The 72089-nt window shown below is 39.1% G+C and overlaps 1 protein-coding gene, 1 long non-coding RNA gene and 2 pseudogenes across 2 annotated transcripts; 1 reads left to right on the top strand and 3 right to left on the bottom strand.

Moving 5' to 3' along the window:
• Positions 1–3371: 3371 nt before the first annotated feature.
• On the bottom strand, positions 3372–8475 carry LOC113916005 (annotated as a pseudogene).
• A 3520-nt stretch (positions 8476–11995) lies between these two features.
• On the bottom strand, positions 11996–13668 carry LOC113916006 (annotated as a pseudogene).
• A 785-nt stretch (positions 13669–14453) lies between these two features.
• On the bottom strand, positions 14454–14881 carry LOC113918847 (vesicle-associated membrane protein 3-like). The gene has a single exon (XM_035724864.1). It carries the CDS (start codon positions 14879–14881, stop codon positions 14570–14572), a length of 312 nt encoding a protein of 103 aa, XP_035580757.1. The 3' UTR covers positions 14454–14569.
• A 17631-nt stretch (positions 14882–32512) lies between these two features.
• Positions 32513–64271, top strand: LOC113918849. Its single transcript, XR_003518700.1, has 3 exons — positions 32513–32575; positions 40380–40501; positions 64063–64271. It is a non-coding gene; the product is annotated as an uncharacterized LOC113918849 (long non-coding RNA).
• The last annotated feature ends 7818 nt before the right edge of the window (positions 64272–72089 follow it).

The raw sequence follows: 72089 nt of genomic DNA, 5'->3' as shown, positions 1-72089 counted from the left end.
TCCTGCCCTGTACGTCCCTGACCTGTGGTCTTTCTCTCTGTCACAACAGCCATTACACTATAACTGCCTGTTTATGTCATTCAACTGTGAGCCCAACCCAGGAAGGCAGGGACCCCATTTAATCATTCACCTTTGTATCACCTGAGCCTAGCTAATACCTGGCACAGGGAGGAAACTCATTATGGACTTGCTAAGTGATAAAGTAGTGGAACTTGGCCTTATTTCCAAGGTTTGATTTTCTGGGGGCTTGTTGTGAATTTTAAGCTTGCTTTTTAGGTTTTGTAGTGGGGATGTAGCACTGGTTTGGGACTTGGCGCATCTAGTCAGGAAGTCGAGTTCTGTCATAGTGTTTATGAGGGAGAGTCTCTTTAGTTTGCTTATACCTTCGCTGTGACTCTCCATGCTTGGAGATACGGTGAAGATAGAATTGGAACTCTGTGAAAGAAAGCCAAATAATCAGTGGACTCTCTTTGTCTAGGCATTTAATTTGAGGGAATGCCACTGTATATGGTCAAAGGCAAGTGTGTTTAGTATTTTTTTTTAAGATTATTTATTTGACAGAGAGCACCAGCAGGGGGAGCTACAGGCAGAGGGAGAAGCAGGCTCCCTGCTGAGGGAGCCTGATGTTGGGCTCGATCCCAGGACCCTGGGATCTTGACCTGAGCTGAAGGCAGATGTGTAAATGACTGAGCCATCCAGGCGCCCCTAAGTGTGTTTAGTATTAAAAAACATATTTTTTTTTCTTAAAAGGTAGACCCTAAATGCAAACCACGATTTCATTTGGTGTGCAATGAGGAAACAGAATCTGAGCTGGGTGTAGAACTGACTGTAAGGGCATTAGTGAGAAATGTGTGTGTGTGTGTGTTTCCTTTGTTCCCCTTTTATGGGCAATGTTTGGGATTTTTAAAGGGCAGGTTTGTTTACATATAATAAACTGATGTTAAAATGTAATGTCATAAAGATGCACCTCACTCCTTTATTTGATTTCCATATTAATTTACTCTCTTCACAGTGTCGTTGCGGTCACTGTTTTACCACTATTCTTATCTAATATTAACTTTCAAGGTAGGTATTTTGCTATTTGACAAAGATGACAGCGCAATAGATAATCAGCATTTTTATCTATACTAGAAGCCATAGAAGCCTATCTAGAAAAAGTTCAAAAGTGTGCACATGATTCTAGAAAAGAAACTCAACTAGATGGTAAGAAATGTAAAGCCAAGTGAGGTTTCATGCTGAGGTTATTTATAGCCTGGTGAACTGGGGCTATAGTATGCATCATCTTTAGAAATCTCTATGAGGAAGAAAAATTGGATGTAGGGGCTCTGATGAGTATGAATCAATGAGGTAAATCTCTCTAACTCCCCACACCTCAAAAATAATTCCCTCCTGCATCCCACCAATCAGAGATTCATTTGGAATAACGGGTTCTTCTAAAAACTGCTATGCAAGTTATGGCGCCTACCACCTTATACTTCAGTGTGAATTGGTTTAATCAAGCATTATGATTGTGTTTCCTCTAACACCTAGCTGAGAAGATGAGATAGTTAGTGGTCTCGATTGGAGGGAATTGGAGGAGGAGTAAAGAGCAACTTTAGAGGAGGAGATATTTTGGAAAAAGTGCTGACCAGGGGGAAAGTGCCGAAGTGGGTTGCTTAGGAGAGCTGCAAACAGTATCTTAACTCTTGGAGTTTGGGGAACAGAGGCAGGAGGAGGAGCAGAAGTAGTCAAGGCTCCTGAAAGAAAAGGGCGAAGTAGCCAAAACAGATGTTGACCACACAGTGGTGGTGGCAGGAATCCTGCTTAGCATGTCACCAAATAACATGTAAGTCATGGTTCTGTAATTGTCTCCTTTGAAGAATTACCTGGCTTGTTTCTCTTGAAGAATGAACTGTCCTACACATCAATGTTTGTCTTAGAATAAAGTATACCCATGTTACTAATCAATGAACACTTAAACATGTAATGTTCCTGATACTTTTGCCATGCCTGTTGATACTTATCTAGGATCTTACCACCTGGAACTTAATTTCTCAACAAAGTTTGCAGAGAACTTGGACAAAACTAACTTCCGCTGAACTTTAAAAATAAAATGAACAAATTCCAGAGCAACCAACTGAATAATTCTGTTATATGAGCTATCACTATAAATGGCTCATTTATCTAAATGGCATTCAATCTCACATGGACATTCAGGATTTTTAAGAAAGACAATGGCTATTTCTCCAATCCCTAAAAATCCCATAAGATAGGGGCAGCAGGTAGAAAGCTTTCATTCTTGTCAAAATCAGTCTTGACTTCAGTGTATCACAGTAACTGTGTATCATTGTCACATTCTTGTCCACTCAGGCATATGCCTTTGGTCCACTTAGTCAACGTTCTAGAACTAGGAGCCTTTGCAATAAAAAATGAACAGCTGAAGAGTAGTAAAGGTCAAAGCTCAAAAAGGGAGAGGGAGCCTGGCTGGCTCAGTTGGTAGAGCATGTGACTCTAGATCTTGGGGTTGTGAGTTTGAACCCCACATTGGGTGTAGAGATGACTCAAAAATAAAATCTAAAAAATATATAAATAAATAAATAAATTAGGATTAATGTTGCCACTCTACCTAGCATACATATCTAACTGCATTTTTTTTTTTTTTTTTTTTTTTTTTTACAACCTATTGCAATTGTTTTCGCACTTATCTCCTCCCAGGGTAGATTTTGACCATCTTCAAGGTTGCTGTCTAATTTATTTATTTTTGTAGATGTAACACATGGCACATAATAGGTGCTTAATATTTGTCTATTGAATCAATGAATGACATGTTCATGCTTAAATCCCAGTATTTAGTTAGTAGCTCAATAAGTGAGACCAAGGACTGTTTGCCCAGAGTCAGCCCAGCACTGGGCTAGGTCCACTGGGAGGTTGGGAAGTGAGGGAACACTGGTTGGAGAGAAGGGTTTGGGTCAATGCAGATGTGGGTTCATTTTTTAGGAGAAAATAAATAATAGCTGGTGGGAGTGTCATTATTACTGAATAGGGAGATATTCACAGTATTATGGAAGAGTAATTATTGTTTGGTTAAGTAAGATAAATGAGAAATATACCATAGTAGAGGTGGCCATGGACAAGTGTTTGGATAGGTATGAAAAACTAAATAGAATTAGATAAACACAAATTGGTCCACAAGAAAGTGCCTGTTGTGGTCAGCAAGCTGCAGATATGCTGAAGAGCAAGGGGTTCTATGGTTCTGATATTCTGTCACCTCCCTCACCTGAGAGGGAGAAGAGTGGCATCTGGGATAACTTTGTGCAGAGAACAAAGACTGTGATCCTATCTTTTTTTTTTTTTATATCTGATCGTATTTATTTGTTAATCTTTAGAAAATCTCATTTTTGACTGGCCTCAGACTTAGAGGTACAAGCTCTCAGGGAAGACAGCCTCTGTCTCTCAGCAATCTGTTCCTGGCATTTTTCTTTTTCTTTTTTTAAAAGATTTTATTTATTTATTTGACAGAGAGAGACACAGAGAGAGAGGGAACACAAGCAGGGGGAGTGGGAGAGGGAGAAGCAGGCTTCCTGCGGAGCAGGGAGCCCGACGCGGGGCTCGATCCTAGGACCCTGGGATCATGACCTGAGCCGAAGGCAGACACTTAACGACTGAGCCACCCAGGTGCCCCCTGGTGTTTTTCTTTGGTCTCCTTTATTGTCTTGGCCAGAAGTTTAGCCTATTCTGCAGCCTCTTCCTTATTTTTCTTAGTACACCGTTTCTTCAGAGCAATAGACCATTGTTTGTGTGTACACAAACACAAGGGCACAAGATGCTGAGTCTTGGGCGCTTTGGTCCTAGGTTTCTTACTGTCTTCATTTGGGGGCTTTCTCACAACATATGGGCAGACATCATCTTCTTTAGAGAGACTGAAAAGCTTGTGGATTCTGCTAGCTCTTTTGGAACCCCAGGCGATGAGGCACAGTAATATCAGTAAGTCCAGGAATGTTCTTTCCACCCCCCCCTTTTTACAATGACCAGGTTGACAACACTGGGATTGGCATCCACAATGTAACCCCAAGCAGATTTGCGCCTTCTCTCTCCAGTCCTCCTTGGTCTGTAGCAGGAATGCCCCTCATTCAGCAGCAGGCAGACATGGCCATGGGTCAGGACAGCCTGCTTCGGGGGGAAGCCTTGTTTGTCATCTCTACCACTGATTCGGACCACGTAACCCTTCCATTCTTCACCCGCGGCAGCAGCAGCAGCTTCTGTGGCCTTATGCTTCTCATAAAAGCTACGAAGTTGGCGTTCATCGTCCACTTCAATGAGTTTCTGGCAACCAGTAGCTGGGAAAGAGATGTTCACCTCCAACCTGAAGCAGCCTACCACCTCCCAGAAGCCACAAAAAAGAGCGAATGTGATCCTATATTTTACTGCATCAGGACTCTCCTCCCCCAAATCTGAGGAAACTTCCCACTCTATGCAGCAATGCCTCAGTGACGATCAGCAATAAAGGTTCATGAATTTTCTATTTATTGGTGCTGTAGCAGCTGCTACAGTTAGAAGCTCACAGCTTGATACCTCAGCTGTATACAACTTTCTGACCCAGGGGGTAGCTCTTTTAAAAAATATTTTATAATGAAAACTTTCAAACACACAAAATAGAGAGATTTTTACCCATGTACCCATGACCTAGTTTTAACAAATATCAACATTTTGTGGTCCTTTAATGACATATTTTAAAACAAATTCTAGACACATATTGCTTTAGACATCAGTATATCATTATGCATCTCTAACTGATAAGGATATTAAAAATAATATAGCCCCCAAGCCATTATCATATCCAGGGTTGCTTTTAATATGTGCAAGGGACTGGCTCCCTTCCTTTCAGCCCCTCCCACTCCTCTACCAGCTGTGCATACAGTTCCCCCTTATGCCGGAGCCATTATCTTTCTGAGAGAAGAACCAACCACTGTAACCATCTCCTTGTGCCAGCAGAGTTTCCCATTTGCAAAATACCATCTGTGATGAATGAAGTTTCCTGGCCTTTGCCTTTGTCCAGCTCATACCTGATACTTTAATTAACAAGAAGATGTATCCACTCTGTAAACTAATCTAGCACTATTTCAAGTCTCACCTCTCCCTGATATGTCAAAAGAGTTCATTTAAAAAAAATCAGATAGTCTATTTAAAGATTTTAGGAGAGGAAAGAACCTGGATAGATGGTAGGGAATTTTAATTTATCAGAACTTCTGTTTCGATTTTTAGTTCAGAAGCCAGTGTCTTGAGATTTATATCTTAAGCCATGCGAGGACACTTTTAGAAGTTTTATAAGTGATGTTTAGGGTAATAATAATCATCACGTTTACAATTTATTTTTTCTTAGGAAAGCCAGTGGGAATGAATCCCTTGGTACTTTTAACTTATTGAAAATGGAGTATGGAGTTTCTAGACTAGTCCACAAGCTCCATCAGAGCAGATATCTAATTATCTTGTACACTGCAGTGTTGATTGTGGGTTCTAAGCATAGTAACTTCCCGGTGAGTATACGTTGAATGGACTAATAAAGATAATGTGCAGTTTTTCCTCCATTTAAGATGTCCTGTTAGTGGGGCTGAGGTCTAGCAAGATCTATGAACCATTCCTTTCCCTCCAGCAGAAGCCACAGATGTTGACTTCATCCTGTACTCCTGACTAATTTCCTCCCCAGTCTTTGGTTTGGATTGTATCTCTCTTTCACAGCTTCTCTGGGATGCTGCTGCCATTGGTTATTAGCACATGACTGCCCCAGCATCTGTTCTTTCTTACTGAATACAGCGCTGGGAGAAAAAGGCAGGAACTTTACTATTTCCACTCTACCATGGGCTTACCTTTATGGAGCGATGATGTGGGTACCAAGAGGGAGAAAGAGAATGAAGTGGGTGGAGATTTTTGAGTTGTTTGTATTAAGATTAAGATTGAGATTAAGCAGCGATTGCAAATGGGAGTAATGGTTATGTGCCACAGCGTCCTCCTGAGTTTTAAGATTAGAGGGCACATTTACTATAATATCAAAAATGAAATGTTCCTGACACGGGGACTTTTCTCCTTTTTAGAGAAAAATTGCTCTCATTTGTGGGTAACATGTAAGGTAGACATGTAGAAGTCTGTTAGTTTCAGTGATTGCATCTAGCTTAGTTTCTCTTGTATTCCTAGGATTGTAACCTTTATGAGTAAAACCTGCACAAAGATGTTTATACAGATGAACACCTGCCAGTTTAGTTCATTTGGCTTTTTTTCTGGAGGTGTGAAAAGAGGGGTTGAAGGGTGACTGGGTGGGAATGGCTTTTAAAGAAGACCCAGTAACTGGGGCGCCTGGGTGGCTCAATTGGTTAAGCGACTGCCTTTGGCTCAGGTCATGATCCTCGAGTCCCGCATTGGGCTCCCTGCTCAGCGGGGAGTCTGCTTCTCCTCTGACCCTCCCCCCTCTCATGTACACACTCTCTCTCTCTCTCTCTCTTTCTCTCTCAAATAAATAAATAAATAAATCTTTTTTTTTTTTTTAAAAGAAGACCTAGTAACTCTGTAAATTTTGGAGAAATGAATCACGACTCTGTTGCTTTCCTTCATTTACACAAATTTACAAATAAGATATGGTTTCAGGCAAGCAGGACTCCCAGCCTTTGCATCATACCTTTTTTGGAATCTTGATCTTTACTAATTGTAGTTACTGGTTTAGTAACTTTAGTAGTTACTGGTTTAAGTCTGTTAAGTAGCATATGCTGATTGCAATGACCAATAGACCTCAAATATATGTGGTTCAAACATAAGAGAAGCTTATTATTATTATTATTAATTATTTGGTTCATGTAATAGTAGTGGGAATATGAACAAATTCCTATCATTCAGGGACTCAGGCTAACAGAGGTTCTGCTGTGTAAAGGCTTCCAAATGTTCCCAGTTTTTCTTTTTCTTTCTCTTTTCTAGTTAGTTTGTAGAGAAAAAGAACAGATTTGTATGTGTCAAGTTTGGAAGTGGGATACATAATTTCTCCTTGTAGTCCATTGTTTAGAATTCAGTTACATGGTCATATCTAACTTTAAGGGAGTCTAAATAATGCAGTTGTTTAACCTAGGATCTCTGGAAAATAGAATCTGAGGCAAGGACTAAGTGCTGGTGCTTTATTTGAGAGCTACAAGGCCAGGGCTGCAGGAGTGGGAGAAAAGGGAAGTAAAGCAGAGAAGGATGGTAAACAGTGCAAGGTAACATGCAGACTATTGCTCTGTAAGAAGCTGAAGGAGACAGTAGGCCACTTTGCAGGTTAATCCACTTGGCCAGGCTGCATGGTGAAATCATGATTCAGAACATTCCATTGGAAGGAGAAAAGGAAAGAGAATTTATCTGCCTGGTTCTTTTCCATCTCTTGCCTCTTACTGGCCAACACACACTTTGCTCCTCAGCACTACCGGTTTGCACCATCCCACATCTCAGCAGCTTCTCCGAAGCCAAAACAAAGGCTCTTTGGTGTGGCATTTCATCGGAATCTGAATCTGAGTTAGAAAGAGGCAGGAGACAACAGGGATTTGAGTGTGGCTGGTTGGCCTCAAGTAGCAAAAATTCTGAGTATGTTGGTTGTGGTGGCAGCTGTCTGGAGGATAAGTGAAGCCAATACTATCTGTAAATTGCAAAAAAGATGTCTTACAGTCTGCCCCTTGCACCACTGAGATCCATTTATGCCCTCCAATTATATCTGGTTCACAAACTAAAATATGGGAACAATATTTTTTGTTGTTGTTTTTAGAACAAGAGGACATCTTCCTGGAAAGTTGAGGTACAAGTTCAACCAGTCAGAGTCAGTTTCAAGGTGCATTTTCCTAGAAGAGATAAGTCGGGAAGGTCAGTGAAAAGCTACTCCAGTCCCTGCTTCTGCAGTTCATCCTGAGGCTGTAATTGAGATCTCTCATTTCTCTCTTCCACCATCCATTGTAGATTTCCTCATCCTCTGCAAGTACTCCTACTGGTATGCTTGCCTAGTAGGGTAGACCTTCATTCTGAGGATTTTAAGCCCTTTGTTGCCCTGTGTTACTGGATAATGGTTGTTACAACTGGTCAGTGATGGTTAGTACTGGCTATGGAAATACTGAGATGTCTTAGTGAGTATCTGTGGTCTTAGACATTGTGTAGAAGCAACCCTGAGTTCTTAGGTTAATCAAGGTTCATTGCCTCAGCCAGTACAGTAGCTCCTTTCTGTGACTGCCGTATCACGGAGAGTTCAAACTATACCAGTGGTAGGTACAGCTTCTAGCTCAGCAGAACCCCCATTGTATCCCATAGTAAGTGTTCCTCTCCTGGGAATTGGAAACTGTAACCCAGCAGAGCCTCGGGTTGCAGGACTGAAAGCACAAATGCCCCAAGTGGGCTATTGAGTGTGATGTTACAAGGGGACGCTCACATTCCTCTTTGTTCTTGGACTTTTGTATTCAAGTTATTGGAGACATAGGTTAAGTAGCACTTACACTGCATCTTGGAGGTCACAGTGTCAAATCTTCAGTGTAGGGCTACTCTCTTGGGTCCCATCCCTCTTCAGGAGCTTAGTACTATCACTTTACTATCATTCAATAAACCTTGTTTTGCTGCCCACCCAAAGGGAAAAAAAAAAAGATCTTCAGTGTATAGTTCCCCAGCTGGCACCTTAGCTGAGCTTTTAACAGATCATTCCACTATTCTTTTGCTTGGCTGCTTCTGAGTGATAAACTCATTTGTTAGAAAGGCATGGATGATCTTAAAAATACACTCCTTTAGTCAGCAACAAAATGAAAACACAAAACAGGGTGTGTCAATAATTTCATAAGCCTAAGCTTTATGTGAAACATCTGAATACTGTATTCTTAACAGAGAAAAATATAATTTTAGTTTTGGATGGAAACTTAATGATCAACTAATTTACCTATCCCATTTTACAAAGAGAAATGGAGGCCCAGATGGAAAAAGTGACTTAAGAGGGACAATAGCTAATTAATGGATGAATTTGTGCTGCATTCAGGTTTTCTGATTTCTAGGTCCCTGAAAATTCCATTCTATAAAATCATCTTTTTTTTTTTTAAGATTTTATTTATTTGCGAGACAGCATGTGCATGGGGGGAGGTGCGAGGAAATGGAGAGGGAGAAGCAGGCTCCCCCCTGAGCAGGAGCCTGTCGTGGGGCTCAATCCCAGGACCCCGAGATCATGACCTGAGCTGAAGGCAGATGCTTAACGGACTGAGCCAACCAGGCACCCCTAAAATAATCTTTTAAACAAAAAAAATGGGTTCATCTTTTGAAAATTCAGAGTGGGTATTTAGATGCAAATTAGATTAATTTCAAGGTTGCAATCAGCTTTGTTTATCCTTTGCCACAATATATAGTAGAACTGTATTTTTTGTTCCTTGGAAGTAGTACAATTTTCCATGGAGAAGCAAGGAAAACATTCATCTTCAGGCAATAACTACTTTCCACTCCTTTAGGACCTTGTTCAAACCTCACCTCCTCCAGCAAGCCTTCCCCAAATTCTTTAGTTTATGGCAAACTTGTCTTCCTTTAATTCACTCAGAAACTATTTGCCATCTTTTTGTTATTTTTACTGCAAAACAAGTTTTACAAGATCATAATAAAACAAATGAAAGGGAAAAAACTCCTAAAATCTTGTCATTTCAACAAATTAAACAATTTTCATTTTTCAAAATTATATTAAGCATTTGTATGCAGATATAATTTGTATGACATTGGATAATTTTGTAATCATGGCATAGATAGATATTTGTCATCATTTCCTCATTTAACAATGCATGATCACTTTTTCAAGTTGCTACATGATTTTCATAGTTTTATTTTAAATAGCATTATTCATTGCTTTTGGATATTTCATAGGAATATTTCAATTAACATGTCTGAGTGGACTCAGCTTTTCCATTCAATATCATGCAATTTTAGGCAGAAAAAGTCAACTTCTTCCTCTCATTGCTATCCACTACTTCCATTCAGTTGAAAAGTCTAGTTTTTTTTTACTGCATAAATATTTCATAGTGATAAACTCTTTTCTCCTACTTCATCACTGGCTTAAGCTTCTTGAGGCTTACCAATCCAATTGTAGTATGCTAGGACTGGTTACTACTAGTATGTAGCTAGTAAGTTTTTATAGTCAATCCTCCTTATGGATGCACAAGTAATCTTTCTAAAATAAAAATGTGATACTATTAAAACATTCAATGATTTTTCTTTGTCAGTATTCAAAACTCAGGTTATTTTGCACAAAAATGTAGATTTCTGGTTCCTTTTGGGGGGTTGGATATCTGACCACTGTGGGTCTGCATTCCAGCATGGCACCAGAAGGCTGAAGCTTAGTGGAAGCTGTTTCTATAGATAGGACAAGTGCTGTCCAATCTGACATGGAGGTCCCCTCAATCTGTCCTGGTTCTTAGGGGCTTTTGAGTGTGAGACCCTTACTGTCCAGGCTAAAGCTTAAATTCCTTTGAATGGCACATAAAGTTCTTTATCATGGGCCCTGTTGAGTTCTTTCACCTTATCATTGCATTTATCAAGAAATAGAGAGTGGCTCCCAAATGTGTCTTCTTTCTTTCCTCACCATTCTCATGTCTAAGGGAAGCTCTTTTTCTCCCTTCCAGACTTGGCTTCCTCGTCACCTCCTCTACAAAGACTGTCCTGATTTCTAAAACCTACCAGGTGGCAGAAAAATCTGGAAAGGAATTTTACTTCTCATCCTATTCTACAACTAGTTTTTCCCTGCTCAGGCTAGGAGACAGGGCAAGAAGCTTTCTCTTGCTGCTGCCTCCTTGCTCCTTCTTCCCCTTTCTCTCTGGCTCTCTCCCCTGCTTTCTAATTTGGCAGATGTTTGTTTATAGGAGGGCTATTGAAGGCACTGGCTGCTCAAGGGGATGAGGGAGGGTTCCTGCAATGGTAGGGCTCCCATCCCTATGAGACAAATGAACGTGTCACAGTGGCACCATGAGCAGGTGCTTTAAGTCAGGTACAGGGAATGTGCTGCAAACGGGTGGAGGAGGGAATGTTTGCCAGCCCTCTTTGGCAAAGGCAGTGAAAGGTGATTGCTTACATTTTAAAAGATTTCTTAACAGGATGCTGGAACCATTTGTTCCTCATAACTCTGTCTTATACCTTCTTCTCATCTTTACATTCTCTTTTTTGCCTCTCTAATGTTTCTTTTTAGAATGTGACAGTCAGATTGTCTGGTTTTGAATCTGACCCCATTACTTATCTCTGTGACATTGGTCAGAACCACTAATATTCTCCATGTCTGTTTCTTCATCTTCAAAATGAGAGGAATAATAGTACCTACATCATAGGACTGTTGAGAAAATTAAACTGTTGAGATATCCATGTAAGATATTCAGCATATTGCCTTACAAAGAATAAGCACTCAATAAAAATTAGCTATTATTAATATCATTATTTAGTTACTCACAGGCTCCCACATCATTTTCTGGGGACTTCCAAGGCTATAATTATAATAATTTTAGCTAATATTAAGTCCAGTGCAGTGGGTAAGTGTGCATGCTCTGAAGCCAGACTGCTTAGGTTCAGATCCGTCACATCCTGCTTTATAAGTATTACAAGCTACTTACCATTTCTGCATTTGTTTCTTCATCTTTAAAGTGGAGAAAATAATACTGTCTATGATACAGGATTGTTGTGAAGATTAAATTAGTAAATATATATAAGATGCTTAGAGCAGTGTCTGGTACATAGGAATTGCTGAATAAATATGTATATTTTTTCTAGTGGTACATTTTAATCAACATATTACATGAAAAAAGAATCTTGATTTTTAAAGTGAATCACTTTAGTACTATAGCATGATGGGTTTAATTTGAACAGTTGAAACATAATGTGGTAAAGACACTGTACTGTTTAAACCAATTCATAGCTGTACAAAAATGTCTGATTTTCAATATATAACAACTGAGGAGTTATGAGCAGTAAAATATTAGAAAACAGTAAATGAATAAATAAGATGATTTTTTTTTTTTTATCAGTAGCCATTCATTATTTTGTTTTTAGGAACCTGGAAGAAATTGTCTTCTTTGAATTTCAAATGTTCTGGTAAATCTAATAGTTTCTTAGCTTCCTCAATATCAGCTTGAATTGCTGAAATAAGGGATTCTTATTTTTTCTCTTTTGAAGAATTGAAGTTCTTTTCTGGTCTGAGGTAGCCAATAATGGCTACATTGAGGATCTCCCCATAGATGTCCTCTTTGAGGCACCAACACCTTGCTCGTGTTCCCCTGCCGGTCCGGGGATCCGGGCACCTCTTCAGTGGTGGCTTCACCGGACCCGTGGGCCGGGTCGCAGCCCGAGCTGCTCAGTCGTTAAGCGGGTGGCTCAGGTCATAGTCCCCGGGTCCTGGGATCGAGCCCCACATCGGGCTCCCTGCTCGGCGGAAAGCCTGCTTCTCCCTTTCCCACTCCCCCTGCTTGTGTTCCTGCTCTCGCTGTGTCTCTCTCTGTCAAATAAATAAATAAAATCTTAAAAAAAAAAAAGAGGTCCTCTTTGAAGGTATGCCTTATATGAGTTTCCATAGACTTTTTTGTATTCTTGTAATATGGGTTCCATCCTATGCTCACCACCATCTTATGAACATTTCCATTTCCAACACTGGCCCAACCATAATAAATGCCAGTGGATACATCAGCTGGAAGATTATCAACTACTTGTTCTGGAAAGTTGGCTGTGGGGATGCCCAGCTGTTTGGAGCCGTGGCTGAAGCCCGACACCACTCGGCCGCGGCAGAAGTACCTCATGATTCCATCCACTTGGGGCTCCGGCTGCGACCTGGTCCGTGGGTCCGGTGAAGCCACCGTTGAAGCGGTGCAGGGATGCCCCGGACTGGCCGGGGAACAAGAGCAGGAGCTCGGCTGGTGCCTGGATCCCCCCCTCTCCCCATGGCCGGCTGGGAGGGTAGGCACGCAAGGGGCCAGGCGGGGCCGATGACACACCACAGTGAGTCCCTCATGCCACTTGCTGAATAAGTATCTTTTGAATTACTTATTTTTATTGAGCTATGCTAAGAGTTTCATACATGTTATCTGTGGTGTCTTGAGATACCTTCTCAACATAGAACTGTAATAGTAAGTCTAACTGTACAAATGAAGAGACAGAAGCATGGAGATTTCCAGTAGTTTGCTTGAGGCACACATCTGTTAAACCAGAGAGCTAGAACTTGGAGCCAGTTACTTCTGAATCCAAAGCCTGTGCCTTTACTGTCACTATCCTGAGTGCCAAACACACACACATTTCCCTGTCTAGGAGGCATCTCCCAGAGGTTGTCTCATGGGGACTTCATCTCCAACATCTCCAAAACCAACCTTATTATATTCCCCTCTGAGCCTGCTCCCTCCGCAGGCCCACTGTCTTTGTAAATGGGACCCCCTACTCTCCAGCTGTGCACACTAGAAAGCTAGAGAGGACAATTATACTTGATTGTTACTCTTCAACCTCATCTCTTCAATCAACCACCAATACCTGTGGCTTCCTACTCTGAACGGTCTCTTATATTTGTCCATTTCTTTCTGTTTTCACTACTACCACCCTAGTCCAGGTTACCATCATTTCTTTGTGAGTAAATGCGATTATCTTCAGATTGAGCTATATAATTGCTTAATGAGACACAGAATATTATTTTTACCTCGTTTCCTTGTAAAGCATGCTCTATCTTCATTGGAAGAAATGATTGGGACAGAGGACCCCCAGTACACTCCCACACTCGATTCATATCACAGATTAGGATATTAGGTGATACCAAGGTATGGTAGGGCAAAGGAAAAGTAATTTTTTTTGTGAGCATAAGGGAAAAAATTTGTGGTCGAATACTCGATAGGGAAGAAGAGAGAGGATAGAAAGAAGAAAAAGAAGGGAGGAAGAGTAAGGGTGAATAACTAGAAGATGATATGAAGATGAGGGCCAGTGAAAATTTGTAGCATGGAGAGCCAACAAATATTTTTTATTTTTTATTTTATTTTTTATTTTTTTATTATGTTATGTTAATCACCATACATTACATCATTCGTTTTTTTTGGTTTGTTTTTTGTTTTTGCTTATAAACAGTAGAGAGTTCTCTTCTAGGGAATCCGAAAAATAGCAAAATAAGATGCAACCTGTTATGGTTACAGATCTGCGTTAGGCAGTAGTGTTCTTTCTGGAAGGCACAAACTGGAAATCTGATTACCTAAAGGTTTAGAATGTGGTTCTGAAGATGTCAGTAGGCAAGGATAGCTAACTTGGAACAAATTCCCTTAACTGGAATTGACACCAATGCATCAGACATTACTTTGAGGTGATGACACTTGGGAAGTTAAGAGATCCTCTTTGTCAGCCACGTGGCATTCTGTGAAGGCACCGGGCCAGGTATGGGCTGGGCGGCTGCACTTCAAGTTTGGAGCACTTATGACATTACAAAGGCACGTTGCCTAGAAATTAAACCTTATGGTAACAAACAGAAAATAATCAGTTTAGACAGAACAGTAGGCGAGCTCGAGAATGTAGCAGGTTCTAAGTCAAATGTCTTTAAGAGCTTTCTTGAACGGCAGGCTGGGGCTGCACTGGTTCTTCATGGGGAAACATTCCACACGATGATGATGATGATGATGACCACAACGACGATCCCTATCACCCACATCTTGCAATTCTTCCACCAATATTTTCTCTTCAACTTGGCAGCACTTGTTTCAAACTGCGACGCTCCTGCCTTCAGCGCGTCTGCACAATTGTCTAACTCTGAGAGCTTCTGATCTCTTTCCAACACATTGTCCACATTGACTCTCATGATGTCCACCACCTCATCTACTTGATCTTGTGTCTGCTGAAGTCTTCGGTTGCTGCCAGAGGCAGCACTTGAACCTGCAGGTGCACTTGTAGACATTTTGGCGATGGGCGACAGTCCTACATCATTAGTTTTTGATGTAGTGTTCCATGATTCATTGTTTGCCTATAACACCCAGTGCTCCATTCGGTACATGCCCTCTTTAATACAAATATTTTTTAAATGCTATAGCTTATGTAGCATTATTTTAAGCATCTAGGGCTTAAAAAAAATAAAATGCTATAGCTTAATTGTGACTCTTATTTGCTTTGCTGTGAAGTAAATCCTTCCTTTTTCCTCTTATAAAATTTTTTAAAATCTTTTAAGAATTTGTGAGGGTGTATCTGTTTTGGGGCAAGTGAACCTTGTTTTATGAGTAGGTTAATGTAGTATATCACAGAGAAACCATGAGCCCAGAAGGCAGAGCTGGCCATGAGCAATAGGCCCATGGAAAGTTCCAGAGGCTAGAGCAGAACTTTGGCCTTCTGTTAGGTCATGGAATTGTTGAAAACTCAAGAAAATTATTCCTAGATCTCCAAAGAGACAAGGGGTCTCCAGCTGACATCTGATTTACATTTGCACCTACATAAAATTAGTGCTTCCTACATGACAAACTGATATTCTGAGAGAAGCATATAAATCTAGTGTTTCTTTTCTTCTTTGTGAAAATACAGCCAAATTAACTGTTTCAATTTCAGGATTGAACAAATCAGAAACTGATTTGGAAATGTCATTCCAGCAGTTGGATTTTATTCGCAGCTCTGCCTTTTAACTGAATTCCAAGAGATTTACCAATGGGAAGTAATTGAACTTCTCTGTGACCTCATGTTTCTCATCAGTAAAATAAGATATTTAGGTCAATTGTTGTATTCTAAACTTTGATCCATATATACACATAACAATAGTTGTGGGAATTTCCATGTTTCTGTCCATAGGTACAATGACTGTATGTCCGATTTATTTCATATAGGCCCAGTTTATTCCTTTGTCCTGGTATAATAATTAAAAGTGCCCCATTGCACTCTCAAAGATGTCCAGTTATGGATAATAACACTATAATTACCCTATCAAAAGGAGTTCCTTGAATAGAAAATTTTAGGTTAAATAATTTTTTTTAAGGATTTTATTTATTTATTTGACAGAGAGAGACACAGCGAGAGAGGGAATATAAGCAGGGGGAGTGGGGAGAGGGAGAAGCAGACTCCCCACGGAGCAGGGAGCCCGATGTGGGGCTCGATCCCAGGACTCTGGGATCATGACCTGAGCAGAAGGCAGATGCTTAATGACTGAGCCACCCAGGTGCCCCTAGGTTAAATAATTTTAAACAGGTGTCTTAACGGCAAAACTTTGCAGATTCTTTAATATGCTAACATGTCTTATGATTCTTGAGAAGAGAGGGGGTATAGTTTCCAGAACTTTGGCTTTGGAATCCTTATTTTGCTTCTTCTGGGAATAAGTTAATGGAACTTATTTTGGGAAATAGTATTAAATCATCTTAATTCAATAAATACTTATCAACTATTATGTGCCAAGTCCTGGAAGGGCAATTGAGAAATAGTGATGGATAGAAGAGCCATAAATGAGGTGAATGGCAGTGGGAATTAAGATAGCACACAAAGAACTGCAATTCAAGATCACATTCTAGTTTTAATATTTTACGATGATGCCATGTAATGAGAGACTGAGATAAAACAGAAAAAAAAAACCAGAAAGAAAAAGTCCAAATCCTAAATGAGTGGTATAATCTGTTAGCATTATGTCAAGTGAAGGTTTCTTTCTTTCTTTTTAAAAATTATTATTATTAATATTATTTTCTTGCTCTTGGGTCCACATTTATTAGAACTCAGAAGCCCACCCAGCACCCCTCCTCCTACTCCTGGAGGTGTGGCCCCAAGGGCCTAGTAACCTCTCTAGAGCAAACAGCCCTGCGGTTCTACTAGGGCCAAAGCAAACCAAACAGTCAGTTTTCAGGCAGGTAGATGGCTCCTCCCAAGCCTATAGGGCTCTGGTCTGACTGCATATTCTCCCCAGGGCTTCCAGCTCACCAGCTCCTTTCCAGCACCGCCTACCGCCCCCCTCCCCAACCCCCAAGCCCAAGGGCTTCCTTGTGCTAGGCAAGCAGAGGCTGAGGTCAGAGGGGGAGACTGGGTCTGAATGCCTTTCCCACCGTGGCCTCCCAGGAGCCTAGCTGCCGAAGTATTCCTGCTGGAACTTCTGGAAGTCTTCCTCAGTGAACACGGTGCCCTCAGCCACCTTCTTCTTCATCTTGGCCATAGGCTGGTCACAGGCCTTGTGGCCCCAGTTCTGGCACACAATCTGGTGGGTGACCAACTCAGCCACCATGCTTCTCACACTGGTCATAAACTCGAGGTTTACTCCGAGGTAGACTTGACGCTCTCATATCAGGAATTCAGCAAGTACCAGCTCGGGCACATTTCCCTTGGCTGAGTTCCGTGGTTTCTGGGCTTGGGTCACATTCGCTTTCCTGGTGCACTTCACCAGAGCCCTGCTGGGCTTGGCCTCACCTGGTGCCCGGGGACTTGGCTGCCTGCTGCAGCAAGGCCAGTGCCATGGCTGCGCTAAGCTTTTCCACATGCCCATAAATTATTATTCTTAATTCCACTTAGTTAACAAATAGTGTTTTATTAGTTTCAGGTGTACAATTTAGTGATTCAACACTTCCAAACATCACCTGGTGCTCCTCACAAGTGCACTCCTTTATCCCCATCACCTATTTAATCCACACCCCCCATCAGTTTGTTCCCTATAGTTAAGAACCTGTTTCTTGGTTCATTTCTCTCTCTTCTCTTTTTCCTTTGCTCATTTGTTTTGTTTCTTAAATTCCACATATGAGTGAAATCACATGGTATTTGTCTTTCTCTGACTGACTTGTTTTGCTTAGCATGTTGCAAATGGTAAGACTTCTTTTTTATGGCCGAATAATATTCCATTATATATATGTATATATAATGTGTATATATGTATATGTGTGTGTATGTGTATATATATATGTATATATATATATATATTCCACTTCTTCTTTATCCATTCATCTACTGATGGACTCTTGGCTGTTTCCATAATCTGGCTATTGTAAATAATGCTACAATAAGTACAGGGCTGCATGTATCCCTGGTGATTAGTGTTTTTGTATTTTTTGGGTAAATACCCAGTAGTGGGATTATTGGATCATAGGGTAGTTCTATTTTTAACTATTTGAGGAACCTCCATACTGTTTTCCACATTGGCTGCACCAGTTTGCATTCCCACTGAGAGTGCAAGAGGGTTCCTTTCTTTTTCTCCATATCCTCGTCAAAACTTGTTTAAGAGAAGGTTTCTTAGACTCAATACTGAATGAATATATTTGCTAAATCTTTCAGAATATTCATATAGTGGTCCAGAGAATGAGTATTTTCATGACTATGCAGACCATCTTATTTTAAGATTTGGAGTCTTAACAGTCTCCAGGAGGAGATGACTGGTAGGATTATTTGTATAAAGGTGTTGGAAATACTACTTTATGGAAGGACCTTGTGAGTAAAGACTGTGATTAGAGACTTGCCCAGAGATTAGTTTTCAATAGAATTGTTAAGGTCCACAATAGTCAGCACTGAGTGGTAAACATTCACATGTTAATTTTTTCACATATTAATTTATTTATGCCTCACAACAATCAGATTTTATTAGTAGTCCCTCTTTACAAAAGAAAAAGTGAAGCCCAGACAGGTTGAGTAACTTACCAAAGTTTGCACACCAGAACTGGGATTTGTATCCAGCCTGCATCCTTCTTCACCACTAAATGGCAGCAGGTATGTGTGTGGCTGACTGTGTGTGGGTTTCAGTGACCTCACCGTAGTAGCCTAAAATCAGTTATGGTGAGAATGTTTACACCACAGAAATCAGTAAATGCTACAAATTGTAGCTTCTCTTCCCCCACCTCCCGAACCCCGAGCTGACTGTTAAACATTTACTAGCACACTAGTGGTTGCAGACACATTTGGAAAGCTGGGATTGAGTACCGCAGGTATTCATTTGGGGAATTGTTAGTGCTGTTTGAATGTGGTCTTGGTGTTTTCATCAAATGAGGATCCATTTTAGTCTGAATTGGAAGAGTATATACAAAATGAGAGTTCTCATGATCATTAAATAATGGGATCTGGGAGTCTTTTCAGAAAATCAAGTGCTCTCTGCAGGTATTTCATTTCAAGAAACTCTGGGAAAGAGTTATTGTCCAAGCACAATTCTGCTTATGCTTCTTCTGAATTTCTGAAACCCATTATTTGCCTATTTATCATGGCAATTACACTTTGAATTCATATTCTAGTTATTTGTGTATGTGTATTTTCTTCCTATTAGACTACAAGATTCACTCTAGAATCCATGTCGGATCAGCACTACAATCCCAGAGAGCACCTAGCAAGGTTTTCCAAAGTGAGTTAAATGTTGACTGAATTAATGACTTTTTTTTCTGTTTCAAACACTACTTGATGATTTAGGTAGAATGATAAAGGAAACAATTTAAGAAAACACATTATATAACTCTGAATCATAAAGATTTTCTCACAACAGACAATCCAATCTGTCTATTGAAATCATGGATACATTCATGATGTTTATTATTCTATACTCGAAGATGTAACTTATTTATAATTTAATTTTTTTGTTACAAGTAGGATTAAAAGACCGACTTTTTTGTTTTAAGACCTGTACAAAAGTAACTACTGGTTTGTGTTTGTATATCTAGCTTTAAACCAGTTTTATTCTTTTTTTTCTGCTCTTTCCTCCTGTTGATTCTGATCTCACTAGTAGTTTGCAAACCATTTTTCCCTCTAGGTAAATAGCCCTTTTAAATTTATTTATTTTTAAATATTTTATTTATTTATTTGTCAGAGAATGAGAGAAAGATAGAGAGCAAGCAAGCAGGGGGAGCTGCAGGCAGAGGGAGAAGCAGGCTCCCTGCTGAGCAAGGACCCTGATGGGGAACTCGATTCCAGGCCCCTGGGATCATGACCTGAGCTGAAGGCAGACACTTAACCGACTGAGCCACCCAGGCATCCCAGCCCTTTTAAATTTATGTTATAGATTCTGTTTTAAAAGTTTCTTTTTTTTTTTTACATCTTGATGATTTATAATTGTTTAAAAATATTTAGACTAAAAAAAGTGGTTTTATTTTTAAAAAAATTCCTTTGATAGCGGTGCCTGGGTGGCTCAGTCAGTTAAGCGTTCCACTCTTGATTTTGAGGTCATGATCTCAGGGTCTTGAGATTAAGCCCCACTTTGGCTCCACAATGGCCTTGGAGCCTGCTTAAGATTCTCTCTCTCCCTCTCCCTCTGCCCCGTCCCAGCCCCCCTGCTGTATCTCTCTCAAAAAAAAAAAATTCCTTTGATAATTAAATGTATTTGGAATATTGTGTAAAATAGGTATTCTTTAGAATGGATGAAGGGGCAGATTTGGTCTTTTCCCCTGGCCAGTAATCAGTCTGCTTGCTACTCAGCTGTGTACCAGCAACTTCAGTATAACCTGGGTGTTCCATAGAAATGCATTGTCTTAGACCCCACCCCAGACCTATTGAATCATAAACTGCATTTTAACAACATCCCCAGGGATTTGTATGCACATTAACATTTGAGAAAAGCCAATCAATTGGATCTTTTTCTGAAATTCACCCTGCTGCAAAAGCAGCTGACTATAATGTATTCTTCAATGCAGACCGCATTTTGGAATTCGGATTTATTTGATGGCTTAATGTTTATTGACTGCACCTGGTGTGCTAGATGCTGCAAAGAAAATTCAAACCACCCAGCCATTGTTCTACAGTTACTTTACTCTAAAATAAGAAGATAGAGGCAATTTACTGTTTTTTTTCTTTCATTTGTGCTTTCAAAAAATATGTACACATTTGAAAGAAGAAAAGAAGTTGGGTGGAGGAAACAGATTAGAGCCCCTCTACAGGAGGTGTGGTCCGTTGTTAAAGTAAGAATAGATGAGGGATGTTCATATAAAAAAAATAGAAATGAAAAGATTTCTGTCAATCATCTATGTTTGGTTGGGGGAAAACAAACATCTGGATAGCTGAATTTTGTGTAGACGAGGTATCTGAATAATTGCTTGCATTTTCCACTTCTTCTCCAGATGTTTGAGCATTGTGTTGATGTAGCTCAAGCCCATTGCTTTCAGACATTTCATGAATTTTTAGTAGAAAAAATTCTGAAAGCATTGATTTTATGTCTGTATCCCATTCTTTATGAAAATTATAGTATTTTAAATCTAGTATTTGGTCAGGTTTTGTCCCCTTGTGTAAAATTACCACTTTATATAGTAGGCGTAGGAAACGTTCTTAGTCACTATCATTAAGATATCTTGAAATAAAAGAATTTTGAAGGGACCCAGAATATGTCACACCCAAAGATGCCACTTTGGCATAAGGATTATTTTGAACTGAAGGCAACTGAGGATCAAGAGATCAGGAAGAGGTTTTTTTTTTGCCTTCCACTGATCTGCCTAAAAGCAGGGCATAAATTACTCTGTGAAGGTGTCTCCCTCCCCTGTACCAGGAAGAAGAAAACAACTCTTTACAACAGTCCCATCGAGACGAGTCAGCACAAACAAACCTTACTAAGATAACCCTTCTATTCCACTAGTTTTCCTCAGACATTTCTTAGTCACTTTCCTATAATTTATTGTTCCTCAAAACCTAACCCCCTTTCCTTTGTTAAAATAGTATACAAATCCTATCGTCTAACGGCCTGAGTTTCACTTTTTTCCTGTGAACTCCTAGGGGTGCAAAATAGGAATACATTTGTATTCTTTTTCTCCTGTTGATGGGTCTTTTGTCAGTTAACTTTGCAAGTGCCCAGTTGCTGAATCTAAGAGGGTACAGGAAAAGTTTTCCTGCCTAACAATTTTAACTCTACTAAAACTTCCTTTTCCAAAACTTTCATAAATCATTTTAGAAGAGGAGAGGAGGAAATAAGGAAGGAAGAATAGAAAGGTAAGATTTGAAGCATGTGGAAAAGCTGAGACATCAATAGAAATGGAATGAGAGTTTTTAGGAATTAGCTATTTAATCATGTGTTTTATCTAATCATTACTCAAGCTGTCAATGACTGCAGGCCCACTGTATGGAGAGATTATTATTGTCACACCCTAAGCCTGCAGTGAGGTCAACTGTTAAATCAATAACAACTCTGCTCCATCAGATAACGAATCTAAATGAGAATTGCCAGTGTTAATCAGGTATCTTGAAATCCTTGAAACAGGGCACCGTGATAAGTGGTTGCTGACTATTCTTCTGCCTTTAACCTCAGTGGACTTTGCTCACCCATATTTTTAATTAACTAATTTAGTTCAGGACCTTTAAAATGCTCAAATCCTTTCAAAATTCTCCCCAGGGAGGTTATTCCTGGAGTAGACATCAGTAAGAATGTCCTTCCTTTCTTTGTAGAGATATATTTGGCACATTTTAATTTTTTCTTAGAGAAATACATTTCCAAGGAAGACTATGGTTTCACATTTCACTTAGCACTTAGTTCTTTACCTCCCAGAATGGTAGCATTTTAAAATTCAGCAAAAATATGTTCTTAACGGAGTATTAAACGAAAATCAAAGCTATGGAAAATTACAACCTTTGGTGCAAAAGGGGATACCTTCTGCTTTTTTGAAGGTTAATTAGTAATGAAATATCGTTTAGAAAAAAATACTGAGTTACATTGGGGTTATGAAGAACTCTTTAACAATTAAAAGATATTTTGTACATTAAAAAAGATTTTGACAGTTACAAATATTATTTAGTTTTTTTATTTTTGAAGTCTTTATCTTTTAACATGGATTAAGATCTGAAATTTCAAAACTTAGAGTTTGCATCTGCTCTACAACATTGAGAAAAGCCCATGATATTATTTCTATTAAATAATTTTGTAACAGTAGGGTTGATACAGTTAACAGAAAGAAGCCCACTCACCTGCAGTTTTGCTTTCCAATTTATTTCTCCCATATCTAGAGAATGAGACTCATGAGACGGGACAATAAAAACAATGATGTCTATATCTATATCATCTATAGCTATACCTATTTTTTGTCTCTCTGACTTGACTGGTAGGTTAGCAAATACAGTTAAAACACTATGAGTTGTGCAGTGCCTTGCCCATCTGTGACTCCCCAGCCCAGGCCAGGGGGCCCAGATGGGGGAACCCTGGGCTGGGGCCCTCTGGCCGATGGCAGTGGCTGGACAGGAAGTGAGGAAGGCACTGTTGACAGCGAGGGGGTTGGGGGAGACGGGGGCTCCGATGCAGAAGCGGTGTGGAGTTTGGACATCAAGCGGAGCTTCTGGAGGGCCCTGGCCATCTACCTGCCATGTGGCTGGAAGAAAATGATCCTGTCTGATGAAGGCAAGATGTGTGCTTTGAATGAACTGATTTCCCACTACATCAAGCTGAGAACAGTGAAGACCCAAATTCACAAACAGGTCTCTAGTCACATCCAGGTTCTTCTGGCCCAAGGGAAATACAGTCCAAGCGCAGGGCCTTGAATGCAGACCAGGTTTCCAAGGACAAGGCTTTCCAAGGACGAGGCAGCACCACATTTACTGTTTGATCAGGGATTGAAAGGGGACCCCAAAAGTGCCTTACTCCTGAAATACCCTCCTCCCAGGAAGGACCTCCAGCTTTCTTCATGCTTATTTGGGGAGGGGGCTGATACCTGTTAGAGGGGACTTTAAAAGCTGGGTAGTGAGTTGAAAGGATGGATCCTGATATTGGTACCTCACAGTGGTGCCTGAAAAGGACAGATTAAGAATGTCAGGGACTGGGGGATAGGAGTGAAACAATCTCGGGGTACAGCACTGGTTTCTTAGTCTCTAACAGGTACCCTCCCCCAACTTGCTTCTGGATGTTCTGGAGGGCCTTAGATATGTTGGTTTGTCCCTTTGTTTTTTAGTACCCCCACCTCCCTTTCCCAATCTGCCTCTCCTCACCACCCTGCCCTGTGACCTTGAGATCAAATATGGAAGGTTAACCCTTTCTGTGCAGAAGCAGAGCCAGATGGGCCCTGGAAATATTTTTTTTAATATTTTTGTTTTAATATTACAAGAGATATTTATAATGGGTATTAGGATTTTTTTCTTAGCTGGGCAAGAGTGGGGTGAGGCTTTTAATCTCATCCTCTCTTCTATAAAAGACAGGCTATACTGTGTGGCCTCCCCTCACCCCTGTACTGTGTTGGTTTGTGTTTTGACAGAGGAAAAAACTATTTTACCAAGAAACAACAACAACAAAAACAAAACAAAACAAAAACCCACTATGAGTTGTCCCAGCATCTCACTGAAAATTTTTCTAGGTATTGAGTCCAGCTTTCCATGTCGGGAAAGCTTTTTATCTGTTCAGATGAGCACTGTATATTTCCAGTGTGAAAAAAGCACATTCATCTTTTTTGGTTATCTTAATGCTAGATATTTTAATTGTTACCATTGATGGCATTTATGACCCACCATGTCCAGTTATTTAGTGTAGCAAAACAAAGTCTCCCAAAATGTAGTAGTGTAAAATAACGATTGTGAGTCAGAAATTCAGAATACATAATGGGGATGGTTTGTTTGTGCTGCATAAAGTCTGGGGCCTCAGCTGGGAAGACTCACATGGCTGAGCAATGGCTCAAATGAATGGGGGCTAGAATTATTTGGAAACTTCTCACTCACATGTCTGATATGTGGGCCAGGATGACGTAAGGGCTGGGCTCAGCTGGAGCTGCTGACAGGAGCACGTACACGTGGCCTCTCCATGTGGATTGCACTTCTCATAGTGAGGTGGCTGGGTTCTGAATGGAAGCATCCCGGAAGGGAGCATCAGGAGAGTGAGAGTTCTGAGACCCAGGTAGAGCTGCATGGCATTTTGTGAGGTAACCTTGGAAATCACAAAATGTCACTTCTACTCTCTTTGATCAAAGCTGTCACAGGTCTGCCCATATTTAAGAGGAGGTAATAGAGATGGAGAAGTATCAAAAAATTTGTGATTGTTTTTAAAACCACCACAATACCCAATTCATAGTGCTTTTTTTTTTTTTTTCTAAGAGATTTTCGCCTACTAATTATCTTAAAAAGCAATAGAAGATATCTGGCACTTTATGGGGGAAAACCAGAGGTCAGTGCTGTGTTTGATGATAAAGCACAGGAATCTTATCATTGAGTTCCTTTCCCTCTCCCAATATTACCCAGTTTATCAGTCTACACACTGGGTTCCAGAAACATGTTAGGGAGAAAATTAATTGCTAAGAGAATTTTATGTGAATTATATTTTTTTCCAAGTTCCCTTACAGTCTGTTAGGCTGGTGCATTAGCGGTCTCTCTGATGTAGCCGTCAGTAACTATAGCTCTATTAGCTGTTCATTTGTGGCATACAATAGACCCCAAAAACAGAGGATTGCTTTTAAACCGAGCCATTGTTTCATGAATATTAGAACACAAATCAATGCATATTGACTAGGGTTGTGTAGATGAACGTGATAACATTGCCCTCAACAAAATATCAAAAAGATGCATAAGGCTAGAACAAAAATAAGAAGCACTTAAGTTTTTCAAGATATTGAATTTTAGGTACTGAGCAAATAAGTTCATTTCTTCAGATGCTTGAAGCTGTCTGAACAGATACTCTCCGTTCTAAAGTACTTGCTTCTGGGTGGATGGTGGTGGGCAAGAGGCCAGAGAAGGATAATATAACTAATAAAACTGTAGGTAGCACTCCCACAACACTTTAACAAGCCTATATCATTTTTATTGACGCTCAAAACAAACATGTGAGGTAAGTTTTAACATCCCAGATTTACAGATGGGCAAATTGATGTCAGGGATTTTCTGCAGCACATCTAAGGTCACTCATTTTAATGGTGAAAAAATTTAAACTCCTCAGACATAATCGCTTTTGGAAAGTCATACCTGGTCCTCCTTAGCCAAATTAAAGTACTCCTCTGTGTTCTTAGGATACCTTGAAATCTCTCCATATCCACCACTTTGTGTTGTAATTATCTTCTGTGTTTGTTTCTCCCCACTTAACTTGAAGGGAAGGACCTTGTCTCATCTATCTGTACCCACTAAGGATTTGAGCTAAAGTGACCGGCTAATGTTTGTAGAATGAATGCGTGACTGAGGGTCTTTTAACATTAAAATTCTCTACCGACCCATGATGCATGTCAAGGAAGAAATGTTCTGTTAGAATATGGTGAAGAAAAGCTGGTGTTTGTGGATAGGCTAGAAGGAAGCCATAGACATAAAGACCTGTGATCATTGGTGGCAAGGAGAAGATGTGGTCAGACATCAGTACTATATCAAGTGTGCTGTGGACTGAGAACTGATCATTGGTTTTAACAATGTGGAGGACACTGGTGACTATGTTAAGAATAGTTTGGGTGGCATGTTGGGGTGTGAAAGTCTGACTATAAGTAGTTCAAGGGAGAATTAGAGGGGAGGAATTGACACCAGCAATTATATATGATATTTCAAGTTTTGCTACAAAAAAGATCAGTGAACAAACTGGAAGGTGGGGTTCAGAAAAAGTAGTTTTTTTTTTTTTTTTTTTTTCCTAAGAATATATATATGTAGTGAGCCTTGGTGGCTCAGTCAGTTAAGCGTCTGCCTTCAGCTCAGGTCATGATCTCAGGTTCCTGGGATTGAGCCCTGCATTGGGCTCCCTGCTCAGTGGGGAATCTGCTTCTCCCTCTGCCTCTCCTGCCCCCCAAACCCCTGACCCCTTGCTCATGGTCATTCTCACTCTCTCAAATAAATAAGTAAAATCTATATGTATATGTGTGTATCTGTCTATCCCTTTTAATGAAATGCAGTATGGAGTACACATCACCCATGAAGTATATAAGATTTCCTGCATACAAGTTTAAAGCTTGATTAGATTAGGTTAAATACTTTTTTCAGTAATATTTCATGGGTGATGTTGTGCACTTCATTTTGCATTTCATTAGGAGACACTAATATGGTGTTGTCTAGTGACTCTAAATTTCTATTTTCTGTATTATTTGGTTAGGGTTGTATCCAATAGATATTTATATTTATAAAGGCATGGTTTCCCTTTTGCAATTAGCAAACAATCTGTGCAGTGATATTTTGGTACTGTGTGGAAATTCTGTTTCTATATTTCATTTGGTACCTAAATCAATTATTTAATTGGAGAACTTTAGATGATGATTTGCAAATTTATCATTTTCCCCTACATTTTTAGCTGGCATTTTTTTTTAAAGATGAGCTTTTTTCATCAACTGAGAATGAATTATACTTTTCCCTAAAAGCTTAATTCTTTCCCTTTAATTACTAATTAACAGAATAAGAAGTTACTTCAATTATGGAAAATGGCTTTTTTTTTAATGAGGTGTGTGTTTGGGGGGGGTGAGTTGTTATTGTTTGTTTATTCAAGTAGGTGCAATAACAGCATGTTTACAAGTTGAAGGGAATGATCCAGTAGAGAGGGAACCATCAATGGTATAGAAAAGAGAGGGGAGAACAACTCGATTAAGTCCGTGAAGAGAGAGATGGACTTGGATACACAAGGAAGGGACTGTATGAATGGCTCACTTATTTTAGTGAATGAAGAGTAGATGGTTCTGATGCTGGTAGGTAGTTAGATGTATTTGTGGGAAATCTGTAGAAGATCTATTCTTGGTGAAATATGAAGCAAGGCCAGGAATAGGATGCATAAAATAGAGATATGAAAGGAGTGATTTATTGTAATGATAAGTTCTAGGCAAGACCAGTGGAGCAGTGAGGGACATAATTTATAATAGAGAGGTGGTCAAGGAACTGAGCAAAGTGTTAGAAAGATCATTTATTTATATATTGATATTGCCAAGAAATGGTACAATAGCAGTCTTGGGGAGAGGGACAGTGAACCAAGAGCTAAAAATATTAAGGACAGGGAGCAACCCACTGCAGTAGATGACAAATAATGAAGGGTAGAGGGTAATTTACTGTGATAACATAAAATTCAAAGGTGAGAATATTTTAAGGGAAGTATATGAGAAAGAATGGTCCAGGAGTGATGATGAGGAATAAGAAAGACAACTTTCTACCTCCAGGTGCAGTGAAATGGGCTATAAAAAAGCAATTTCCTTAGTGGGGAGGCAAATTTCTAAAACAATTTTCCAGCCATTTGATTACAATGTGCTTTGGTGTAGGTTTCTTCATATTATTTGTGCTTGGAGATTTTTGAGCTTGAATTTGTGAGCTTATCATTTTCATTGAATTTGGAAAATTTGGGGCCAAATATTTTTTCTGTCTCCACCCTTCCACTCCTTCTGGAACTCCAGTTACATATATTAGGCCTTTTGAAAGTTTCCCACAGCTCAATGATGCTCTGTTCTTTCTCTTTTTCATTCATTTTTATTATTATTATTTTGGATAGTTTCTATTGCTATGTCTTCAAGTTTACTAATTTTTTCTTCCGTAATGTGCAATCTTCTATTGATCCCATCCAGCTTATCTTTCATTGCTCACAGTTTCATCTCTAGAATTTTGATTTGAATAACTTTTTTGTCTTTGGAATCTCTTCTGCAAATTCTTCTACCACATAATCTAGCTTCCTGAATATGTGGCATACCATTATAATAACTGTTTTAGTGTACTTGCCTACTAATTCTATCATCTGTGTCATTTCTGAGTCGTTTTGGATTGACTGACATTCCTTTTCACTAGGTGTCACATTTATCTGATTTTTGCACGTCTGGTAAGGTTTGATCATATACTAGACACTGAATTTTACCTTGTCGAGTGCCAGATACTTTTCTATTCCTATAAATATTCTTGAGTTTTGTTTTGGAACATGGTTAAGTTACTTTTAAACAGTTTTATCTTATTGAGTCTTTCTTTTAAGGTTTGTTAGGTGGGAACAGACTGTATTTAGCATGGGATTAATTTGCCCCATTAGTAAGGCAAAACCCTTCTGAATACTCTACAAAATGCCCAGTCAGTTATGAGGTTTTCTAGTCTGGCTAAAGGAGCTGGATGAAGGGATCAGGCACTGTTCCTGGCACTGAGTACTAGGCACATTTACTTTTAATGCCTTTGGGTTATTCTTTCCCTAACTTGGAATAGTTTTCTCACATGCATATGCTGATTTAGTACTCAGCTAAAGATGAAGAGGAAGCTCTATAGTCCCGGAGGAGGTAGCCTTCTACATTTGCAGAGCTCCACAGTTCTCTCTGTGTGTCATTTTTTCCTCTCTGATGTCTGTCCTATAACTCTAGCTACCTCGGTCTCCCTAGACCCATAGTTTAATTTCTCCAGGTCAGGGAAACTTGTGTGTTTACCTGGAGTTTCCATCCCTGCATTATGGCCTAGAAAATTACTGCGGGCAGCAAGTTGGGGCTGTTATAGGACACACTTCACTTCTTTTCCATCTTTTAGGGATAATTGTATTTTGTTGCCTGGTGACCATTGTCTTGAAAACTAGTTTCATGTATTCTATGTTTTTTTTTTAATTATTTCAGGCGGGAGAATAAATCCAGTTCCTGATACTCCATCTCAGCCAGAGTAGAAGCCCAAGTAAGGCTGTTACAAGTAACCTACTTTTGTTGTTGTTGGGATAGTATATTAACATGATAGGGATTAGCTGATCAGCTTATCTGAGAGCAAGCAGGACTGTGAGGGAACAGGAGTTAGAAAGAGTAATTCTGAGGAAGAGACTGAGGCTAAAAGTGAGGGAGTATTTAGTTTAGGTCAGTGTGGGAGCATCAGCAGTTAGGAGAGGGCTAATATTACCCATCTCTACACTGATAGGGCAGCCTGAAGAAGAGCATTTACTTCTAAATCTTTTTTTTTTTTAAGATTTTATTTATTTATTTGACCGAGAGAGGGAACACAAGCAGGGGGAGCGAGAGAGGGAGAAGCAGTCTTCCCTCAGAGCAGGGAGCCCAAAGCGGGGCTCGATCCCAGGACCCTGGGATCACCACCTGAGCCGAAGGCAGACGCTTAACCGACCTGAGCCACCCAGGTGCCCCATCTACTTTTAAACCTTTAATCATATGAAAAAATTAAATTATTTTCGTAGTAAGTGAAGTTGGTTGTTTTAAGATGTTCGTGTGTCTTTTATTTGCCTACCTCAAATCTGCTAAGATGAATAAGCTATGTTTTGTTGGTTTTAGTAGTAGCCTGTCTGCAGTAAGGAGAAGAGAAAGCATTGCAATTACAATCAATATAACATTTTCATGGTCTATATCCATCTGCAAGAAGCAATTTTCATGAAATGAAATAAATGAAGTCTTTAAAAGAGTAAATAAAAGGAGGTTAGATTTGCAGAGGTAGAATCTTAATATCTTAATAGAAAAATAATTGCTAGTAGAAGTTCTTATGAAGAAAAACTCAATTACAAATTTACACGAAGTGTTTCTAATTAATTGCTTCTGTTGGGATAAACGACCTTTCCCCCCAACCCCCATCCTTACACCTCCTTCATTACCATAAAGCAATGACCTTAGGAAGATTAAATTAATTATAAAAACACATAAAGTAGCTAGATTCTCTTTGCAAACACGAGTGTTGCACAAAAGGATTTGGGATCCTGTTATATTTACATAACCAGAAGGCTACCTCCTCCGGGACTATAGGATATGCATTCTCTTGATTCTTCCCTGCCCACATTCCCTTAAAAACAGGGCATCCGACTCACATGTTATGGTTCATAAGTGAGAGTTGGGAACTGGTATCTTCCTTCTGTGACATAATGAGATATTCAATTTACTTTTTTTGGTAGAGAAATAGGAGAAGGAAACAGAAACTAGGAGATGGAATTGAGTATAACACAATTTTATCCACGCATTGGTAAGTTAAAAATAAAAGTAAAAATGTGAAGTTAAAAACTTAAGCAGCTGGGATTGGTTTTCTAGCTCATAGTCCTGACCTTGTAAGGTCCAAAGTACTCAGGCCGTGTGGGTTGCCAGACTGCAAGTGGGCTGAACTGGTGGGTGTCACTGAATAGCCCCTACTCCTACTCAGCAATGTAGGTCTCATTTAAATATGCAGAACTCTTGATGAAGCTGGACACCTACTTTAAATCCAGGGATGTAGTAGCCAGGTGTGCTACTGGAAAAAAAAAAAACCCAACAAAAGAAACTTGCTAGTGCGATTTTCCAATGCAGAGGTGGCCAGGTCTATATAACTAATGTCCTCCACTACGTAGACAAAGGGCTTTTGTACTCCAGATGGGCACAGTGAGGGCTACATCTCTATTCATATACAGACTATGAGGCAGCATTCCATGAAACAGAGGCTGGGTTTGAGCATTATAAAAGTTGTATACTATGGCCTTTCTGGCCTGGCACTGACATTATTCATTTCATCTTCATAAGGGTATTAAAGTTTCAAGTGTGAAGTGCTTGTACTTGTTAGGGACTTGAGTTCTAAGCTGACCTGCTGGATAGGTGGTATTATTATAATACCCCACAGACAGTGGCTGTAGTGGTATTAGCTCCTCTGCCAAGGTCTGTATATTTTGTATATGTGCTGCCGAAGCGAGCACCAAGGTCTGTATGTTTTGACACTATTTGCAGGGAGGGAAACTCAGGCATGAGAAGCTGAAGCATGCTGGAGTAAGCAATATGACTGTTTCCTTCTCTATAAGTGTATCAAATGTACCTAATAAAATTCTTGATTCTGATAAAATATTTCTTATGTTTGTAACAAATGCTCATACAAGTTCTATGAGAAATGAACGTTCGGTCTTGGATAGACTTCAAATGTCTAATTATTCTGAAAAATTGCTCAGGCTATACATTTGGCAGCATATCATATATCCACTACACACACACATACACACACATATGCATGCATTCATATATATATATGGATTTTCATTTAGTCACTCATTCAGCAGTTATTTATTGAGCTTCTTTTTTTGTATGGTGCTAAATACTGGGGATGAAAAGATGAACAAGATACTCTCCGACTTTAAGGTTCTTGTATATGGTAAGATATGATTGGAGTGTAATTTTTATTTGTTGTCTGGATTTTGAAATTACATTAGCTGCATTGATCAGAGTCATATAAAAGAAAAATAGAGGGTGTGGATTATGAAGTGAATTTCAGACTGTCTTTGGAGAACCAATACTAACAGATATGTGACAAAAGGGTTAGAAGTCATCTGTTTTATTAAGAAATTGAATTCTGACTTACTTTTTGCCTTCAGGGACACAAGTAATTTGCTTTCCAGGAGTGGAAACAGATCCATGTTCTACTCTCCTGATTTTTTTTCCAGGCAGTTCCAATTATTTTTAAATTATAGCTGATGCATCGGCTATGCCTTCATACCCCTGATGCCACCAGAGATCACACCTTGCCTATGAGGGAGGCTAGGCCAGTAGTGGTTTTATTTCCAAGTTACAGATTGATATCCAAGCAGAGTAAGCCACTCAGTCCAAGGTCACACAGCTACCAAGTGTTGGAGCTAGGACTAGTTGGCTTGTGTGCCCAAAGCCCACCAACCATATTAAACAAGCTGAAGTTTGCTCAGGTAGACAATTTTCCAGAGTTGCCTTTGCCAGTTTTAAGGGCCTCAAACAAGTGTTCCTCCTACAAAAACTTGCCACCTTCTTTCCCCTCTACAGAAGGCTGAGAATGAGCAGGATGGGCAACAGAAAGTGGGTATGACATACCCAGGATTCTTGGTTCTTCCTTCAGAATTTTGGTTTGGAAAGGGGAAAACATTCTCTGAGCTATAGATGCCACAGACGTATCCCACTCCCTGTCTCCATCATCTGACAACAGAGAGGTAGAGATCCACTTCTCTACCTACAACTGAGGAAACTGAGTCTCAGAGGGTTGAAATCACCCACTCATAGTTACACAGCTTGTAATTGCTCATGTTTATTCAGGTCACATCAGCCTTCAAGTGTTCTTTATCCTTTGATACTCTAGGCCCTTAAGCAGGACTGTAGAAGAAAAAAAAAATAGGGATATCTAGGTTGTAAAAGGAAGTGAGAAGAGCTGGGTGGATTAGCACTGATACAGGACAGCAGGAGGTGGAGGGGAGTGAGAGCAGTTGGCTTGTGCACAGCATCACTGGTGTGTGTGACTGTTTAACACACTGGTTTCTCCCTCATGTAGAGAAATTTTCTCTTTATGCTCTTCCTTCACCTTAGAGGGTATATAATTCTCTCTGTATTCTTTTTTGTGGATATAATTACAGGAAACCTCTTAAAAATACAATTTACTTGAAGAGAAATTATTTTAAACTGTGTATTTATAAAACATATTATCTTAGTGTTTAAGTCCTAAAATTAAAATTCCAATGAAGGCTTTTTATTCACAATTATAGCAGGGCTTTTCACATGGCTGATAATGTTTTGGACCCATATAGTATCTTTTTAATAAGGAGCTCAAATTATTCTAGTGGGTGGCTGCTTGGCACAGAGGTTAGGAGCAGATAGATTGCTTTTGAATCCTGGCTCTAGCACAGCTGTGTAACCTTGGGCAAGGTTCTTAACCTCTTTTAACTCATGTACTTATCTACAAAATGGGGGTAATTTCTGCCTCACCAGGATGTCGTGAGGATTCAATGACACATGTAATACGGGGTCTAACGCAGGGCCTTATGTAAAAGAAGAGGTCAGAAACTGTTAGTTTTCTTCCTCTTTCCTCCCCACAGGATGGAGGATTGACTTCTATCTTGTTGGCCTCATTGTACAGAGGAGAAACAGAGACAGAAGCGAAGGATTTGCCAAATTTCCCAGCAGAATCCAGTCCCATTAACTTTCAATTTGCAGTTCTAGCTACCGACTCTGTTAAACTCGGATCTATAGTCAGGGAGGAAACCCTGTAGGAGGGAATAATCCTATTTGGGGGTTGTTGAAAGATGCTGATTCTGTGTCAGTTTGACACTTTCTGAGGTTCTGTGGGAAAAGTAGTAGCTGGGCATCTAGCTCTCTCCCTGAGAAGCTGTGTGACTTTGGTCAAGTCATTTGACCCCTGTGGGCCTGGATCCTTTAAAACAGTTGAACTTCATCTCTCTTTTAGGATTTACATTTTTTTCTTCTACTTTCATTACATATGTATTTGCCTATTTCCACCATTAGACCCTAAGTGTGTGGAGGACAGAGATATATCCTGCTTCCCCGGCATCTCACACTGCGTCTCTCCCAGTGTCTGATATATTGCTAATCAGAAAAGCTGGAGTAGGTTTTGTATGAGATGGTATGATGGTGTCGCAACTCAGAGCAAAGTAATGAATCTATTATAATAACTGAATACACACACATGTGTGTACTCAGACTCGCATACATGAGCCCCCTCAAGATATAGCCATTCAAAATAGTGTGATCACTATGGTTGACTATATCCTTCACAAATGAGCTTTAAGGTGAAATCTTCAAAGGTTCCTTTTTTTGAGCATTATGAAAATAGCCCTTGTCAAATTTATTTGTTTGCTTGTTCATTGTTTCTCCTTCCTGCTAGCATATGAGCACCATGAGAATAGGAACCTGTTTGTCTTGTTCTTCACGGTACCTACTGTACTAGAATAGTGCCTAGACATGGTAAGACTTCAATGTATGCTTGTCGAATGAATTATAATGAATAAAGAGAAAGCCATCACTTCTTCAGACTGTTTGCCTGCAGGGCAAGAGTACCAGGAAGATGACCAGATCCTAGCCATGGTTACAACAAAATCACTTGTACAGGCAAGTTACTAGATGCCTGTGAGGAGAGGGGCCTGTTGGGACTGTTACAGGTATTGGGGTTTACAACACCTGTAAGTGGCCCCCTCTATGAACCTTGATAGAAATAGAAAATTGATGTAATAACTCTAAATGAGGATGACAGAAGTTACATTTAATAGCTCTAAACCAAGTTTATAGAAGCAGGTAATGAAGTTGTTTTTCTTGTAATTTTGTCTTCAATTTATCTCCCACCCTGTAATTTTGTCTTCAATTTATCTCCCACCCTGTCCTAACTAGATGATGCCTTCCTCTTGTCCTAAGCTTTTCTAGCCTCACACTGTCCTCACTCATGTCATCTCTCATGTCTTTTATTTTCCTTTTTACTCATTTGTCCAATTTTTTTTTCTCTTTCTGCCCCAGGCCATATTCCTTACTCTTCTATTCATCCTGTGAATAAGAGGGGCCTCATACCTAGGATGATGCCTTCTTTCTATCCCCAACTGTATAAACTCAGCTGGTAAACACTAAATCTGCAGGACAAAACCCTTCTCTATTTCCTCCGCCTAAGGCATCTGGGAATTTTGCATAAGTTTCTCCCACTTGGCACTTAATTTCATATTACTGATATAATCATTTATTTCAGTGAATACAAGTTCCAGATGAATGCAAGTCCACAGAGGAACCAAGACTTGTCTATACTGCTATCCTGGAAGATTTTACCCACTGTACAAAAGAAAATGTTTGCAGTTCCCTTTCTCCCATTTTTCTTTTTTCTTCCTCATTTGCAAAGTAGCTCCCACATTCCTTATAGCTTCTAGAAATGAATCAACTTAACTACATCTGTATTTGTTAAAGGGGTGACTGTAGCCATCATGTAATTTGAACTGCTCTGGTGAGAGATAATATGTTTTCGAGTAATTCACTCTTACCTCACAGGACACTCGATTTTACATCTTTTGGGATTCATGACTTTGAAATCTTTAAGAAGTTCCTATTTAATTAAAACTTTGGGGGAGAAGTAATAATTAAGATATTAAACAATGGGTGGGGCATCTGGGTGGCTCAGTCAGTTAAGCATCTGCCTTCGGCTCAGGTCATGATCTCAGGGTCCTGGGATTGAACCCCACATCAGGCTCAGCAGGGAGCCTGCTTTCTCCCTCTGCCTCTCTCTCTCAAATAAATAAATAAAATCTTTAAAAAAGGATACTAAACAATGGGGCATAAAAACAATATTTATTCTTTCATGCTTCTATAAATAAACTTTACCCATAATTTCTACTCACATTGTTTTGCTTAACATTGTGATATAAACATCTTCCATGCTGTTACATAGAAATTCATAATGATCATTTTTGGGGCCCCTGGGTGGCTCAGTTGGTTAAGACACTGCCTTTGGCTCAGGTCATGATCCCAGGGTCCTGGGATTGAGTCCTGTATCAGGCTCCCTGCTCAGTGGGGAGTCTGCTTTTCCCTCTCCCTCTGCTGCTCCACACTGCTCATGCTCTCTCTCACTCTCTCTCAAATAAATAAATAAAAAATCTTTAAAAAAAGAAATTAATAATGATAATTTTTAATGGCTGCATAATATCCATTGATTGGATATACCATAGTTGATTTAACTATTTATTCCCTCATTATTGATTGCCTTCAACCTTTTTGATTATCTTTATGAATGTGCCCTTCTTCATATTTTGTCTTTTTATTTTGTAAATGATAAATATTAATTAGGAAAAGAACAAGGAATGTTGAAAAGTAAGACAAGAGCAAAAATATCCATTCCAAATTTCACTATCCTTAAAGAGCAATAATTAATATTAGGTGAATGTAATTCCAGATATCTTTCTAGCACTGTTTTCATTACTGAATCTCACTGAGTAGGCTGGCTTTTGGCAGTTGAACTGTAGGAGACGCCTGTTTACTACCCCGTGGGCTGGTAAACTCCTTGCACATGAAGAATGTTCATTCTGTCACATAACAATCATTTTAACCATCAGCAAGATAACTTTTGGGGCTAGCTTCAAATCAGTACATGTAAAGGTCAAAGAGTTTTATAAATGATAATACTGTGCGTCTTTCCTTGGGCCAATCTGTAGCTGTTTATTCATAATCTCTTTAATGTTTAAAAGTGCCTAAAATATTCACTAGAGATGAAAGGAGTAGATGTTTTTGGCATTTGGCCTCTGTAAAAGCCACAATTTACCTTAAAATCTTTCTCTATGCCTAAATCTGTCTCTTTGGGGTCCAGTTTCTAACGTGCTAATGCTCCAAGTGGTTATACTTCTTAAAAAAACGCCAACCACAGAACTGCCAAAATATATTAGCTTTATGTCTAAGCGACACTTTTGTTTTGTTATAACTATTTTAACTATCGAGAGTGAGGGTTATTGTCTCAGCTACCCTGGGAAATTTCAAAGATTTAAAGAGGTTGGACTTTGGAGAAATTCTTTCCCTTCTTAATCCTTCACTGGTTACAAACGTCTGTGGGCCATATAATTGTTTCTTGACATTGTCTGGTAGATCAATATCATGCTTTCATGCCCTTTAGATTAGAAACCTCTGGCTTTAAATCCCTTAACCCACACTTTAGGATTAGTGCTAAAATTTAACATGCAGTCCATGACCATTCAGTGCTGGGTCACATTTCACAGGTCACATAGTGATTACTCAGGTGCAATAGGAACCTGGCAACTTTAAAGGGTAAGACATGGGACCTCCCCGTTATTTCAGTGGTGTCTGTCTTCCCTCCCTCACCAAATCAGGTATAAAATGTGTGTCAGTGTAAAAACGGCATGGCAGACAAAAGGCTGTCAGGCAGGCATTAAATTTAAACTTTCAGGGTGAATGGAGGGGAACAGTGTACTGACAGCCAAACCTGTGATGTTCTTTTCTTGCAAGTTTCTGTTTGGGTGTAAAAGAGTACAGGCGGGCTATGTATGAATCATCCTGTCCAGGGCAGAGCACAATGTGAACTGTGGCTACGTGTGTGATTATGGCTTTTGGTCTCCTATTGTAAAACTATCCAAGAACCTTTTGTGATAAAGTTCAGATCAGTTCAATTAATGAGTCTGTGGATTGAAGAAGGGGGCAATTTGTCAACACGTTCATCAGAAAAGAGATGGGAAGGCCGAGCATCTAGACCTTGAGAGGACAATATTTTCCTGGTCATAGACCTATAAAATTGGACCCTGGGTTATCGTTGCTTTGTTTTATTGCAACACGTTTTAGAACATGCTGGGCACATTATTCTTTCGAGTTTTTAAAAATTCAAATCTCTGAAAGATATTATTTGATGGGGTCACGAAAGATAGCGTTCGTATATATAGATACAGCACGTGTGTTTCAAGATCCAGAGACAAGACAGTTGACTTAGCCATGAGTTTCATACATAATATACTTTGACACCTAGATAGGTTTGCTAATATTTTCCATTCCATTATTTTTATATGTTGAATGGCACATTTGAGCTGGATATTCCAAAATTCTCTTTATATTAGTAATCTAGATGTGACATATTTTTCAAAGATGGCTATACAAGTGTATATGTACATATATATACGTATATATGTATATATATCCCATGCCACATATTATTATTATTATTATAATATGACTAACGTTCCTTGTGCCAAAAAGGGAAACTGTGTTTCCCTTGAATCTGGACAGGAAGCTTATGACTGCTCTGACAAATCATGTATGCCAGAAGTGATGCTCTGTGACTGTCAAAGCTAGGTGATACAAAGAATATAGCATCTGCCTGGTTCTTTCCTGGTGGGATGCTTACCCTTGGAACCCAGCTGCCATGCTGTGAGGAATAGTGAGGTCTGCATGGAGTGGAAGCAATGTCCCCAGCTGACACTGAGCAGCAACGGCTACATGTGAATGAATGACCCTTCACATGATTCCAGCCACATCCTTGCAGTCTTCTGACTGAAACCCCAGACAGACATTCGGGAGTGAAGACAAGCCTTTCTTGACCCACAGATATAATGAAACAATAAAATCATTATCATTATTTTAAGCCAGTATGTTTTGGGGGTGATCTGTTATACAGTACAGTAATTGGAACACTGGAGCTTTTTTGAGTTTTTTTTGTTTTTGTTTTTGGTTTTTTTTGGTATGCTACCTGGAGAACTGTGGGTTGCTCCTGACATCTGATTTGCATAAATGTCCCTGTTCATATGGGGTGAATATGTTGTTAAGTCCTCTGGCTGTCTGCCCTCCTACATGCCTAAGAGGTAAATTCGCTTTCATGCTTCTACATTATTCAGACAGGGCCTTTTCCAAGAAACTTTCCTTAAAACTTCTGGGTTGATATAGATACCTTTTTTTCTGGGATCCCTTAACAATCTGTCAACAGTGATCACACTGTGCTGTAATGACCAGTTTATTTGCCTTTTCTTCCTGTTAGACCCTAAGTCCCAGACAGTGAGTGTTCTTTGTCCCCATTTTTGTCTTGATAGCACTTAATACCAGTTTTTGGCACATGGTAGGTGCTTAATAAATTCTCACTATAGAATTATGCAATTAGGACTTAGTTTGTCCAGGCCTTGACTCAGAGAGCAATGGAAGAGAGGTAAAAGAGTTTCCAGAAGTGGGTTACCATGAAATTAATATTTCTAAGTGAAATTCTAATTGGGAGATTTTTAATAATGTCCCAAAGAGAAGTTTTCCTTCTTAGAAAATGTGCAAAACTCTAGCTGCCTCCAGAGAACATAAGTGTCATTGTTATGAGTTGGCATCTAGAGAGAAAGTGATCTATTCAACACTTGGTGGGCTGTTCCAGAAACACTGGATATCTTATAAGACAGCATCACTGGGAGTTAAGACAGAAGATAGGCTAGGGAGATTAGAGTCCCTTCTCTTGCTTTCTTGACTTTGGGGTCAAATATAGGGGCAGCCTCCAGTCTTGACTTCTTCATCTCAATAGTTCATAAACTCAGTGTCCCTCAGATGCCCCTGGAGATCTTTTTATGAATGCATTTCCCAGGCTCCAGGTGCAGAACTCTGAGGCATTAGATCTTGGTTGAGCCTGGAAGATGCATTTTTAATAAGCTCCCCAGTGGAATTCAGATACTGAAGTATGAGGACCATACTTTGAAAAAAATCCCCCCAAACAACATGGTAAACTGAAGAATAAAATTTTCTTTCAGATACTTGTGGAAATTGGGGCTCAGAAACTTTGGAAGGTACTGGCACCAATTATGGAAACCATATACAGAAACTTGATCCTTGAATTTCTAACTGGGAGTATGTCAAAGATTATCCTAGAAATTACTATAAATAAGTGACATTTCTCAGTTGGGTTTAGGATTTAGTTTCGTGTCTTGATGATGTGTAACATATTAAGGTTTGCAGTGAGAACAGAGATGGGTCCTGAGTACATTTCCTCTCTTGAGTGCTGAGTATTGATCTCCCAGCTCTCCTTTTGCATTCTTCTAACCCTGTGTTCTAACTATATTATCTTATGACCTCCCACCCCTGCCAGCTGCACCTTCTGTTTCCTCCCAACCTTATGTTCCCTTTATGTATTAAGTCCAACCTGACAATTTCCAAGGCAAATTTATCACCAGAAAGATGTGACTGTGGTTTCCAGGATTTCAACGCCATTGCAAGGGACATAAATATATTCCTGAGGTAAAGGACTGTGACATTTACCACAGCTGCCTTTATGACATTTGGCTTTTAACCTCAAATGTTGAAAGTGTAGTTAAAAAAAAAAACAAACTCATCCAAGTCAACTGTAATTAAACCATACTTTAGCTCTGTTTTGTAACTTCCATGGAACTGGCCTTCTGCTTTGATGGTCAATGTACTCATCAACTGTCACAGTTTCAAATGGCTTGATTCCTAAGTAGCTGTATTCTCCTCAATATGGTTTCTTGTTTTTCTTTAATGTAATGAATGCTTTTTTTTCCCCAGGCTCATCTGAGAAATGTTTTGGAAGCAGCACCTGACCCATCTGTCTGTCCTGGCTCCACTACACTACCTGCCTTGACCAGACTGTGTCCACCAGCAGGAGATCATATTATTACATCGAACAGGTCTGAAATCCACATTTAACCCTTTGCATTTACCTAAGATTCCTGTATATGAAGGATATAGAGATTTTCCCCCTAAAAAAAAAAAAAAAACAAAGAGAAAGATGAAGAGAAAAACGAAAAAATGATTTTGTTTTTAAACACAGAATAGTCTGAGGGCACTTGGGTGTGTGGAGACAATGCAGAAAGACTGGTTCTTTCCTGGACCCTGGGAAAAGCCAGTGTGCAGTCATCTGATGGATTGGGGAGAGCTGGGGAAGCAATAACAGGCAGGGCAATGAGACTCTACAAGATCAGCCAAGAGACAAGAGTTTGTCTTTGCATTCAAATCCAGGTATTTTAGAATGGGTACAATTTTATAAAAATGCAACTTTATTTTTGTCCCCCACTCTATTAGTTAGGAGTCTCTAAAAGCAGAGCCTGCATTGTAGATTCCTGTACAAGTGACACACTGAGATGGTATTGCTAGAAGGGGAGTGAAGAAAGCCAGGTAGGGCAGGGGAATAAAACTCAGGAAGGATGTGGTTTTGACTGAAGTTTGCCTGTAGCCTTGTCCATGAGAATCTGTGGTGCACTGATTGTACCATGGAATTAAGCCCCTTTTGACATCCCACCTTTTGTCCTCCTGAATCTGTCACTGGCCACTGTCTATTTGAGGGTGGTAGTGCACAGTGATGTAATCTGGGTGAGGTGGCTTCTGTTCTCCTGAAGATGGTTCTCCAGAGCAGGGGATTGTTGTGAGCCATGAAGAGCCAACACTCACAGCAGAGTGTGTGCAGTGACCTGCTGAAGGGGATCTGGGTGGAACATGAAAGGCATCCAGTACACTTCTTGTACATTTAAAATTTATTTAGTGTGGGACTCTTTCCCTCCCACCATCATGATCCATAGTTTTCCTGGTCCCTCCTGGACAGCTGATAGTTTTACAGCCTCTTTAAGTTGAAAGACAGCATTTTGATTAAGAAGTTAAAATGTCCAGTCCAACATACCACATAATTCTTCTGACTTTATTCTGAGATAGGTCTTATCTCCACTCCCTCCCTTCGATCCATGCCAGCTTCCTTGGGTATGTCAGGGTAAGGCTGGGTATGTGCAAGAAAAAGGTGGATGGCTTATTGTTTGCTTACCACCTTCCCTGAGTGAGATACTGTTACTGACTGTTGGATTAGAAATCAGTGGATCAGAAATCAGTGAAAAAGTGGCAGATGTTCTACCTTGACTAGTACTAGGATAAGATGACCGTGTTCTCTAGGCTGAGTAGGTGCATACTTTTTGTCATGAACACTTGTGTTAGTTTTTTAGAGGCTCTCTTGTTGGGCCCCTGTGACTCTAAACCTCCCATTGTAAATGATGCCTCTAAGCTTTTGCCCTTCATATGATCCTCTTGGACAGGAGTCACAGTGGCTCCAAACTGATTTCTTTCCTGTAGAACCCACATCTGGTCCATAGGGAACACTCACGTGTACATCCTTTGTCCTTGCAACTTGGATGAGAGGACAGGAGAGCAAACTAAACAGGACAGCAACCCTTTATCTACCCCCAAAGCATCTGGCCAGCCTGTCTCTCATGCCCTTTGATTTTGCAGACCAGAGACAGACAGTAATCTATCGTGCTTGTCTAATTCCAGGAGACTGACATCAAGTCCGACAAGGAGTCCTGTTGAAGCCGCTATTTTATTTTTCTCACTAGTTTATCATGACAATTTTCCAATATTCAGTGAAGTTGAAAAGGTGTCCCGTGAACATCTATATACTTACCAACTATGATTACATTTTACTTTGCTCATTTTATTATGTATATATCCACTTACTCATCTCTTACTTCATCTTATTTTTGATACATTTCAAAATAAACTGCACACACACATCTGTATACTTCTGTGTGATCCTCACCGTGCATATCATTAACTAGAGTTCAATATATGTTTGTTTTTACATGTAAAATTTATATACAATGAAATGTAAGCATCAAGTAAACTTTTATTGAGTTTTGAGTAATGTATACACCTGTGTAATCCAAAGTCCTATCAAGAAAGAGACATTATCCCAGGAAGTCCTTTGTACCTTTTCAACATTAATCTCCACACCCCTCACGCACCAGAAGCAACCGTTGTTTTGTTTTCCCATCATATCAGATTTAGTGTTCTAAAACCTGTGAGAAATGAAATCACCCAGTTTGTATTCACCTGGGTATGGATTCTTTTACTTAGCGTGTTCCTGAGACTCATTTATGTTGTTATATGTATCAGTACTTCCTTTTTATTGATGAGTATTATTCTTTTTTACGACTGTGGCACAGTTTATTTATCCATTCTTCTATTTGTGGGTACCTAGACTTTTCCAGTTTTTGGCTAATATGAATAAAGTGAAGCCTCTCTCTTGGTTTGAGATGAAGAGTGGAGCTAGTTTGCCTGCTCTCCGCTGTTGGAAGGATAAATTGAGCATGAGCATTGTAGTAAGGGAACAGTTCTCTCCAAAGAAATTTCTTTACCAATCCTCTATCTATAACCTCTAATACTCTTCTTGATCCTTTTAAGTTTTCACTGAAGCTCTCTCATTAGATTAATTTATGTTGTCTACTTTGAAAATCAACATTTCTGCTTGACAGTATATTTTGGTATCTGATACCTATGGTATCTTGGTACCTGAGTTGAAACTTCCAGTGTAGCAAACTGTGGGCACTCATTATTCTTTGAGTTTCAGCAGAGAGAAGGAGCTGTTTTGGTGGAGAGGGACTAATGAGGCTCTATAAGCTGAACAGTTCAGAGAAGTTGAAGGGGAGGAATTTGCTCACAAATGGCTGTGGCTGTCAAGTAGTGCTCCAGGCATGGGTTTCTCACACAACATCAAATAACAAAACCGACTATGAGGCTGCTTTTATTCCGAGTGTCTTGCTGAAGGAGACTCTTGAATTTCTGGCATTATGACATGGTTGATGAGAATGACCTCCATCAGTCATTACTAGTGAAGATAGCCATGAGCACAAGGTAATGGATTTCATGACCAGCTTTGGCCCTGTGACAGACATGGCATTGGTGTCCTTGCAGCACCTTGTGTTATTACTAGCTGCACTGCTACTGTGGAGATGAAAATCTATAGAGCCACACTGCTGTCACCATGCTATGAGAAAGGGTAGTTCTCCAAGTTGTCTCATTTTAAGTAAGAACAAGTAATAAATTAATGAGACTCTTAAAGTAAAACTGATTCTGCTTCCTTTTGCATGTAAATGTGCAAAGAATCTCAGTTAACCTTGTAAATTTGGTTCACTAATACCAACATATTAGGATTGTTAGCAAAAATACATTGGATCTAGAGAAATGCAAGAGAACATTCATATTTATATATGCAACAAAAAGTAGAGATGAAGAAAGCTGAAAGACAGCTAATAAAATTATACCTCTTCTGTGAGAGGATGTAGGAAATGGATTAGACTCCAGGCCTCTTGAGGATGGGAAGACAGCTTTAAGTGTTGTAAATATTCAATACATGTTTGTTATTGATGAAGAGCATGGGATCTCTTTAAAGTCCAGTTAGTATCAAGGAAATAACTCAGTAATTTCTCCTTATCTTATTCCCAAATTTAATCTGAAAACAGTTTATCAAAGCTTGACTTTAAACCCCCAGTCACTGTGGAATAAGATTTGAAACAATTTATTTTTATAAATATATCATTAAATCAAAATTTACTTAATTTATTGGGAAAATAATGGCTCTTACCAACTTTTATTTTTTTTAAGATTTTATTTATTTATTTGAGAGAGAGAGAAGAGAGAGAGCATAAGCAGGGAAAGCACAGAGGGAGAAGCAGATGCCCCATGGAGCAGGGAGTCCGACACAGGGCTCGATCCCAGGACCCCAGGATCATGACCTGAGCCGAAAGCAAATGCTTAACTGACTGAGCCATCCAGGTGCCCCCTAACTTTTGTTTCTTTTAGGGATAAACAAATATAATGTTCTAAACATTCCCAGAGCAATCTCTTTTATGATCTTGAAAATCCTTGGAGAATTTCCCATCCATTCTTGCTATTGATGGAGTTTTGTCTGGCTTAAATTAAATGTTCAGATTCCAGTCAGGTATTTGGGTTGCAGGATGTCATAGAAAAGGTATCATGGGGTGCCTGGGTTGCTCAGTTGGTTAAGTGACTGCCTTCGGCTCGGGTCATGATCCTGGAGTCTCAGGATCGAGTCCCACATCGGGCTCCCTGCTCAGCAGGGAATCTGCTTCTCCCTCTGATCCTACCCCCTCTCATGTGCTCTCTCTCTCTCTCATGCTCTCTCTCTCAAATAAATAAATAAAATCTTTAAAAAAAAAAAGAAAAGGTATCATGGTGCCTAAGGAAATGCTATATAAATAGTAGATGCTCAGTTAACTGAATTGAATTATTTTTAATAGTATTATCCTTCCCCCCCAAAAATGATCAACATAATGCTCTACAATACTTGAAAGTAACTAATCAAGGACAATACAACACCAAAAATAAACATATAAACAAAGGTAAAGATAAAAGTAAAAATAAGTAAAAGGTAAAGGTAAAAATAAGAGGTATAAAAAAGGTAAAGCTAGGGGTAAAATTAAAATGCAGGATATGTACTGTAAGATCCTGGGAGAATGGTCTCAGTATTTGCCTCTGAACTTTCTGACAATCAATAAAAGAGAAAAGCAATCCCAAGACACAGTTCACACATCTGTAAGATTAAACAAAACATTTGTTCAAAGGAAGCAATCTATTAATTGTTGAGAGAAATTTTCACCTGTAGTGCATTCTTATGATGACACAGGGTATGAATAACTTTCTCAACAATATTCCTATAGTAACATTCCTCAGTGTGTGGGGATGGTATAATACCAGTGTGATTTAGTAGAAGTAGTTTTAAATTTTTCCTTAGGGAAAGAGGGTGCAGAGAGGGTGCTGCATTTATATATAGCTCTGTAGTGGTATGGTTCAATCTGAGGATAAATGGTCTTGAATCTTAGAGGAGTGGATGGACTACTTGGTCTTTAAGGCAATTTTCTAGAAGTATTATTTCCCTTGACCAAAATTTTGATAAGTCCTGAGTGTCAGTGAATTTGCGGTTATACTTTCTGACAATCACTTGGACTAGAAATATTCTCTCACACTTATTATGCCTTTAGTGTTTTGCTGTTTTTTGGATAATGTTGACATCCTCTCACAAAATTCAAGAAGCTTGAGAAAACCTTACCTTATCAGGAAGATGAGTTGAGAAGAAACCCAAGGGCAGTGACATGATTTTCCTTGGAAAGGAAAATGAAATTTGTTCCAAATCATGAACAAGTGGTTACCAGGGACCTTTTAATTTGATAGCACAGAGCATAGCCCTTGTAATTTTAATCTGGATAATATTTCCAAATGCCTACTTTAGCCATAGAGGAGTCTCCAAAAGTTACGATAAAATATTTAAATTTTAACGGCAAATTTCTCAGTTGGATTTTTCAAGATAAAGCAGTCTGCAAAAGTTAGTAACAGAATGGGTTGATTTGCTGTGTGGAATTACTGGCTTTCAGTGTTGGAGATGATTACCTTGTTTTTTAGCTTTGGAGAAGTTGACAACATGACCTTCTTCCTAACAGCTATTACAAACCAGGCATAATGTCTATAAAAGTCATGTCTACTATTAGATACTTACGCAAAGGATACAAAAATACTAATTTGAAGGATACATGTACCCCAGTGTTTATAGAAGCATTATCAACAACAGCCAAATTATGGAAAGAGCCCAAATGTCCATCGACTGATGAGTGGAGAAAAAAGAAGTGGTATGTGTACACAATGGAATATTACTCAGCCATAAAGAAGAATGAAATCCTGACATTTACAATGACGTGGATGGAGCTAGAGAGTATTATGCTAAGTGAAATAAGTCCATCAGAGAAAGACAAATACCATATGATTTCACTCATATGTGGAATTTAAGAAACAAAACAAATGAACACGGGGGTGGAGAGAAGAAAGCCAAGAAACAGACTCTTAACTACAGAGAACAAACTGATGGTTACCAGAAGGGAGGTGGGTGGAGGGGATGGATTAAATAGGTGATGGGGATTAAGGAGTGCACTTGCTGTGATGAGCACCAAGTGTTGTATGTAAGTGTTGAATCACTAAATTGTACATCTGAAACTCATATTATACTGTATGTTAACTAACTGGAATAAAAACTTGAAAAAAGAAAAAAAAGCCTTGAGTATAATAATAGGAAAATGTTATATTTAGATTGGGACTTGACTAATATATATTCAAAATTTCTCCACTAAAGAAAACATTTATATTTTCTTTGCTATAACAAGAGTAACAGGTAAGCTATGTTTATTTTACAGAAGGATCTGTTGAGGGCAAAATTTTAAAATGTGTCTTTCTCTGGGACAGACACAGTGATATTCACATTTACAACAAGTCTTTCTGATCAGCCTCAATCTTGTTACAGGACTGAGAAACATTCAGAGTAATTAGCCAGTTAAATAATCAATCAGCTAACTAGTTCTGCATATCTTGGTTTCACTCTTCAGTGGTTTCCATATATATGATATATGGGCAGTCCTGCTACTATTCTTTTTAAATGAAGTTAAATGCAGAAAAATGATATTGGAATCCTCTTTTACGTCACTCACAAAAATTAATTTGAAATGGATTAAAGACTTAAACACAAGACCTGAAGCCATAAAACTCCTAGAAGAAAACATAGAGAAAAATTTCCTTGACATTGGTCACTTATATGTGGAATCTAAAAAAGCTAAACTCACAGGAACAAATTGCAGAGTGGTGGTTACCAGGGCCTTAGGAGTGGGGGAACTGGGGAGATGTTGGTCAAAGTGTACAAGTTTGTAATTGGAAGATGAATAGGTTCTGGGGATCTAATGCACAGTATTGTGATTTTAGTTAACAATCCTGTATTATGTACTTGAAAATTGCTAGGAGACTAGAACGTAAATGTCCCCACCACAAAAAAGAAATGATAATTATGTGATATAATGGAGCTGTTAGCTAATATGTGGTAGTAATCGTATTGCAATATATAAGTGTATGAAACCAACATGTTGTACACCTTAAACTTAGAAATGTTAGATGTCAATTATATCTCACAAATGAAAAGAAAGAAATGAAAGTTTATTTGTGAAGCATATCTATTTTGTCCTATCTTCACTTGACAACTCTACCAGCTTATATTTATTAATATTAATTGGTATAACAAGGATTGACATTAGAGAAAACCCAAAATGGTTTCTTCCATTTTCTTACTCTCTTCCCAAGTGAGTCAAGTATGGGTCCAGTCTCTTAGCCACACCTGGGCCTGTAACCAAGGAAATTTTAGCCTAGAAAGAATTTAGGAACATCTCGCTGGAAGTGTTGGTTGGAAATAGTATTTTTTCCTTGCCCTGTACCCAAGTGAAGCTGCTACATGGTACTAAAAAGAATGATTTGGCTGAAAGATCAGCTGAGACTTGCTGTGAGGAGGATATCAACCTCCTGTCATAAGCCAACTGACCTAGGCTGACTGTGTCTACTTCCCCTGTGGGTCCATTCATCCTTCTGGTCCTGTATTCAGCCTTCTTTGCTTCAGATGAAAGGCCAGGCTAATAGTGGTGCTCTGCACCTACCCATCTAACAGCCTGCCTCTATCCTGGTTTGATGGTATATCCCTTAGGGTTGGACTTCCCTCAAGTGGGAAGACCCAGTGCCAAGGAGTTATTTCAGTGTGCTTCAAACATGGGAAGCACATACATACACATGTATATGTGTATTTACCAAAATAAGGTCCACAAAAAAGTGGTAGCTGGGGAAATAGGAATCTTATATGTAGACATCGATAGTTATTGGTAGACAATTAACCTTCAAAAAATAGGATGTCTAATGTACTTAGATAGCAGAAGCTAAAGATAAATCAGTCAAAAAAGCAAACTGCGCCCATGGGGCAGCTGAGTGGCCCAGTCAGTTGTGTGTCTGACTCTTGATCTTGGCTCAGGTCTTGATCTCAAGGTTGTGAGTTTGAGACCCATGTTGGGCTCCATGCTGGGCGTGGAGCCTACTTAAAAAAAAAAAAAAAAAAAAAAAGCAAATTGCACCCTGGAGTTGAATATCACATCTATTTTCTGTTGCTGCATGTTGGCATAAAATCCATCCCACTGCTTTCTATCCAGGAGCAGAACTTAATATTGGAAAAATAATCTGGGACATAAAGTCCTCACTGCAAGCCTGAAAATTTCCATGACCCAGAGGAGACTGGATTTTGTTAACTTCTTGGGGAAGAGTTAGCAGTTGGGAAAGGTGGGAGACATAGGGATTTCAGGGGGGAAGGCAGGAAGATAGAAGCTACCCATTAAAGAACCACAGGCATCTGTGTGGAAGTACTTCTGTGGCCTAAGGAATGTCCAGCTTGACAAACAATTCTGTGCAGTGAGACATCAAGTCTTTCTCCAGGGCACAGGTACCAGTGAGCAACACCAGAGCACACACTACCTGTTTTTTCACTTCCCCCAACTTTCTCTGCTTGAAATTTTGCCCCATGGATCCGCCTAGGGAGAACACCCAGCAAAAGAAACAAATAGGTTTATTTGGTGGGGCTATCCCCCCACCTCCAAAGTAAAAGAAACTCAGTAACACTCTGAGAAAAAGGGCCTAGTGCCAGGCTATCTAAACACTGGGACATGGTAAGGGTCATCCCCACCCTGCTGTCTACATTTCCCATCTACAGCTGCTATTGAAAGAGTTTTTTCCACTAATGCTGATTTACGAAATTGGCACAACTTTTCCAGACAGTCTCCAAATGAACAGTCACTCTGCAATAATAGGACTTGTAGTCAGGCATCCCTGGGCATTTCATCTCTTTTACCTGGCTCTGCCATCTGTCACTGTAATACCTGTGTCACTGAGTTTTGAACCATAATACTTATACCTCATCAGCTTCCAAATGGTTCCATGATCTGTCAGCACTGATCAAGGCAGTGCAATGAGACATGACAGGGCATTTCCAAGTAGTTTTTAAGGAGGCCCGAGAAGGAAAAAGTTGAAGCCTGGGGACATTTGAGTCACTCTACCTTGAGTTGCTTTTGCGAGGTCTCCAAAGTTCTTGACATGTTTTGTGTGTGTGTGTTTTGTTTTTTGTTTTTAAATATCCTGAAGGAAAAGTTCATATATCTGGCTTAAATTTGGCCTGATAGGGAGATAGAAGCATACCTCCATACACCTAGGGGGTTGTCTATGTGGTGAGACAAAGCAAAAGAAAGGGTAGAGTCTTGTGGGAGGGGAGATGGAAGTATTGCATGTGTCTCCGTGTATGTGAGTAAGGGGGAGGGGTTAGGGGGGTAGTTCACCTTGAATGGCAGAAAGCTTCAAAGATGTGGGTAGAAGAAGGTCACTAATATTGATTTACTTGAATCTGCTTCCTTCTAGGCATTGGTCTAATGCTCACATACACATTGTCTTATTTAACCCTTAAAAGAACTCCGTAGAATTAAACAGCAGGGGGTTCAGCAGCAGGATTTGTATTGGTTTTTAAAACAGATAAAGACATAAACATTTTTTACAGACAAAGAGGTTGGACCTTGATCAAGGTCATGCATGCAATCTGTGTACCAGTGATATGAACTTGGGCAACTTAAGACATGTCAGATTCTAGACTATCTGCTATATGCATAATGAACGAGGGGTGTGAGTATCAAGATTTTTCAGCTGTCTCTTTGAACCCCCTTATCCACCAGAACAATTTTGGGATGCCTCCAATTCTCAGAAACTATTATCTAAATCTCTCCAGCAAGATCTTTTCCAGCCTTATTTCCTATCATTTGAAAAACATTTATTCTCTCTTTACCACTGTGGCAGTCTGCCTGGAAATAGGTGCAATGTATCATTTTCTACAATAATGGAAGGTGGGCTAGGAATTACCTATAATTTGTTTCTCCATCCAGGCACGTCAATCTAAGTTATGATGAAAAGTGGAGCGGCAACCTTGATCACCTACCGTTTTATAGCTGATGTGATTGTTTTTATGAAGCCTGTAACGTTTTTAACGTTATGGTTGTGATGATCCTGATTCTTGTCTCAGCAGAACAATATTACAAGAGTTGAGTCAATTCTGATTGCAGAGGATGGAAGCATGGTTTTCCTAGTGATAGGGTTGGAGAGAAAATTGCACAAAGCCCTCTCTGGTTGCCCCCCACAGACGGACTATGTAGGAACCTTTGGCCAGCATTCTGCTGCATCCATGAATTATTCAGTTTTCTGTTTGGCAGGGGGGAAGTGAGTTGCAACCAAGTCATTCTCAGATAACTAGGAATTTAAGATGAAATTTTCTCTAGACCATTCTATTCAAAGAGAAGTCATGGGTCGAGGATATTAGTGAACCAGGTGCATGTTTTGGGGAGATTCTGGAGCAAGATACTTAGCTGTTTTCTCTTCACTGAAGAGGCATATGGGGAAGTATGGAATAGCATTAGCATCCCAGTCATGGTCCTTGGGGTCCAATTTTATTGATTGAACAAATTTTTATAGAACACCCACTATTGGCCATACTTATGCTAGATTCCATGGAGAAAATAAAGGTGATGTCATCCCCATTGAAATTGAGGGATCCTGATCCTTAACATTTTTAATCCATCCTGATAAGTGCTATAATAATGTTATGAAAACACTAATGATGAGACTTCTAGGAGAAATAATCAAGGAAGATGATAAAGAGGTGGTATCATTTGAGCTGATCCATACTGACTAATGGATTTTACAAGCAAGTCAAGAATAGAGAGGATATTCTGAGCATAAAAGCCAGCCTGATAATGGGCACAGAAGCATGGCATGTGGTAGAGAAGGATGTGTAGTGGCAGGTGTTTATGGGAAGGGCATGGCTAGAAATTGGGCCTGGCATGTTTAATCTGAACAGTATTGTGAAGGGCTTGGAAAGCCATGATAAAAAAATCTAGATTTGATATTGTAGGTTATAGGTCACAGACTTAATGGTCCACAGAGGTCAGGAATGTAATATAAATGAGTGATACTGACCAAATAGTGAGCCTGGTAAGTCAAGGAGTAAGGCTCCTTCTAAGGAAGGCAGCTGAGATTCCATTCTTACCGATAGTGGCTTTTCTAGTGTATGAACTCTGTATTGCTGATCCCCAATTTTCTAAGAGAAGCCTGAAATTACATTTTTTAATGTGAGCTCTCATGGTACTTAAATGCTGAAAGCTAATAATTTTTGTTTTTGAAACATTTGAGGGCCAAGCAAAGCCAATCTTAACGGTTTGTGTCTGTCCTATGTCAGTGGCTTGTGAGCTGGAGACAAATGGAAACCCATGAATATTTATACCCAAAGAGCTGACTCAGTCATATGGAAGATGGCGCTTGAGGCAAGGAAACAGTTGGACAGCTGGAGTCTGACAGATGATAAAGGCTTGACCTCAGGCATTTGGGCAGGGTGGGGAGGGGAGGGAGGAATGGAGACAAGAGCCTTAAAACACCTGGTGACCACTGGGTGTGGGGGTGAGGATGTGATGCCATCATAGATGACACCTGAGAGGTTGTGAGGCTGTTAACAGAATTGAGGAGACAGTAACAGGAGCTACTGTCATGTGCCTAGTGGATAATGATTCTGTTTTGCTTTTTACAATGTATTTTATACCTGTACTCCTCCACCTACTCTACATTTCTGTAATACATTATTTGGAGTAAAGACAACAGATTTTTTTTTCTTAAACCAAATACATTTTCCTTTTCCCCTTTTCCCATTAGTACTCCAAGATGAACCATTGGCATTAGCTGCTAGATTACAGACTCTTTCCCTGTATAGCATTAAACACATGAATGTGGTTGAAGCAATGAACGGTGAATATTTTAATCCTGGATGGATAGCAGAAGAAGAGGAATTTATGAGTCCAATTCTTTTCGAGTTTGAAGATAATGATTTTTGCCTTTTCTGCCTCTGCTTTGTTCTTCTGCATTTTACATTTTGCGACAGTGAGTCAGACACACTATTATTCTATTCAGCAGTCTTGACATCCACAGCAAATTTGCATGAATGAAGAAAGGGTTTCTTCTTTATCATTTTCTTTCATTCTAAGTGGTATTTTATTGCAGTGGAGATTTTAGGTGGTCTCTCCATTAGAACTTCTCACTTATAGGAACCTTCTATATTGTCTGTTGATTTGCTTATAGGACTATTGGAATAGAAGAGAGCCTCGTTTCTTGGATGGTGAGTGTGACTCAGAGAGGTGAAGGCATTAATTTAACACTGTTCAGTTATGGAGAGGCTGAATCTGCTGTAGAATCCCACCTAACATGCTGAATTTACTGGAGAAGGCCTTCTCAAATGTCTCCTGCAGAGAATGCTTTTTTGTTATCTACCAAAGTTAGGACCCCTGCCTCTACCTGACATTGTCAAAGGTCATGCCTATTTTTCTTTTTCTATTGCTCCACTGTCAGGCTTTTATTACTGCCCCAAGCAAATTGGGTAAATTCTCATTAGATTGGACACAATCTTTTTATGCTAAGAAGTGGTGAACTCAGTAGAGTTTTTAGTTAACTTGCAACACCAGGTGCAAGTAGAGACTTTAGACATCTTCACATTTTCTTAGATGGTCTCCAAGAGCCAAGGATTCTGTTCCATCTCTATTTCTCTGAAATAGTCTACCAGGGATCCATGGGATATGAAGGAATCTCCATAGTCTGTCCCAGCATTCTCTTCCTTGTACCTTAGCAGTTATACAGTAACTGTGTGCTTAGAATTTAATAGAGTCTGCACTCACCCGAACAGATTGTCAGGTAGTGGGTGCCTTTGGTGCTTTCATGGCTGGGTAGCCGACATGTTGGCAAAGAACTGGTAGCAGAGTCCATTTCTTCTCTCTAATGAGACTGCATGTTCCCTTAACATCCTTTCATTTTTTTTTAATTTAAAAATACGTCATAATTAAGATTTTTTGATCAGGTAATATATGCACATGGTAAAAAATTCAAATAGTATAAATTATTCTTTAGTATTTCTTAAATAGAAAAGAAGAACAAAAGGGAGATTTTACTTCCAGCTCTTCCACTAACTTCTTTGGTAGCACTGGGTCAATGACACCTTTATGTTTCTCAGTTTCTTCACCTGAAACCTAGGAGTGGGAATCTTTGCCTAGTAATTCTTTAGGATTGTCATGCGACCTTAACAAATCTGCTGTGTGCAGTGGTTTCAGTACATAGGCACTAAAGGATTTTTGTTATAGTTTCCTCGTGTCTCAGTTGAGTACCCAGCCAATATCTACTGTGTGCGTGGTATAGGCTGGGTGATGAGGTAGAGCTTTAAATTATTAACTCAGTCCCCAAAATAGTTCTATCAGTTAAGTCCTATTATTATCTCAATTTTACAGCAGGAAAATGGAGGCACAGAGAAGCTAAATAACTTGTCAAAGTTCACATAGCCAGTAATTAGTGGCAAAGTTAGATTTAAAGCTAGTCTCTTTTTCCCTTTTCTTCTCTCCTCACTTGCCCTCTCTCTTTATATATACATATGTATCACATAAACATATGTTTATATTTGTATAAATTTATCTAATCTATTCATGATGTAGCCACTGGCTCTTTCACTTAATATTTTTTTGCTGAACACTATGTTTGTGTCATAAAACATTCTTTTAAAACATATTTTCTGATGAGTTCAGAACAGTTACTTAACCAATTTGTACCTGGTAGGCACAAGCCAACCAACCTTCCTTCTTTCCTTCCTCCCTTCCTCCCCACTCCCTCCCTCCTCCTCTTTCTTTCTTTTTCTTTCTTTCTTTCTTTCTTTCTTTCTTTCTTTCTTTCTTTCTTTCTTTCTTTCTTTCTTTCTTTCTTTCTTTCTTTCTTTCTTTCTTTCTTTCTTTCTTCTTTCTTTCTTTCTTTCTTTCTTTCTTCTTTCTTTCTTTCTTTCTTTCTTTCTTTCTTTCTTTCTTTCTTTCTTTCTTTCTTTCTTTCTTTTTCTTTCTTCTTTCTCTCTTTTCATTATGCATAAGGTAAATTTCCTGATTCACAAATCTTTGTGGGCATCTGTGATTATTTCCTTAGGAAAAAAAAACAGAGATGGAATTGTTATTCAAAGAGTATGGGTATTTTTAAGGCTCTTGATATATATTGCCAAGTTGCCCTCAGGAAAGGTTGTGTCAATTTATTCTTCCTTCAGAACTCTATATTCCATTTTCATGAGGATGACAGAAAAATTATAGGAGGCTAGATTAGGACAAGACCTTACAGATCAGCACCTGCATCTGTGTGTGCACTTGTTCGCATGCACTGTAGACAAGGAAACAGAAGGCGAATACCTTGTCCAAGGGCACAAGGCAAATTAACGGTTGAATCCAAGTGATACTGGTTAATGATAAGCAGTAGATAAGGTAGGAAATGCCTACATGGGAGTGGGAATATTATCTTTCAGTCATTTTACAGTCTCATTACCAAATGTCATCCTTTCATTTTCTGGTTGCTTTATTTGGATGACCTCAGAAGCTACCCATGTTTTTAGAATGAAATCAATCTTGTGCCAAGCAGCAATTTCAAATGGTGATGGGAAACCTGAGGAGGGAAATGGAGAGAGCTCAGCTGCATATGCAAAACTCCCTGCAACTATTTTAGGGCTGCATATCGACAGGGTGAACACCAGTTGTTTACAAATGAAGATTTGTTGCCCAGACAAACGTAATGACAGCATGAAAGAAAATAAAAATTAAAATTTTTAAAAAAATATTTAATTTATTTTATTTTAGAGAGAGAGAGACAGAGACAGAGACAGAGACAGAGTGTGAGAGCCTGATATGGGAGGAGCAGAGGGAGAGAATCTCAAGTAGACTTCAGGCGGCATGTGGAGCTGGACTCGCGCTTGATCTCATGATCCTGATATCATGACCTAAGCTGAAACAAAGAGTTGGACGCTCAACCAACTGAGCCACCCAGGTACCCAACCAGATACCCCCCCAATTTTTTTAACGTGAAAAAAGCAAAGTTTATTACTCACAAGTCTTGGAGAGCACATGACATGCCCAGTGGCTATTCTAGGAAGTCTCAGAGAGAGTGAGAGAGAGAGAGATTGAGAGGGAGAGAGTGCTGCTGAGGGTTCTGCCTTTATTAGAGTCCATGGGCAGAGTGGCTAGGGGATTGCAGGTTCACTTTTTATTGGCGAATTTAAAACATAGAATAGAGTTGGGGGAGGGGCAAAATGGGCAAAGGGGGTGGGAGACCTAAGCTTCCAATTATGGAATGAATAAGTCATGGGAATGAAAGACACAACATAGGGAATATAGTCAATGATATTGTAATAGTGTTCTGGCAGATGGTAGCTACACTTGTGGTGAGGGGGACATAATGTATAGAGAAGTTGAATCACCGCGTGGTACAACTGAAACCAATGCAACACTGTGTGTCAACTATACTCAAAAAAATTAAAAGAAAATAATAAAGTATTTTCCTACAGTACTTAAAAATAGCAACAACAAAAACCACACAGAAGGCGTAGTAATGGAATTTGGACTTAGAACGGGAAAAACAGGGTCATTCATGGTCAATTATCTAGATTACCCAGGGCTTTCTAAAGGGATATTTCATGGTTGGGGCTGACCTGGGTGCTTATATAGTAATTGTGTCTTACAACTAGCATTATGTTTATTTGAATGGTGGTCTTTTTATAAAAAAAACTTCTTATTATAAATTCTTATTTTATTTTGTTCTATTTTAATCCCCGTATAGTTAACATACAGTGTCACATTAGTTTCGGGTGTACAGAACAGTGACTCAACAACTCCGCACATACCCATGCTCACCACAACAAGTGCACTCTTTAATGCCCATTGCCCACTTCACCCATCTTCCCACCCACCTCCCCTCTGGTAACCATTAGTTTATTCTCTATAGTTAAGAGTCTGTTTCTTGGTTTCTCTCTCTCTCTTTTTTTCCTTTGCTCGTTTGTTTTGTTTCTTGAGTTCCACATATGAGTGAATTCATATGGTATTTGTCTTTCTCTAACTTATTTTGCTTAACATAATACTCTCTAGTTCCAACCATGTTATTGCAAATGGCAAGATTTCATTCTTTTTTATGGCTGAATGATATTCCATTGTGTGTGTGTGTGTGTGTGTGTGTGTGTGTGTGTGTATACAAATATGTGTGTATATATGTATATACCACATTTTCTTTATCCATTCATCTATTGATGAAAAGTTGGGCTACTTCCATAAATGGGCTATTGTAAATAATGCTGCTATAAACATAGGGTGCATATATCCCTTTGAATTAGTGTTTTTGTATTTTTTGGGTAAATACTCAGTAGTGTGATTACTGGATTGTAGGGTAGTTCTATTTTTAAATTTTGAGGAACCTCCCTACTGTTTTCCACAGTAGCTGCACCAGTTTTCATGCCCACCAACAATGCAAGAGGGCTCCTTTTTTCTCCACATACTCACCAACATTGTTGTTTCTTGTGTTTTTGATTTTAGCCATTCAGACAGGTGTGATATCTCACTGTAGTTTTGATTTGCATTTCCTGATGATGTTTGATGTTGAGCATCTTTTCATATGTCTGCTGGCCATCTGTATGTCTTCTTTGGAGAAATATCTGTTCATGTCTTCTGCCCATTTTTAATTTTTGTCATTTGCAAATATCTTCTCCCATTCAGGAGGCTGCCTTTTAGTTAAAAATTAAATTTTAAAAACACCTACAATTCTACCACTATAAGATTTTTTTCATACTTTTCACATGAAGTATACTTTTTATGTAGTTTTAATCATGTCATAGATAACACTTTTGTATTTTACTTTTTTACCTCTCAAATCATATTTTTAAAAAACATTTTGCTAATTCTGCCTGTGAAATGATGATGATTATTTTTAAAAATAGCTTCCCAGCAAGTATCTTGCCATATTTAATTAAGTATTCCCCCTTTGTTGGCCATCTAGGTTATTTCCTAATCTTTAGTATCATTAAATGAGTGGCCAAGATGCCTAAATGGTATCTATGTATTTTCCCTTTTAGTTACATCATTTGTAACTCTTCAGAAGGAGATTAACTACCTTAAAAAATCTGAACATTTTTATGGGTTTTAATACATGCTACAAAATGCTTTCCAGAATGGTTGGATAACTAGATTATGTCAATACACAGTACAAAGCATTTTTAGATGCAATGCAGTATTCACTGATTTGTTTAAAAATTTTTTAATTCATCTAAGCCAACTCTCGCTTCTGCCTTGGAAGCTGTGGCTGCCAGCCTCATAGATGGTTTGCTTGTAACTTTCTTGATCAGGTGACTTTGTCATTTTGGCCCTGCTTGGGAGAGAAAGCTACAAGATGAATGGCCATTTAACTGATTCCATTCTAAATCTGGCTGTCTCTTAGCTGACCTCTGTAGGTTTTGGCCTGGACTTGTACTGCCTGGGGCTTTCTGATTTGTAGAGGTTGGGGGCAGAACTGCTCAATTTATATACTTATTCATCCTCCCTCATTCTGGGCATAATTTGAAGTCCCCTGTTTGAGTTGGAATTAGTTCAGTGTTTTCTAGGGCCATCCTGATTCAATAAACAACCAACAACCATTCTGATTATTTCCTTCATAATAGTTGAGTAGTTTTGATGAGACCCTTTTGTCATGATAAAAGAACACAATAGTTTCCCCGGCATATTTTACCAAACTGCTTCATTGGGTAAATACTACAGAGATTGGGATGTAGGGAGATTGGGGAGAGAAAATGAGCTCAATTTTGTTATTCAATTTGAGGGCTAGAAGGACATCTAATGGAGATGCTGAGCATGTAAAAACCTGGGCAAACTTGATACCCTAGAAAGCTGTGGTAAGGGAAAATGAGATTTGGAATTCAGAAAAGGAAAAGAGTAGGGAAAGAGTTATGATCCTTAAAAAGAGAGGGAAAAAGGCATTATAGGATCGAATTTAAAATCGATTCTGTTTCTTTCTTTCTTTGTGCATGTTATTTAACCTTCAGGGATCAGTTTTCATATCTACATAATGGGGGTAATGACCCCTACCTCATAGAGAGAATGTGAAGACTGAATAAGATAATAGAGTTTTTAAAAGTTAATGAATATTAGGTATTGCTATGACTGATGGCAGAACGTGTATAGGCTTTCACAGGAGGAGTTAGTAGAAAACAAAGAATAAGTGGTCAGAGAGAAAAAGAAAACCAGTATTATCTGGGAAGCCAGGAAAAGAGGGAATCTGAGGAAGGGAGAAATGAGCAAGTGGGTCAAATATGAGACAGAAGCCAACAAAAGTCAAGATCAGGAAAGGCTTTTGAATTTAGGGATCACTAGGTCTCCTATGACTTCCAAGAGAATGGTTTTGGTAGAAAAATTGGGCAGAAAGCACATTGTAGGACATTAGCCAGCAGTATGGAATGTTTCCTAGGACCTACTGAACTCAGAATGGATAAGGCGTATTTCCAAAGATAGGTGAAACTATTAGCTGTGAATGTCACTGGATTATCTATGGACTATATTTTACATGTGCTCCCTTGTCCTAGGTACATCCAAAGAGAGTGACTTCCATGGTTATACGAAAATGAAATATGCTACAGTTGCAGCCTTCCTGTAGCCTTGCTTATATGTCAACTTCTGATTTAGCAGCAGATACATTTTCTGCCTTTGGCCACATTTCATCTGCTTATGGGAAAATATGATGAAATCAGCAGGCATATGTTTGGGTTCAGCACATTTACAAAAAATTGATGGCATTTAGCTGTTAGGTGCCTACCACATACACTTCTTTCTATTCAAGCCAATTCACCTGCGATCAAAAGACAGAATGTTAAGTTAGACTCACCCAACCCCTCCATTCTGTGGACCTGTTGTAAAAGTTATTTGTTGGGAGTAGCTTTTTGCCTTTCATTTCATTTCTTCTCTGGCAGTCACAAAGATGAATGTCTTTCTACCATTTTGCTGAAAATTCTGGTAGGATGGACTTATTAACTTTAAATGGAAATGAAAGCTGAAAGGAAATTGCAGGTTTTTCCAGTGACACAGGACTATTGCACGCATACCATCTTTTATAATTTCAGAGAATTTGATCTCACACAAACAAATAAGAAAGCAACCAGAGTCATTTCAGTTTTGGAAAAACAATTGATATCAATCTCTCTCTCTTTCTCTTTTCTTCCTCCCTTTCTCTTTCTCTCTCTCTATTTTTATCTCTATCACCTTTGTCTTCATTATCGCAACCTCATTCTGGTTCAAAATATTTCAGACTTTGAGCACTTGTTTGTGCTAATATCTGATATGTCCCTATCCTTAGGTTGCTCCTAAGGCTGGTTCATCATTTTGCTGCTGATAACTTGAGACATCCCAGAAACTTCAGTGAAGTGGTTTGATACTAATTGAACATATAATTAGACATCTATCCTTGGGAAAGGATGCTATCCACATGTTCTACATCAGTTGATTGGCATTTGGGATGGAAGTTGTGTTTCCTTTAAAATACAAGAAAGGGAATTGAAGTGTTTTGAGCACAGCCCTCTCCCTGTTGCTGACAAAAGGTAGGCAGTTATACTTCAAGCTCTATTACAAAGCTGTTATCATCAAGACAATATGGTACTGGCACAAAAACAGACACACAGATCAATGGAACAGAATAGAGAGCCCAGAAATGGATCCTTAACTCTATGGTCAACTAATCTTCGACAAAGCAGGAAAGAATGTCCAATGGAAAAAAGACAGTCTCTTCAACAAATGGTGTTGGGAAAATTGGACAGCCACATGCAGAAGAATGAAACTGGACCATTTCCTTATACCACACACAAAAATAGACTCCAAGTGGTTGAAAGACCTAAATGGGAGACAGGAGTCCATCAAAATCCTAAAGCAGAACACAGGCAGCAACCTCTTCGACCTCAGCCACAGCAACTTCTTCCTAGAAACATCGCCAAAGGCAAGGGAAGCCAGGGCAAAAATGAACTATTGGGACCTCATCAAGATAAAAAGCTTTTGCACAGCAAAAGAAACAGTCCACAAAACCAAAAGACAACCGACAGAATGGGAGAAAATATTTGCAAATGACATATCAGATAAAGGGCTAGTATCCAAAATCTATAAAGAACTTATGAAACTCAACACCCAAAGAACAAATGATCCAATCAAGAAATGGGCAGAAGACAGGAACAGACATTTTTCCAAAGAAGACATCCAAATGTCCCACAGACACATGAAAAAGTGCTCAGCATCGCTCGGCATCAGGGAAATCCAAATCCAAACCTCAATGAGATACCACCTCACACCGGTCAGAATGGCTAAAATTAACAAGTCAGGAAATGACAGATGTTGGTGGGGATGCAGAGAAAGGGGAACCCTCCTCCACTGTTGGTGGGAATGCAAGCTGGTGCAGTCACTCTGGAAAACAGTATGGAGGTTCCTCAGAAAGTTGAAAATAGAGCTACCATACGATCCAGCAATTGCTGGATTTGGGCTATTTACCCCAAAGATACAAATGTAGGGATCTGAAGGGGTACATGCACCCCGATGTTTATAGCAGCAATGTCTACAATAGCCAAATTGTGGAAAGAGCCAAGATGTCCATAGACAGATGAATGGATAAAGATGTGGTATAGATCTACAATGGAATATTATGCAGCCATCAAAAGGAATGCTGTCTTGCCATTTGCAACGATGTGGATGGAACTGGAGGGTATTACGCTGAGCGAAATAAGTCAATCAGAGAAAGACATGTATCATATGACCTCACTGATATGAGGAATTCTTAATCTCAGGGAACAAACTGAGGGTTGCTGGACTGTTGGGTGTGGGAGGGATGGGGTGGCTGGGTGATAGACATTGGGGAGGGTATGTGCTATGGTGAGCACTGTGAATTGTGTAAGACTGTTGAATCACAGACCTGTACCTCTGAAACAAATAATACATTATATGTTAAAAAAAAAAAAAAGAAGAAGAAGATAGCAGGAGGGGAAGAATGAAGGGGGGGGAATCGGAGGGGGAGACGAACCATGAGAGACTATGGACTCTGAGAAACAAACTGAGGGTTCTAGAGGGGAGGGGGTGGGGGGATGGGTTAGCCTGGTGATGGGTATTAAAGAGGGCACGTACTGCATGGAGCACTGGGTGTTATATGCAAACAATGAATCATGGAACACTACATCAAAAACTAATGATGTAATGTATGGTGATTAACATGACAATAAAAAGAGGTAGGCGGTTGTAGGTTGAGTTCTACTATTTATTAGACTAATGAAAAGCTACCCTGCTAATTTTCTAGTCACATAGAGAAGTCTAATCTCAAAGCTGTTATCATAGAATGATTTACTGTCGAACCTACAATTCTCTTTCCAGAGAGAGACTTAAATAGTAATGGTAGACATTTATGAGTGACTCTTTCAAAGGTTTATTGGAAAGGTATCATAGTAGTTCAAAGAAGTAACTAAACAAATGTTTATAGAATCTACTGTATGTGCCAGGTACTGTTCGATATTTTGTGGAGGGATCTCTCTTGCTTCTCATTAGAACTAGGAATGTAGGCATTGTTTGAAATATGTATCAGGAACTGTTTCAACAGTCATGATTTCTGCAGTTTCACTTAGTGAAAGAGGCAATTATGCTTGCAGCATATGAAAGATTAATTCCCCTCACAATGCTCACAGACATCGATGCCCTCTTACCCAGCTCGGGGAAATAATCCTTCACAACAATTGATATCAGCAGTTGGAACCAGCAATGCTAGGCTGAGTCTGGTTTGCTGACATAAATATTTGGTTTTCATAGTATTTTAAAAAATCATTTTAGATGGCTGACAGTATTTTAAAAACTTGGAGATTTTGCACATCAATTTTGATTTGTGACTCTTAAAAAAAATAGGATAATCTAACATCAGGCTTAGATCCCTTAGGTCACTAATAAGCAGAGTTGAATAGCAGCTATCCCCATCAGATGGCCTGAATGCCTTCCATTTAGCATTAGTGTTGGAGCTCCTTATTCATGGACAACAAATCTCTCCTTATATATTCCCTCCTAATTCAGCTCCTTCCAATAGTCATGTTATCTCATATCTCATAACGATGGGAACCATTGTAGAGGGGGGAAAAGGGTAAATAATCTAGTTATTGTTTTTAGGGTTTCATTCAGAATCTCATCTTCAGGTCCTTGAGAGAATTGTATATTTGCCTTAGCCTATCAGCACAAAGAGGAATTAAATAATTCCTCTTTGGATCAAGGTTTTCCTTTAATCTTGCTCCAGGGCTAATTCTCAGTGCAGTACTGTCGAGCATCAATATGTCAAAGCATCAGTATGTCAAAAAAATCACGCAGATCCTACAGAACAAATACTTGGACCACAAACCATATCCTAAGCATGAAAGTCTATAAAACACCCCAAGATAGAACAGGATGTAGGATATCACACAGCATGCTGACCAAATTTGTGGGGCAGGTTTCAGGTAGCCAAGGGAGCCAAGGGAGTTTGCTATGGTTAAACTCCAAATAGCTTCATTTTAAGCCCTCTTAATATCATTTGGAAATTTAGGAAGTGCATGTAATCTTACCTGGAAACTGATCGTTGGGATTTGAACCCTGACAATGTATATCTATGTCTAGCTCTATATTTATATCTATCCATGTATATCTATATAATGTATGTATTCTCTATATAATATAATATATACACACATATAGCTTTATCTATCAATTTAAAATTATATTCATTGTTGGTGTTAAACTTAAAAGTAATATTACCACTAGCAATGTCTTCACTTACTAAAGTAGCTATAGTCTCCCACAGGGCAACATGAGAGTAAGCAATTTGATGCCTAAGTGACAGCTCAAAGAAGAAAACTTGAACAAGTTGCCAGAAATGAGCCAGCAAATGGGGCTCTCCCTCCATCCCCTCTACTGAATAAGAATTATTAACAGATATATCACTGGGCCATCTCATGAGGCCTTGACATGCACTGGCCCATCAGCATTTTAAACTCCCATTTGGAGTCAGGTTTCTGTTCAGGTTCTCCCATGTCTACAGACTAATAGACAAGATAAAGAATTCCAGCTTTGTTCACTATATCCTAAAGTTAAAGAGAATCTAAAATTAAAGGGATACAGGGTCCAAGAATAATCAGAGCACTATCTAGGGTAATTAAGGGAATTAATTGGTGGATACCCTTAGCCCTCAAGCTAGATGTCCAATAGATCTTACTTTAATTGTTAGAGTAGCTTTTTAAAATAAGCCTTCACAATACCTAGGACATCAGACTCTGTCTGCAAAGAAGACTATTTTTCTTAACGGACAGATTCTGAGTATTAATATTGCCTCTATTAATAATATAACTTTGGGCCATTGCTTTAGCCTCTTTTACACTGGGTTTTCTTATCTACAAGATGAGGGTAATAATGACCCTATAAGACATATAATTATAATACCTCCTTGATAGGGTTATTGACAGATTTAAATAAGGCACAAAGCTTGTAAAGCAATTAGTACTGTGCTTTTCACTTGCTAAGAATTCATTAAATCTAGTTGATACCATTTTTATTACCCTAAGGATAGGATAAAAGGACTGGACCCTAGATATTACACCCCAGGGCTGCCCTTATTGACTTTTACATCTTTCTTTTCTCAGATACAACTCTAGTGTCTGCTTATAATAGCAGCCATGAAGTGAGACACCTACATGGCCAGTATGTGGGCCAGGAGGAGCCATCATTACTACATCTGCCACTATCCACATCTGTCACCTTGAAGGATGCTTCACCTTGAAGGATTCCCCTTAGCTTCTTTGGATCCAGGGGCAGAATCTGTGTCCTTCTTCATCCCAAGTGTCTCAAATAAATTTGCTTCTGCTTTAGAAGCTTGGGTGTGAGTAATCAATTTGACTTAGTCTTTGTGGGAGAGTAAGAGAGGAGAGTGATGAGTCAGGTCCACTACTGTGATGAATAGTTCTTCATATAAGCCTGGTTTCCTATTCAAGGCTTTTAAGTTCTGGAACCGAATATCATAGTACCTTAAACTTGCTTAAAAACTGGTGGCCAAAGTGGCTCTTGGGATTATACTAGTGGTGTATAGCAGTGTTTATTCCGAAACAAGAATACAGAACGTTTGGCTAGACGAAAAATGTCCTGAATGTCCCATGTGTCAGTGCAGTTTCTGAGAAGGTGGCCTCTGCCATCCAGTGCTTGAATGAATTTCTCATTCTGTGAGCCTGGGGTTCCTTCTCTCATTTCTCTAGTTGGAATGCCTGATATTACATAAATAAAAGGAGATAATGCAATGAAATGTATGTGATATTACCAGTGAGGAGGAAAGGAGAGGGGATGGAAAAGTGGGTCAAATAATAAAGTATTGAAACATGTCATTAAGCCTTTGAATGTTAGACCTTAAATATCCTGTAGGTCAACCCCTCAATGTAATGATGATTGTACCAAGGCATGGAGAGATTTTGTGCATGGCTCAACGTTATTTCATGAATCAGTCTAACATAGATTTATTGCCTTGTTTCTCCAAAAATGGACTTCCTTTACAATTTCATAGCCTTCCATTGATAGAGACTCAGTCCATCTCACAACAGTTAGGGAGACAAAAATGAGAAAATGCATATGAAAATATGTTATATATCATCTCGTTCATAGTAGGTGATGACAAAATGTCCCTTCATCCTTCTTCCTTCCCTCCTTCCCTCCTTCCAGCTAGTTAGGAAGGCACTAGATGTTAAGTATTAAATCAGTCAGGCTATTCATTCCCCTGCAGGTTACTGGAAATTGGAGTTTCTTATTTCTGCAAACTTCAATTGGTCTTAGCAATATTAGTAAGATATTTTTATTTTGTTTATAAGAAAAACTTCCTCGACCACTCATTTTCTTTGCTCTTTCTCCACTTTAGCCAGGTCAGGAACTTTATCCACTCGTCTCCTAACACTTCCTGAATGTGGGAAAGGAGGAGTAATGTGTTTGGATTTACACAGTATGAGATGTTCTCTAGGTAGTTGAGACTGTTTTGTCTTGAATAGTGAGGAATAAAAATACTTTCTCATGGACCTACTGCAAATCTCTTAAAAAATGTTTTATGGATGTATAAGAATTCTTAGCCTTTGAAAGAAAAATGCACCTGATTGCCTCTTGCTTCTAAATGGTTTCTAGAAGGGCTGGGTATCAGTTTATTAAGAGAAATCACTGGTTTACTTCATCAAGATCATTGATTGACCTGTTTCCCAGCAGGGTTTGGAGACATTTCCTCCCTCTCTATCCCTTTCCTTTTTATTTATATTGAAGCTTTGATCTATTTAGGGAATACAGGAATAAAAGAAAGACATCTGGTAATGTCATTTTCCAGCAAAGACTGAGAATTTTATCCAAGAAATCGTACTAGCCTAGTTTTGAACTGCTTATATCTTTTCATTAGGAGTAGACATTCTCCAGGGAGATGGAGCCAGATGTGAACACTTTGGTCCATATTTTATTCGTTCATGAGATCTCCTTTTATCTTAAATCCAGGCTCAATTTAGGAATTTCTTGCACTCAGAGTAAGCCAAAAAGGTGAATAAACAAGTCTACAAATCCTCATTTGTGTCTGCTCATGTAAGATTATAATTTTTATGTTGAAAAATAACTCTAAAGCACTATATTATTTGTTGGGAAACTATCATTTCTTATTCAAATCTAATTTCTCAGAAATTGGATTAATAGGTCAGTTGATGAAAATAAACTTCTTTGTGGGGCAAGAAAGGAGGGACTTAGGAGGGAAACAGAAGAATATGGGACTAAGAAAGCCAGATGGACATTTTCATTTTGGGCTTGAAATATGCTTTATGCTTGGTTGCATCACCCTGTAAGCCCCATTATTGTACGAGGGATTTGGAAAGATAATTAAAGTGGATTCATTGGTTGTGTTTATAAAGGAGGTAGGAGCATGGGTCCTTATCAAATATTATTCAGAAAAATATGTCATGAATGTCAAAAGTTCGGTGTCTGAAAGGAATTAGGCAGAATCAAAACAGCACATTTTAGCTAGAAAAACTTAGTAGATATAGGAAATATATATGCTGGATATGAGCATTTTCTTCTTTTAGAATATAGTACTTTCTGTTATGAGCTACATCAGAGCTATTTTCTGGTGAACCATTTGGTAAATTGCTCATGATCATGACTGTGATTTTGTGTGCTACATTCTCAGTCCTACTGCTTATTCCAGGCACTGCCAGGTGACCAGGTCCAAGTAGAATCTGACTGGTTCCATGTAGAAGCAAACCTAATAGTGTCTTGCTTCGCACCCATGTTACATACCTCTTGTTTTGTCCCCTGTAAGATCTTTTGATATTAAGGAGAAGAACATCTGCTCAGCATTCACATATGTGGAACATGGAGTGTGGCTGAATTAATGCCTATAGGGTTACCCATAACAGTGGAGGGCAGAAACCCATGGGTAAATTCTTCCTTGTACCCTCACTGGACAGATTGGGATATATTTCATAAATGTTCTCAGAAAATTCCAGAGAATTGAGCACCAATTACCTATAGTGGTAACTCAATAACACATTCTTACATTTGCTTCCTTTGGATTCTGAGAAGCCAGTATAAAATATAATGGAGTATGAGAAGCAGAGTATTCATTAGGTAAAGAGAACTGGAGGGGTGGGCAGAAGCCTTGCCCATCTGTGCTCTTGTTTATAGAAATATTGAATTTTTTGTGCCACATTGTAAGGTCTCTAAATATAGGAACTGTATTTTATGCCTATTTTAACTTTACCTAACTGGGTCTTGGGCAGGAGGTGGTTTGTCCAAATCAATCAAAATCAGGTCACTTGTCAGTCTGCATTATGAAGGAATCTACTCACTTGGTGGACACCAAAAAAAGAGACTAGGGATGTCAACATGAGTCATTTGGTTCAATTTTTAAAATATAGAAAAATGAGACTGATATTGCAAATACTGTCCAGATAATTATTTTTAATGAAGACTTGAAGAAGTTCTCTTTAAAATTCAGCCATAATATAACAGTGAAAGAATTAGCTAAGAAGAACTGAATCCATTGTAATAAACTACATATTTTTTAAGCAGCTAACTAAGAATAATTTAAACATGACCAATTCAGTCATCCATACAATCCACTTTCATTTCAGAAGGCATATGAATGCATTGCAATGCTTTCATGGACCAAAATGCCCAAAGTGTAGAGTATGCTCTGTAGGTTATGGATGAAAAGCTGACAGGTGGCTCATGAAATATTTGGGTAGACCAGGACCCCCTTTTCATCTTGATGATTTAACATCCCTGACTTTTATGTTTCATACGGATACTTATTGGCCTTTAATGAATGAAACTTTTTTTTTTGGTATCAAAACTGATAGACTATTACAGTGCATCCTGGTCTGTTTTTATGCAATCACACTAAGTTTGTAATTAAAGTTCAGCAGTGAGGGCACCTGGGTGGCTCAGTTGGTTAAGTGTCTGCCTTCGGCCCAGGTCATGATCCCAGGGTCCTGGGACTGAGTCCCACATCTGGGTCCTTGCTCAACGGGGAGTCTGCTTCTCCCTCTCCCCTCCCCCCTGCTCGTGCACTCTCTCTCATGCTTTCTCTCTCTCAAATAAATAAATCTTTTAAAAAAATAAATTTCAGTTATGGGTCTTACTTTACTACGTGGAGCTAAACAAATAGATATCTTTAGTTGTTTTTGTTTTTTTTTCCCCTATTTTTATCCCTTTTGATTATGGTACAGAATTGTCTAATATAGAGTTGAGATTTCTTGAATGGAAATAACTTGCAAACTGTGATTACCTTCTACAAAATACCTCTGCAATAATAAGGATCGGTTCATAGACTCCTGAATGCCTTTCCTCTCCCTATTTCCCAAATTTAGGCAGAGAAATGTGCTTTCTGGGATGAATGCGGCCTGGAATACATTTCCCCATTGCTCAACTGTTTCTTTCTCTCTAGTTCTTTCTTGCCTTCCCCAATTAAGAATTTTTCCTCACTTGCTAAAGCAGAGTTTAGAAACTTTCCACGTACTAAGAGTTTGCTCTATTACTGTTTCAAACCCATTACATGTCAGGGACTATACTCCTTCCAAGTCTGCACATACTATATTTTCACTTATGTGAACGGAATGAAATAAAATAAAGCATGAGAAAGTCACTTGAAAAAAAATCACTATGCAAATACAAATAGTAGTTTTAATGGCAGTAGTAATCACTGATAAAAGATGGAATTTAGTATATGTTTAAATCACTTTTTTGATTTTCAGTGGGCCCACTCTCCAAGTAGTATTTTTGGTATTTAGATTCCGAAGTCTCAAATGTTTCATTGTTAATAGAAAGAGTAAAAATAATGGTTATTATCATCTTGATAGTTTAATGAATATCCACATAATGCACAACAGAGTCTTTTACAATTGCAAAGGTGATAATTTGAAGCCAGAAATATCAGTGTTGACAGCTCTGTCTCTTTAACAACACACAAAACTTGTATAACAGTTGTTTATTTGTCCTCGTTTGAACTGGCAGGTTTAGAGATGATGATATATAAATATCCCTGCTCTTGTCTTACTTTGAAGACTTTAACAGAATATCAGAAACAGCTGACATGAAGAAATGAGGAATCAAAGGGAAGCAGAGGAAGCAACAGAAGTGAAAGCAGCCAGCTTCTTGAACCATATGTGGATGACTTGGTGATTCCCAGTAAGGCTTCCAGGGCAAATAGACCCCACTTGTACCAGGTTAGAAAAGTGGAGGCCTATCCTTGTATTTCTATGTAACTCATAGAGATGGAGAGTTATAGCAAAGAGAATATAGATTTTTCAGTCAGACACCCTGTGTTGAATCCTGACTCCACCAGCCACTACTGGTTGGCTCTTTAAATCCCTTGTTCTTGAGCCACTGGAAACTTGAGCTCTTTTAGTCCCTCTTTCTTCTTCAAGTTTATTATCACTTTCAGAGTTTTGTTTTTGTTTTTGTTTTCATTTGCAGTATACTCAGGACCTCTTGGTAGGTCACTTCAGCCACTCTTAAGCCCCTTAGCATCTGTACTTACTTGATCTTCTGCGTTTACCCTGAAAACGTAGGCCCATCTGAATATCCACTTTCTCATTCCTGGGACTCTCGTTGCAACTGGGAGGAAGAGCCTCAGGGCACCACACTGTTACAGAGGTTTCTGTTTTCTCTTCCCTTCTCCCTGCCTTCAGCCCGCTCCCAGGATCACTTGAAAAATTCTTCTTCATGCTTCAGTGATTTCCTGCTCCCATTACCCACAGTGGGCTGCTATCCTAAATGTTCACCACTCATCTGAATTTCCCATTAGAGCTGCTTCACTTTTAGCAGTTGATCTTACCTCTTAATGCACAGATAGTATGGAGTTCAGGCAGCAACTCTTTAGCCTTCTGTGTAAGCTGGAAAATTATATCTGAACCACCTTGTCTTCTTCCATTCTGCCCCAGGGGAAGAAGTAGGCCCAGCCTTCTGTGTTCTTTATATGATCTCCTTTTTTCTTCCAGAATTGTGCCCCTTATCCCTCTCTCCTACATTTCTACCCTCTCTTTTTCTGTAGACACTTCCTTCATAGCTTAAAACATATTCAGAGAAAGAACTCCTTTACAACTCTATATTCCACTTTAGTTGCTGTCTTATTTTTTCCCCTTCCATTCTTGCTCAGTTTCTTTAAAGCAGAGCTGCTTCCAAGGGTCATGGTCTCGAATGTCTGTTGGAGACAAGAGAAGCAGTATTGACGAGTGAAGAGGGCTGAACGTAGGGTAACCGTGGGCTCACCTTTGTCAGAAACTGACACTATTCTGCCCTTTGCTGTCGTATGGGAGCAGCAGTCCAGTTTGGCTAAAGCATCTGATTTTATCTTCCAAGAAAAGCAGGAAATCTGGATTTGCGTTTGAAATATCTCAGTGTTTAAAACACTGTACAGTCCTAACAAAGTACAAATGCGGGCTGGATTTGGATTATGTACCCCAGTTTTTAATTCTTGGCCTGCGCTATCTTAATATCTCACTTAATCAATCTATTGCAATCTGTTTCCTACTCTAACACTCCTCGGAAATTGCTTTATACTAGCACTTCTCAAAGGTTTATGTGGCCAAGAATCTTCTGGAGATTTTGTTAAAATGTAAGAATGAATTCTGATTCAGTAGATCTGCAGTGAGGCCTGAATTTTGCATTTCCAGCAAGCTCTGACATGATGTTGCTGGTCTATAGACCAAATTGAATAGCAAACTTGAGAGGACCTGCTCATCTTTAGAGATTTATCTGAAGATAAACCATTTAAGCCTACTCCCTCCCCCATCACTAGTAGAATTGACCCTTTCTTTTTTTCTTTAAATTTTTTTATTGTTATGTTAATCACCATACATTACATCATTAGTTTTTGATGTAGTGTTCCATGATTCATTGTTTGTGCATAACACCCAGTGCTCCACGCAGAACGTGCCCTCTTTAATACCCAGAATTGACCCTTTCTTTTTCTGTGCACCTGCTGTATCCTGACCAATATCTAAAAGGTGCCTGTAATTTTTCATTTCATTTAGATGCTTATGTGCCTGCCTACTGGTGTGTAAGCTCCTCCATGACAAGGACCATGTCTTACCTTTTTGCCTCCAAACAGTACTACAGGGGTTGGAACGTAGTTAATACAAAACAACTTTGTCCATCTGCTCTCACTTCACATCAGGCAGTCTCTAGGCTTGTGTGTGCATGTGTTTCTTCTCTGAGGAGTTAGACTGAAACGTGGAGAGTTCATTATGTTGAAGAATAGAGTCTCTTTTCACAAAAACCTCTGGCTTATAATGGATTCCCAAAGAAGGATTCAGTGCCATATTTTGATAGATTTTTCTGTTCCATGTTCAGATTGGTCTCATAATGTCATCTTTTCAATTTGTGTTGCCAATTTGGGAAAAAATACTAAATTCCTTTAGTTTTTATCTTTTGAGTGTTTTCAACACTTCCATTTGCCAATACAAGGGACATCTGGAAGTTGTGTGCTATCTCTTATTATGGCTTGGTAAATATCATCCAGGGTTTTTCTGCTTTAGAGGCAGCCTGCCAGATACTTGAAGAGATCTAATCGTGTTTAGAAGAAGGAAATCCGAAAGTGGAGGTTAGCAGTGTAGGTATGGGGTGTGAATTTGACTGTATTCACAGGCATTTTCTGTCAGTGGCAATAGGCTTCTAAGCATCGTGCTTCTCACTCAAATGGTTTAATACAGTGTGGTGAGGTTCAAAGGACTAGGTTCTTTAACCTGCCTCACTCTAACTTAGCACACCCATCCACTGATCAATCATGGGGTATTTATAAATAGCCTAGCATGTGTCCAACAGTGTGATAAATACCAGAAATGTTAAGATATGTCTTTACATGACTTCCTGCCTATTAAGCGTAGATACAGTATCTTAAAGAAACCAGCACTGATCTAAAGAAAGGGGAGTAATATTTGTTAAGCATTTACCATTTGCTATTCAAGGAGCTAGACTTTATATTATTTAACATAGACTTTATATTATTTAATTCCTCTAAAACATTGACACATAGGTATCTCTAACCCTATTCTGTAGTTGAAGGAATTGAAACTCAATTTAAGTTAAGTAACTTGTCCAAGATGCCAAATTAGTAAGCACTACAGCCAGAATTTCAACAGTTCTATCTCCAGAATCCAGAGACTTT

This window comes from Zalophus californianus, chromosome 1 (assembly GCF_009762305.2).
Source record: "Zalophus californianus isolate mZalCal1 chromosome 1, mZalCal1.pri.v2, whole genome shotgun sequence".
Lineage (NCBI taxonomy): Eukaryota > Metazoa > Chordata > Mammalia > Carnivora > Otariidae > Zalophus > Zalophus californianus.
This window is presented reverse-complemented; position numbering and strand designations above follow the sequence as displayed.

What these genes read in the sequence shown, in the direction of transcription:
- LOC113918847 (XM_035724864.1), bottom strand. Translation starts at nt 14,881, where the DNA reads ATGTCTACAAGTGCACCTGCAGGTTCAAGTGCTGCCTCTGGCAGCAAC.